This window comes from Akebia trifoliata, chromosome 16, assembly GCF_017979445.1.
Source record: "Akebia trifoliata isolate Shusen 1 chromosome 16, ASM1797944v1, whole genome shotgun sequence".
NCBI lineage: Eukaryota > Viridiplantae > Streptophyta > Magnoliopsida > Ranunculales > Lardizabalaceae > Akebia > Akebia trifoliata.
This window is the reverse complement of record NC_141390.1, coordinates 23956476-24028564: the sequence shown is the minus strand read 5'-3', so window position 1 is coordinate 24028564 and position 72089 is coordinate 23956476. Positions and strand designations below refer to the sequence as shown.

The 72089-nt window shown below is 33.1% G+C and overlaps 4 protein-coding genes and 1 pseudogene across 6 annotated transcripts in view; all 5 read left to right on the top strand.

The window, feature by feature from the left end:
- Nucleotides 1–2038, top strand: part of LOC147382983 (putative glutathione S-transferase) — a 2584-nt pseudogene extending 546 nt beyond the window's left edge. The window contains exon 2 of the transcript XR_015173632.1: nucleotides 1440–2038. The product of XR_015173632.1 is annotated as a putative glutathione S-transferase (transcript). The remainder of the gene's footprint in view (nucleotides 1–1439) is intronic.
- A 12039-nt stretch (nucleotides 2039–14077) lies between these two features.
- Nucleotides 14078–16644, top strand: LOC147382982 (putative glutathione S-transferase). Its single transcript, XM_086429544.1, has 2 exons — nucleotides 14078–14473; nucleotides 16182–16644. Exons 1-2 carry the CDS (start codon nucleotides 14156–14158, stop codon nucleotides 16536–16538), a joined length of 675 nt encoding a protein of 224 aa, XP_086285670.1. The 5' UTR covers nucleotides 14078–14155; the 3' UTR covers nucleotides 16539–16644.
- Nucleotides 16645–35591: 18947 nt separating this feature from the next.
- On the top strand, nucleotides 35592–38054 carry LOC147382981 (glutathione transferase GST 23-like). The gene is made up of 2 exons (XM_086428750.1): nucleotides 35592–35926; nucleotides 37604–38054. The coding sequence occupies exons 1-2, from the start codon at nucleotides 35609–35611 to the stop codon at nucleotides 37958–37960; spliced, it is 675 nt and encodes a 224-aa protein (XP_086284876.1). The 5' UTR covers nucleotides 35592–35608; the 3' UTR covers nucleotides 37961–38054.
- Nucleotides 38055–40445: 2391 nt separating this feature from the next.
- LOC147382980 (NAD(P)-linked oxidoreductase superfamily protein) lies at nucleotides 40446–57739 on the top strand. 2 transcript variants are annotated; one of them, XM_086427769.1, is made up of 8 exons: nucleotides 40446–40685; nucleotides 43462–43557; nucleotides 50586–50669; nucleotides 52379–52539; nucleotides 55084–55201; nucleotides 55385–55520; nucleotides 56462–56640; nucleotides 57308–57739. In XM_086427769.1, the coding sequence occupies exons 1-8, from the start codon at nucleotides 40470–40472 to the stop codon at nucleotides 57545–57547; spliced, it is 1230 nt and encodes a 409-aa protein (XP_086283895.1). In that variant the 5' UTR covers nucleotides 40446–40469; the 3' UTR covers nucleotides 57548–57739. The 2 variants fall into 2 exon arrangements, with proteins under 2 accessions (XP_086283895.1, XP_086283896.1); XM_086427770.1 differs by lacking the exon at nucleotides 40446–40685 and adding an exon at nucleotides 42960–43189.
- Nucleotides 57740–59908: 2169 nt separating this feature from the next.
- On the top strand, nucleotides 59909–68555 carry CJD1 (Chloroplast J-like domain 1). The gene is made up of 10 exons (XM_086428536.1): nucleotides 59909–60255; nucleotides 60687–60783; nucleotides 60857–60961; nucleotides 61089–61166; nucleotides 63034–63089; nucleotides 63726–63783; nucleotides 66802–66927; nucleotides 67062–67157; nucleotides 67594–67665; nucleotides 68349–68555. Exons 1-10 carry the CDS (start codon nucleotides 60149–60151, stop codon nucleotides 68409–68411), a joined length of 858 nt encoding a protein of 285 aa, XP_086284662.1. The 5' UTR covers nucleotides 59909–60148; the 3' UTR covers nucleotides 68412–68555.
- The last annotated feature ends 3534 nt before the right edge of the window (nucleotides 68556–72089 follow it).

The following is a 72089-nucleotide window of genomic DNA, read 5'->3' as shown; positions in this document are numbered from 1 at the left end:
ATCCATTAACAATCGGATCAGGTTAAATCCGGTTTTATATACAAAATCTAAATAAAGCTCGCACATCTTAATATAATTTATATACATTCTAAAATATTATAGAATTGGGTCTTTATCGGATCGGGGCATGGTTGATTTAGATCCAATCCAATAAGATATCGGATCAAAGTCTTATTAGAATCCAAAACATTGATCCAAACCCGAAGTTATCAGAACGGATCGAATTTCGGACTTATCCGATCCATTGGCAACCCTAGAGTCAAGTGACCTAACCCTATTATAATAGGCTCTTGTTAATGTGTCTCTTGGGGCATATGTTAAAGTGAAATAAATACACCTAAGAAATTGAATTTTATACCGTAAAAGCCCTCCATAAAAAAATATTTTTTTACCAAAATACCCTTAAGTGCTTATTCCCAAGGTGTATTTATTACACTTTAAGCACACATTAACAAGACCTTATCATTATTATTGTGAGTGATTACAATACATTCTTATAGTGGACAATTTTTTTTTTCCTTAACACAGAAACGATTATGAAATGAAAAGAAAATAAAAACGAAGAGGAAGGGAACAATTGCAATGACATTTGACAGTAGCCAACCATCGATTTTTTTATCGATAACTCTTTCACTCTCATAGCCTATCCCTTTAGAGTTTAATAGTTTTTCTCACTTTAATAAAAAATCCCAAGCACTAAACTTATTTAGACTTCTCTAATCTTCAATCACTTTAGACGATAGCGACCAATTTGTACTTGAGATGAGAGTAAAAATACACATTTTCTAGCGATTAGTTGAAGTTTCTTAGAGATCTATTTTAAACATATATATAAACACTATTTACCATAATATAATCTTAATGCATATCTATTCATTTTTCCAAACCATTTCATCAAGTTTTCTCAAACCTTTCCTGTATCAAATCCATGGTATGTGGACTGGTGATTTGGGCAACTAAACGATTTCAACATTTTCAATTATAATCATGCAATATCAACTCTTCTTTTTTCTTTTTTCTTTTTTCTTTTTTTCTTTTATTTATTTATTTATTTATTATTATTATTATTATTTATAACTCTGTTTTGCCTCACTCCATATTGAATGGTCTAGATTGAATCAATGAACCATTTATGTAGCAAAGACTAATTATTGAAACTCCGAGAGGATTGTATGTTCGATAGCCAGTATGAGCAATATATCCTCAAGGTCACCTGCTTCCCTCACTTACCTGGTGCATGTGATGTGTGGGTGTTGCACGTGCCCAGGGGAGGGATCCATATGCCTTGGCTTCGACCCTAGCTCATCCAGTCCCTCTAGTTGTCCATAAGTCTGGACATCCAGTTATAAATCAAAAAAAGATTAGTTATTGAAATTATATAAATATTTTGATTTTTTTGGTAAAAGTTATTGATATAATATTGGTTAATTTTGCGACAGTTATTGGATCCTACATTCACTGCTATGTTCTCAAAAGGGGAAAAACAAGACAAGGCTATAAATTTAATCATGGAATCTCTTGCAATTCTTGAAGGGGAGATCAAAGGGAAGAAGTTCTTTGGAGGAGAAACAATTGGGTATTTGGACATTGTGTTAGGTTGGGTTCCTCATTGGTTGGAAGTGTGGGAGGAAGTTGGCTGCTTCAAGGCTTTCGACCCAATCAAATTTCCCAACTTAAACTCTTGGATGAAGAATTTTCTCAACTTTCCCATAATCAAAGAGTGTCTACCACCACGTGATAAGATGGTAATTTATTTTCATGGTCGTAAAGAAATTCTAGCTAGTCACTTTGAGTAGTTAATTAGAACACTTGTCTGGCATTAAGAGTATTATAATAATGTGCATGAGATGCACTATATCATCATATTTATACTTCAGCTTTAATAATATATAGTTTCCAAGATCTCTCTCTTTTTCGGGTTGACTAGACAAATCATATATATATATGCCTTTATTCCTCTCTATCCAAAGCATGAATGAGCTCATATGTTCACACTCAATCCCAGCTCATATATGTTCATAATTTGTTTCTGGCATTTAAAAACATGATCTAATGTGAGAGGGATGCAAAGGACAAATTTTTATGTACTTTACAAAAAATTAAATTTGGACGATTGGTTTGAGTTCAGTAGCCTACCTTTTTCAAAACCTTGGATCAAGCCCAATTTTATTTATTTTTTGTATTATTTTGGATGGGAGGAGTTTTTCCATGCAATCTAGAGGACTGTTAGCTTTTTTGCTAGATAAGAAAGTGACGAAAGCAGAACCTAACGTAACAAACATGGCCAAAAGTGGCTCACATCTCAAAAATCAGGCGAAAAGAAAATCCGTAACAAACAATCCCTCAGTTAGCATGGCAAGTGTTTCTCTTTTAAAACTAACCAAATTAAGATAATGGGTTATAATTTTCTTGGTTTTTGATCAAAATAACCCTCATTATATTAAGTTTAAATGTAAAGTTGGGATTAGAACCATTTATACACCACTTTGTCTCGTCATAAAGAAAAAATCTCCTACATTTTGCACATGCCTCATAGAACTCAATCTTCTCAATAGACTAATAGAAAAATACCTAAATACTCTTATTCAACTTCGTGTTAAGGGCCTTGATTTTTCTTCCCAAAGTCAGTCATCTTTACGTTTTTCAATCTCTATTGTATAATTTTTTAATCTACACAATTTTATTTTCAATCTCGTTTTCAAGTTAACACTAACCCCTTTAAAGAAAACTCTATATTTTTTCACATAAAACCCTAGATTATTTTACCTAAAATTTTACATTATTTTCTACCCCCAAATCATTCATCTTTATGCTCTTAAATTTTTAGGGTAAATTAGTTTCAATCTATCCAACCTTATTTTCAGTCCATCGTTTTCTATAATTTCTTAACAATTATGCAAAATCCTAGTGCCTGTGTGGATTGACTTTTTTAAGTGCTTTTGATTCTTTTGATTCTTGCGGGGAGTCAAAAGCACTTTAATGGTGTTTGGATAAATAGCTCCTATAGAGAACTACTTTACTTTAGTGTCATTTTAGAGCTTTTTCACGAAGTACCAATGGTGCTACTTCTCCAAATTACTCTTGCGCGAAACCACATAACACCGTCAAAATAACATGATTGGGACAAGTATACCCTCATAAGTTTTAAAAATTATAAACATATCCTTGAAAGGCAATTGAAATAATATTTTATTAATATCCATGGATGTGGTGGTAGCCTTTTGGCATAACATTTGTGACAAGTATTCCCCTAATAAATTTTGAAAATTACAAGCATACCCTAAAAATTCAATTGCAATAATATTATATTACTATTCATTGTGAAAGCCCCTTCGATCCGCGGGGTGCACGGATCCGCTTTTGACTCTTGAGGTTTGGGAGTCGCCACCTAGTTGTTAAGGTCTAGGAACCAAACTGACTCTTAAAAAGGCAAACTAATCTACGAAAGAGAAAAAGAGTCCGGGGATCACATTACGGGGTTGGAAGGTGTTAGGCACCAAGCCCGCCCGGCCAAAGCCGGTCTCTACTAACTTTCCAAATAAATCACATTGCTAAAAACCTAGATAAAAATAAAAATAAAAAATTGCATACCTTTCCGATAGCAAGGATTTTGTTTCTTCAGATCTGATAAAAAATAGCTCCTTGTACCGTACTTCCTTGCTTCGTTCTGTCTCCGGATTTGATTTTGGATCTCCGCGGCAAGGTATCTCCTTATTTTTGGATCTAAACTCTTCAAGTTTGTTGTAGATTTTGGGATGTTTTTGGAAGGCTTTTGGGTGTTCTTTAGGCCAAAATCGAAGGAGGGATGTTAGGTAAGGAGTTGGGACTCCAAAATTGGGGTTTATAGGAGGCTAGGGGGGCTTTTAGACCTACTTCTCTTAGGGTTTTTGATTTTATACGAAAATAGGGTGTGAGCACCTCGATTTATAGAATTTTTTAAGGGTTGATTTGGATAGAGTTAGTATTTAATTAGAGTTCTTTTAGTTAGAGTTGTGTTTTAGTTAGAATTGTTTTAGTTAGAATTGTTTTTAAGTTAGAATTGTTTTTAAGTTAGAACTCTATTAGATAGAGTTATTATTTAATTAGAACTCTATTTTGACTTTTAGTCTTATTTGATTGATTTGTAATATTTTGACTTTAGTCTTAATTGATTGACTTTTAATATCTTGACTTCAGTCTTGCTTTATTAACTTTAATTTTGACTTTAGTCTACTTGATTGACTTTAATACCTTGAATTTAGTCTTGCTTGATTTAATTTTACTTTTTGGAGAACCCCCGTCTAAAATATCTTTAATTCTTTGGACCCCCAAATGGAAGGGTCCTTAAAAAAATATCTCACGAACCCTCAACAATTTTACTTGAAAGTCCGATTGATCGATTTTTTTAATTTAAAATTTTAAATTAATTTCATTAATCTTTCACTTTAATTATTTAATATTTTATTTATTAATTTCAAATTTTTTAATTATGAAAATTGTGAAATTACCGTTTTTGCCCCCTTAGAGGACTTTTCACGTTTTAAGTTGGTTTTTAATGTTCTAGGATGTTTTAGAATCGATTTTTCATAAGGAATTCAATGGAAATATTGGTTTGTGTCATTTATGAAATTTTTTGTGTGAAATGATTGTGAACTTTATGAGGGGCATTTTCGTAATTTTGTCAAATTCTGTTAAAATTGGTGAAATGATTTATTGGATTTCGATTTGTTGTTTTATGTGTTTGAATGGATTTTTCTAAGCGTAAGTAGGCTCTAGGGTTGTTTTGATGTTAGGGGTATTTTGGTCATTTTTAGTGATTTTTATCGTTAAGCTTCTTTTTGGTCTACAAGATGATAATTTCTATGTTTTTGGGATAATATTTTCTTAGCATAGCGTGGTTTCTAAAGCTTTGTCAATTCGAGATACCTCTTCCGGATTTCTGAAACATTTCTTGTAACAAAATAAAGTAATGGAAATAACATCCATCATTGGGAATCATTGCAATCGGGTTGACGAGTTGATTAATTAGGCGAGTGCAAAAATGGGGTGTCTACACATTGATGTAGTTGTAGTCTTTTGGTGTAGCATTTGGGACAAGTATGCCCCTAATAAATTTTGAAAATTACAAGCATGTCTTCAAAAATGCAATTGAATAATATTATATTACTATCCATTGATGTAGTGGTAGCCTTTTAGTGTAGTATTTGAATTTGGATTTCTAGCTCCACCGATTGTTCACTCAATAATTTATCCATGAGGGTTCCAACCATGGTTGAAAGTTTCTTCTTACAAGATTGATGTGAATAATTATACGCAAATTTACTATCTATTGATGTGGGGAAAGCTTCTTCATATTTTTAGTGCTTGTATATATTTGCTCACAATATCTTCCATTTGTTTTTAATTGTTGGGTGTTTATATATGTTTTTATGGATAAAAACAGTAATTACTTTTATTTCTTTCGGAGCATAATTTGTTGAGTTATAATGTTAAAAACAGTAAATGATACTTATAAAGGCATTCTGGCCATTTTAGCAGAATCCAGAATAGTTTCCAAACACAAAATTCTATCAAAAGTACTTCTTAGAATCTGCATCCAAACACACAACAATTATTCACCTACTTTAGACAGTAGTTCTAAAAGTACTTTTAGGAGTACTTATGTTCTAAGTACTTCTAGCTCTTGTATACGCATGGCCCCCTAGATTTTTGTACCCAAAATTTTATCATTTTATATTTCACAAAAAAGTTAATTAGACTTGAGGTTTGAATGTAGAAGTAGAGGATAGAATCTTGAGGTTTAAGTGTGGCACCCCACCGAACACTAACACAAATCCTAATGTCTGATCTCGAGGTTCTAGGTGGTACCTCGAAATTTCGGCATGGTCTCCTTTGTTTATGTTAGCATTCTAAGGTGTTCAACCTGCACCTGATAAACGACATACACTCCTGCATATAACAAACAAAATATACTACTAGCGGAAGCCTATATACGTCTAATAACGTACGAAAGATCAGAGCGTGTAAGAAGAAATTATAATACAGGATTATACGAAAATTTCTCACTCTAACATAAGTCCTATAATTCAGAACAAAATCTATAATACTTTTTGGACAAATCGACACCACTAGGGGTAATAACTCTAATACTTACCAAGTGACGAACTCTGACTGTCTATCTAACCCACCAGATGATTCTCACTCGTGCTCTATACCTGTCTCACCAAACTTCGGATCTGTAACTAAAAAAATAGAGAAGGAAAGGGTGAGTAACAATGGTTACCCAGTAAGGAATAACACAATTTCGGCCAATAACCTCTTCTAACATGAACGAATAAACATACTAAATCATTTTAAAATATATAAAATTTTATAGAGGAAACTACGATTAACTGGTACATATAGCCAGGGATGAACAACTAAACATTTTAAAACTCACATTACATCGATCAGTAGTACTCACTATAACATTATCTTTTTATACAAATCTAATTGATCAAATGAAAACAATAAACATGGATTTCATTTTATATATCAAAATAAGCAATAGATACATAATACACAATGGTGGAGTCTTGGAATTAGAAAGTTGGGATTCACGACTGGATCGCTCTAGTCGGGACATGATGTTACAATTCTTCTCTGGCTTTTAGTTCCTGATTTTGTGGCCGATCGCTGCACTTACCACCTTTGGTTAACCATTTATCCGGCTCAGGCTGGCCGTTTGACATGACCGTAAGTAATGAGTCTCTTTTTGATGTGTCAGAATGTTCGATTACGATAGATTGTTAGTGATCACTGACTAATCATCTTTGTCCATGCCTATCAAGCGTACATGTGATTCCCAAATATACAAACCATTCGTATACGACCACCTTTACATTACAAGTTCATTGGTAAAGATAGAGAGGAATATCCTGGATTCCAGTTGTAACTCCACTTTCATACGCGTCCCATACCACGTATGAGTTTGGTGGCCCTTACCGTACATCCCAGGATAGTACACCACTCCAGATGATATGACGCATTATCCATTCAGGCATTCACAAACTCTTTAACAGTTCACAAAACAGCTACTTCTATATATTATTTTCATTTGAAAACAAAAGATAAATTAACAATACAAGGTTGAGAATGGATATCCAGTTTCCTACCATCCAAGTGTGGCCACCCGGCCTAAAATAAATAACAAAACGAAAGCATAAACAGCGCCTCGCGTTAACAGAAATTTAAATAAGCATGCAACCAACAATATTATCCCTAGATATCTGTTCACCAACCTGCACACAACACAACAATGTAAAATGCAGACATCACCCCTCCGGTGTGACTCTGACATTTTACCGTTTCATACCCTTTTTTTGATTTTTACAGTTTTCATTCTCTTCAATAAAACATCCATTTTCTGATATTCATCAACTCAATATGAGTTCATTGAATATTAAATCACATTTTCCAACTAAAGAATTTATTTTTATCAATAATATTGAAAAAGAATACAAATTTTATATCAAAACGAGGTCCGAGCAGTGCACAAGACCCAATTTATGGAAATAACCCGTTAAAATATCCTATCCACGTATAATTTGTTAAAAATGCAATTAAACATATCAAACATGCAATTTCTGGCGTGAATTTTTCAAATAACAAAACAATTCTATATTTTAGAAATACATCCAAATTTTTTTAATAAAATCCTAAATGCAATTTTCACAATCTATGATTATTAATAGAAATTGAGAGTTCCTTACAATGTCTAGGCAAAAGGATCGATGTGTGTGCACGAAAATTGAGGCGATCGGCACGGGAATCGAGACGGACCGAACTTCGAAGCGACTGATTTTTGAATCTGGCTAGGTGGTTTTGAAGATCTCGACGCTGTCGTCCGTTCTCCCTTCTACGAAGAAGGACGGTTTGACTCTGAAATCGATGAAATTCGAGGTCGAAGTTTTCAAAATTCCCGTATATAAATACGGCTGATTTTTTACGATATTGGGTTAAATAGAAAGTGAAACGAAAAAACGTTGAGTGGATTTTGTAGATGTCAAGGCTGCGAACGTTTCTCCCTTCTGTATCGGAAGACGGTTTGACATAGAAACAGACGAAATCTGATGTCGAAGTTTCGAAACCCCCGTATATGTATACGGCTGATTTTTTACGATACCGGGTGAAAGAGAAGATGAAATGAAGAGTTCTTGGGTGAGTTTTATAGATTTCGAAGCTGCGGATCTTTTTCCTTTCTGTGGTGATCGTCGATGGCGGGTATTTTGCGAAAAATCTGAGGTAGAAGATCGGAGGAAAAATGAATTTTTTTTTTCGTTTTTATTTGTCGCGCGGCTTTATGGAAGAGTTGGGGAAGATGAGATATAAAAAAAAAATTAAAATATTATTTATATAAAATTTGGGACGAATTCGATATTTCGCTTATTGTTTTGATCGACGATAACTTAGCCATCTGGACTCCAGAATTGATAAATGAATACTCTATTTCGCCTAATTTTTCGTTCCGGATCTAATAGTGCAGTCAATTTCTACAAATTATGTCTCTATCAAAAGTTTATATTTTTTCCCTGAGGTGACTCCTAAACTTGATGTCGTTTTTGTTTTTGAAGATAATTTGACTTTCTGGTCTCCAAAAATGATAAATAAATTGTCCATATTCAATAATTTTTCGTTACAAACCCAATGGTATGATCGAATCTTAACAATTTTTTTTCTACCAACAAGTCACTATTTTAGCCTGATCCGACCCGGTAATCGAGGATTTTGTAACTTTTCTATTCGGACTTGCACTTGAGTCTACTTACAGGCTAAACTATATTTTTTGATCATTTTGAATCCAATGGTAAGGTCAGATTTCATTAAAAATGATCAGAAATATCCTAAAATTTTACCCCTAAGTCCCACTTTCAAGATTTTCTTAAAATTTCATTATTTATTTTTTTTCTCGAGATACGAATTGAAAATTCGGGGTTTTACATTAAGATGAAGGTTAAAAAAATTATCAAAAGAAGTACGAGATAACTAGTTCTAAGATGAAAAATCAAAGATTTATAACTAGATGTCGAGAAAGAGTACATTTGAGTCATATTTTCTATTAATCTATTAAGCAAGATCAAGTAAGATATCTAATTCCTATAGAATAGGAGTAGTGCCTAAATTCCACGTTTGGTTGGATTTTGAAATATGTTAAGCTCTCCTAACCAATCGGTTTTCTATAAGGTATGTAATCTAGTGTATTTAATCTCCAATAAAAACGTGCCATGTAGACACTATATATTGCTATAGAAACATGATTCCATTTTGGATCGCAGCTCTTAATATATGAAGAACTGTTTGAGGTAGTTCATTTCATGCCCAACACGAACAAGCACAAAAAGTGGAGCTACAAAAAAATCAAACAAGATGTGGTACAAGAAGAAAAAAATAGTGAAACTCCTTGTTCAATTAACGAAACAAATTCATACTAGTGTCGTTACATACTCGAAGCTCAAGGTCTTAGGTCTATAAGAAGAGTTCATTAAAAAATGATACCAAAATTGAGTACTTTATCTGTGGCGCCCCTAAAAATACTAACAAGAAATCCCATGTCAGATCTCGAGACACTAGATGACGTCTCGAAATTTCAGAATGATTTTCTCTGTTTATATTAGCATTCCAAGGCATTCAATCTATTTCACCTGATAAACCATACAGATAATATCATGTATATATTTACAAAAATATATAACAACGGAAGTTTAATACATCTAACAACATAAGGTAGATTAGAGTGTGGAATAAGTAATTAATATATTGGATTATACAGAAACTCCTCTCTCTAACAAAATCCTAACTCTCAATCAAAATCTATACTACAACCTGAACAAATTAATGTCGCTAATGGGTATAGTCCTAGTACTCACCAGGAAAAGGACTTTGGTTGTTTATCTGACCTACCAGATAATCCTGACTCGTGCTCTACACCTGTCTCACAAAGCTTAGAATCTGAAACTAAAAAAAATGGAGAAGGAATGTGTGAGTAACAATGGTTACCCAATAGGTAAACAAACAATTTCGACTAATAACATTTCCTAACATAAACGAGTAAGCATTCTCAATCATTTTAATACATGCATAATTTTACAAGATAAACTATGATTAACTGGTATATATAGTCAGGGATGAGCATATAAACAAATTAAAATTCATATTATATCCATTAACAGTATTCATACTATAATATTTTCCTTTTATACAATTCTAATTGATAAAATTGAAATAATAAACATGCTTTTCATTTTATAATTCAAAATAAAATAATTGATACATAATACACAATGGTAGAGTAGTAGAATTAGAAAATCGGGATTCTGTGATTGGATCGCTTCCAGCCGAGACATGTTGTTCCGATAATGTACTGATGTAAATTCTTGATTTTGTGATCTGTCGTTGCATAACCAGATTTGCAGGATCATTTATCCCACTCAAGTTGACCGCTTGATGTGATCGTAAGCAATGAGTCTCTTTTCGACATGTAAAGACGTTTGACTACTATAGATTGTTAGTGATCATTGACTAGCCATCTTCGTCTATATCTGTCAGGCGTGTATGTGATTCCTATTACCACCACCTTTACATTATAAGTTCACTGGTAAAAATAGAAAGAAAAAAACTCAGATTTCAGTTTATGCATTATATACCACGTATGAGCTTGGTTATCCCTACCATACATCCCAAGATAGTACATAACTCTAGATGATATGACAGACTATTCCTTCAGGCATTTACAAGCTTTTTAACATTTCACAAAATAGCTATAGATACATATTATTGTCTTCTTTGAAAATAAAAAAGAAATTAACATGACAGAGTTAAAAATGGATATCCAATTTTCTACCATACAATTGTAACGACCGCACCTAAAATAAATAACAGTGTGCTAACATAATTGTAAATAAACATTCAACAGAAAGTAAATTACCCCTGGATATTTGTTCATCAACCCACACATAGCACAATACTATAAAATGTAGACATTACTCATTGAGTGTGATTCTGACATTTAACCGTTTCATCATTTTTTTTCTTTTTTCGATATTTGCCTTTTTCTATTTCTCGAACATCAAATTCTTTTTTCAATAATTATCAACTCATTATAAATTCTTTAATTATTAAACCCTTTTTTCAAATTTTTAAAATTTCAAATTTATTTTTTATCATTTTAATTGAAAAATTATAAAAATTAGATCAAAACAGGGTTTAAGCAGTGTAGAGGACCAAATTGACAGAAGTAATCTGGTGAAATGTCCCGTTTATGTATAATTTGTTTAAAAGCACAATTAAATACATCAAACACATATATTTAGCATGAATTTGAAATGAACAACGAAAATTCTACATTTGAAAATGAAATCAAAAGATTTATAAAATCCTAAATGCATTTTTGGAATTTATGATTATCAATAAGTAATATAAATCCCTACCAATCTTTGTGTGATAGAATTAAAGAATATACACGAAAATCGAGGCAATTAATGCAAAATTTTATATGGATCTGACGTGGAGATAATTGACTTTTGAAACAAATCCGGTGGTTTCGAAGATCTTGACGACGGCGTTCTTTTTCCCTTCTGCGGCAGATGACGATTTGTACTCTAAGGAGGTAAAATAGTAGGTTGAAAGGTCGAAATCCCCATATATCATACGACTGATTTTCGATGAAATACGAAGAAAGAGAAGAAAAAAAGAAAAAGAAAAAAGAAAAATAAATAAACGGGATTTGTAGAGTTTGACGTCACAGACATTTTTTCGTTCTTCGCCGAGTGTCGACGGAGTCCCGTTCGCGACGTAAATAGAAATTAAAGTTGGTAGAAACCAATGTTTAAAAAAAAATGCAGTTACTGTAGGTTGACGGGTTTGGGAGATAAGGAATGGTAACAAAATTTAAAAATTCTTTTATATGTAAAAATATCGGGACACGTGCGGTATTTTAAAATTTATTTCATTTTTTTATGATAATTCAACTTTCGAATTTTGAAACTGACAAGTGAATACTTCATTTTTTATAATTTTTATTGCAAATCTAATTGTGTGAGAGGATAATACCAATTCTAATTCTAATAAAAATTCATTTTTTTTAGCTTGGTCCGACCTGAAAATCGATGATTTTGTAATTTTTTCGTTTAAACTCGATTTTGAGTGTGCTTACAAACTAAAAGTATGTTTTTCGGCCATTTTGAACCCAATGGTGAAGTTAGATTTCATTAAAAAAAAATCCTAAATTTTTACCCTAAAGCACACTTTTAGAATTTTTTAAAAATTCAATTATTTATTTTTCTTCGAAATTCAAATAAAAATTCAAGGTATTACACTATCTATTTTTAAAATGCAAAAGAACTTGGTATAAAAAGATGGTTACTGACATAAGCAACAATTGGCTCGATTAAGGCCGAATGTCGCCTCAATACCTATATGGGTCCCAAAAAAGGGAGTCTTCTACCGAATAGATGTGGAATAATTCAAGCATGCCATGTTATATTGCGACAATGGCTCCAACGGGGGAAAGAGTTGTTGGGTATTCACTTGATGTAGGTATTAAAAAGCAAATAGAATCGATATTCAATCAACCCTCCTAACAACCCCCGGAGGTAAATTAGAACTAGAAGACGGCTTTCGTCCTGAAGATGGCTATATAGATACTTAACATTACATGTCAGATCTTTACTCTATTCCTTGTCATGAATAATCGGTCTGGTAAATAACTACACTTGATATAAAACAATGCACTTACTAAAGATAGAACACCATATGGAAAACAGTCAACCTCATGTAGTTACTTAAAGAAAAGAAAAGAGAATCCATTTTTCTCCTCTTCTCCTTCGAGACTACACTATGAAACTAACTACACACATGTTCCTGTTGGAAGTCCGCACCGTGGAAGTTAAAACAAAAAAACTTAAGATCCATATTTGCATCTAAAAAAAACATAAGAGTAGATTTTAAATTAATTTTTTCCTCCATTAAATGACCCTAAGGAGAATGGAACGAAGAAATATGATTCATTTAGCCGACACCAAATCTTTTGAATAAGATTAAGATGATGACGATCCATAGTGTATATTTCAAAAATCATTATCACCATGCACGTTGTTAACAATGTTTAGGTGTTTGACTAACTTATCTAAAACACAAAGATTATGAATCTATGCATCATTTCTTTAAATTAAGGTCAGCCATTTTTTTTTATTTTTATCTTTTGAGATTCTTTTGCCACACCAACTTTTGCAAAGAGCATCTAAATTAGTTTGAAATCACAAAAGAATTAGCACATATCTTAGGGTGGGGTGATCTTAGTAAAAGTTGGTGTAGCAATAGAAGTTCTATTTATTTATTTAAGATGGAGTTTGGTATGATATCATGCTTAGGTCTGTTCTAATGTTTGATAGGTCTGACAATGAAATTCAACATAAAAGAGTCTCAAATTTAAGGCGAGTTCTTGGTCTCTTCCATGACATAACCACACACGTACCATCCACCAACTACTTTGACTTCGATCTATGCAGGCATGCTGATGGACTACCTCTTTGATGCTTGAATGATCCTCAAAATATCACAGTAATGTACAATCTTAACCTTTGACTTTAGTCTTTGTCTAATGACTCAAAAGATGAACCTTTTTCAAAGTAGGAATTTATCTATAAACACCCCTACAAATTCATGTTGACGACTGAATTATTGAGATCTTGAGCAATGATAAGGACTATCAAGTTATTATCCTAGAAGATTTTGTCAACTAAATATAGGATTGATTCAAAAATCAAAAAGAATGAAAAATGAGGGTATTTTAGTAATTTTTTTAGTCTAAAGAGCATAGTAAAAAGGGATATGTCATCAATTTGAAAAAAACAATAAAGGGTATCTCAAATATTTACAAAAATCCAAAATAGTATTGAATTCTGCACCACCCAAATTCTCTAAAAGGCAAGAAAAAGGTCAAAAATATTGACCCATGTTGATGCTTTCCATAAGATTGAAAACAACTCTATATAATATACGATAGAAGTAATCAAATTGAACTCTTCAAAAAAGATATTTTTATATATAATATACAATAGAAATAATCAAATTGAACTCTTCAAAAAAGATATATATATATAAAAAGAAGCAAACTAGGTGATTTAGCAAACAAGGTCAGATGGCAAATCAAGAGGTGAAGTTGTTGGGATTTTGGTCGAGTTGTTTTGTTTTCAGGGTCCAATGGGCTCTGAAACTGAAGGGAGTAGACTATGAATACATAGAAGAGGATATTTGGGTTAAGAAGAGTGATCTGTTTCTCAAGTCCAATCCAGTCCATAAGTTGGTTCCAGTTCTTATTCACAATGGGAAACCCATCGCGGAATCCACCATTGTTCTTGAATACATCGATGAGACGTGGAAGCAAAATCCCATATTGCCCGAAGATCCTTACGAACGAGCCATAGCACGCTTTTGGGCTAAATTTGCTGAAGAGAAGGTGAGTGAGTGTTGGTTCCTCTTATTATTAATTTTTTGACATTAGATTTTTTGCTTTTATGGCCAAGTTTTATTGTTTCTTATGAGTCAAGTAGGGTTGTCAATGGATTGGATCAAGGTTGATTTGGTACCGATCTAGTAAGTATCATATCGGACCCTTATCAGATCGGATTTATTATTAGAACTCAATGATAAGATCCAGACCTGATCCATTAACAATCGTATCAGGTTAAATCCGATTTTATATACAAAATCTAAATAAACCTCGCACATCTTAATATAATTTATATACATTCTAAAATATTATAGAATTGGGTCTTTATCGGATCGGGGCATGGTTGATTTAGATCCAATCCAATAAGATATCGGATCAAAGTCTTATTAGAATCCAAAACATTGATCCAAACCCAAAGTTATCAGAACGGATCGAATTTCGGACTTATCCAATCCATTGGCAACCCTAGAGTCAAGTGACGTAACCCTATTATAATAGGCTCTTGTTAATGTGTCTCTTGGGGCATATGTTAAAGTGAAATAAATACACATAAGAAATTGAATTTTATACCGTAAAAGCCCCCCCCCCCCCCCTCAAAAAAAAAAATATTTTTTTTACCAAAATACCCTTAAGTGCTTATTCCCAAAGTGTATTTATTACACTTTAAGCACACGTTAACAAGACATTATTATTATTATTATCAGTGATTAAAATACATTCTTATAGCGGACAATTTTGTTTTTCCATAACACAGAAACGATTATGAAATGAAAGGAAATAAAAACGAAGAGGAAGGGAACAATTGCAATGACATTTGACAGTAGCCAACCATCGATTTCTTTATCGATAACTCTTTCACTCTCATAGCCTATCCCCTTAGAGTTTAATAGTTTTTCTTGCTTTAATAAAAAATCCCAAATCAAAGAATTTCTCGAAGGAAATGGAATAGAGGTGTTATCATTAAAATGTAGAATGGTTGTCGACAACCCAAGCACTAAACTTATTTCGACTTCTCTAATCTTCAATCACTTTAGACGATAGCGACCAATTTGTACTTGAGATGAGAGTAAAAATACACATTTTCTAGGGCTTAGTAGAAGTTTCTTAGAGATCTATTTTAAACATATATATAAACACTATTTACCATAATATAATCTTAATGCATATCTATTCATTTTTCCAAACTATTATATCAAGTTTTCTCAAACCTTTCCGGTATCAAATCCATGGTATGTGGACTGGTGATTTGGGCAACTAAACGATTTCAACATTTTCTATTACAATCATGCAATTTCAACTCTTTTTTTTCTTTTTTTTATTTAGTTGTTTATTATTATTATAATTATTTATAACTCTGTTTTGCCTCACTCCAAAATGAATGGTCTAGATTGAATCAATGAACCATTTACGTAGCAAAGACTAATTATTGAAACTCCGAGAGGATTGTATGTTCGATAGCAAGTATGAGCAATATTTCCTCAAGGTCACCCACTTCCCTCACTTACCTGGTGCATGGGATGTGTGGGTGTTGCACGTGCCCAGGGGAGGGATCCATATGCCTTGGCTTCGACCCTAGCTCATCCAGTCCCTCTAGTTGGACATAAGTCTGCACATCCAGTTATAAATAAATAAAAGATTAGTTATTGAAATTATATAAATATTTTGATTTTTTTGGTAAAAGTTATTGATATAATATTGGTTAATTTTGTGACAGTTATTGGATCCTACATTCACTGCTATGTTCTCAAAAGGGGAAAAACAAGACAAGGCTATAAATTTAATCATGGAATCTCTTGCAATTCTTGATGGAGAGATCAAAGGGAAGAAGTTCTTTGGAGGAGAAACAATTGGGTATTTGGACATTGTGTTAGGTTGGGTTCCTCATTGGTTGGAAGTGTGGGAGGAAGTTGGCTGCTTCAAGGCTTTCGACCCAAGCAAATTTCCCAACTTAAACTCTTGGATGAAGAATTTTCTCAACTTTCCCATAATCAAAGAGTGTCTACCACCACGTGATAAGATGGTAATTTATTTTCATGGTCGTAAAGAAATTCTAGCTAGTCACTTTGAGTAGTGAATTAGAACACTTGTCTGGCATTAAGAGTATTATAATAATGTGCATGAGATGCACTATATCATCATATTTATACTTCAGCTTTAATAATATATAGTTTCCATGATCTCTCTCTTTTTCGGGTTGACTAGACAAATCAGATATATGCCTTTATTCCTCTCTATCCAAAGCATGAATGAACTCATATGTTCACATTCAATCCCAGCTCATATATGTTCATAATTTGTTTCTGGCATGTAAAAACATGATCTAATACGAGAGGGATGCAAAGGACAAATTTTTATGTACTTTACAAAAAATTAAATTTGGGCGATTGGTTTGAGTTCAGTAGCCTTCCTTTTTCAAAGCCTTGGATCAAGCCCAATTTTATTTATTTTTTGTATTGTTTTGGATGGTAGGAGTTTTTCCATGCAATCTAGAGGACTGTTAGCTTTTTTGCTTGAAAAGAAAGTGACGAAAGCAGAAGCTAACCTAACAAACATGGCTAAAAGTGGCTCACAACTCGAAAATCAGGCGAAAATAAAATCCGTAACGAATAATCCCTCAGTTAGCATGGAAAGTGTTTCTCTTTTAAAACTAACCAAAACAAGATAATGGGTTATAATTTTCTTGGTTTTTGATCAAAATAACCCTTATTATATTAAGTTTAAATGTAAAGTTGGGATTAGAACCATTTCTACACCACTTTGTCTCGTCATAAAGAAAAAATCTCCTACATTTTGCACATGCCTCATTGAACTCAATCTTCTCAATAGACTAATAGAAAAATACCTAAATACTCTTATTCAACTTCGTATTAAGGGCCCTGATTTTTCTTCTCAAAGTTAGTCATCGTTAAGTTTTTCAATCTCTATTGTATAATTTTTTAATCTACACAATTTTATTTTCAATCTCGTTTTCAAGTTAACACTAATCCTTTAAAGAAAACTCTATATTTTTTCACATAAAACCCTAGATTATTTTACCTAAAATTTTACATTATTTTCTACCCCCAAATCATTCATCTTTATGCTCTTAAATTTTTAGGGTAAATTAGTTTCAATTTGTCCAAGCCAACCTTATTTTTAGTCCATCGTTTTCTATAATTTCTTAACAATTATGCAAAATCCTAGGGCCTGTGTGGATTGACTTTTTTAAGTGCTTTTGACTCTTGCGGGGAGTCAAAAACACTTTAAAGGTGTTTGGATAAATAGCTCCTAGAGAGAGCTACTTTACTTTGGTGTCATTTTGGTGCTTTTTCACGAAATACCAATGGTGCTACTTCTCTAAATTACTCTTGCGTGAAACCACAGAACATCGTCAAAATAACATGATTGGGACAAATATACCCTCATAAATTTTAAAAATTACAAGCATACCCTTGAAAAGGCAATTGGAATAATATTATATTAATATCCATGGATGTGGTGGTAGCCTTTTGGCATAACTTTTGTGACAAGTATGCCCCTCATAAATTTTGAAAATTACAAGCATACCCTAAAAATTCAATTGCAATAATATTATATTACTATTCATTGATGTGGTTATAGTCTTTTAGTGTAGCATTTGGGACAAGTATGCCCCTCATAAATTTTGAAAATTACAAGCATGTTTTCAAAAATGCAATTGAATAATATTATATTACTATCCATTGATATTGTGGTAGCCTTTTAGTGTAGTATTTGGATTTTGATTTCTAGCTCCACCAATTGTTCACTCAATAATTTATCCATGAGGGTTCCAACCATGGTTGAAAGTTTCTTCTTACAAGATTGATGTGAATAATTATACGCAAATTTACTATCTATTGATGTGGGGAAAGCTTCTTCATATTTTTAGTGGTTGTGTTTATTTGTTCACAATATCTTCCATTTGTTTATAATTGTTGGGTGTTTATATAAGTTTTTATGGATAAAAACAGTAATTACTTTTATTTCTTTCGGAGCATAATTTGTTGAGTAATAATGTTAAAAACAGTAAATAATACTTATAAGGGCATTCTAATCATTTTAGCAAAATACAGAATAGTTTTCAAACACAAAATTCTATCAGAAGTACTTCTTATAATTTGCATCCAAACACACAACATTTGTTCACCTAGTTCAGACAATACTTCAAATAGTATTTTTGGGAGTACTTATATTCTAAGTACTCCTAGCTCTTGTATCTACACGGGCTCTTAGATTTTTCTACCCAAAATTTTATCATTTTATATTTCACAAAAAAGTTAATTAGACTTGAGGTTTGAATGTAGAAGTAGATGATAGAATCTTGAGGTTTAAGATGAAGGTTAAAAAAATTATCGAAAGAAGTAGGAGATAACTAGTTCTAAGATGAAAAATCAAAGGTTTATAGCTAGATGTCAAGGAAGAGTACATTTGAGTCATATTTTCTATTAATCTATTAAGCAAGATCAAGTAAGATATCTAATTCCTATAGAATAGGAGTAGTGTCTAAATTCCACGTTTGGTTGGATTTTGAAATATGTTAGGCTCTTCTAACCAAGCGGTTTTCTATAAGGTATGTAATCTAGTGTATTTAATCTCCAATAAAAACGTGCTATTTAGACACTATATATTACTATAGAAACATGATACCATTCTGGATCGTGATTCTTAATATATTAAGAACTGTTTGAAGTCGCTCATTTCATGCCCAACACGAGCAAGCACAAAAAGTTGAGCTACAAAAAATCCAAACAAGATGAGTAGTAAGAAGAAAAAAAAATAGTGAAACACCTTGTTCATTTAACGAAACAAATCCATACAAGTGTCGTTACACACCTGAAGCTCAAGATCCTTGGTCTATAAGAGGAGTTCATTGAAAAATGATACTAAAATTGAGTACTCTATCTGTGGTTCCCCCAAAAATACTAACACAAAATCCCATGTCAGATCTCGAGGCATTGGTTGGCGTCTCGATATTTCAACATGGTTTTCTCTGTTTATGTTCGCATTCTAAGACATTCAATCTGTTTCACATGATTAACCATACATATAATATCAAATATATATATATATATATATATATACAAAAATGAATAATAACAAAATTCTAATACATCTAACAACATAAGTATATTAGAGTGCGGAAGAAGTAATTAATATATAGGATTATACAAAAACTCATCTCTCTAACAAAATCCTAACTCTCAACCAAAATCTATACTACAACCTAGAAAAATTGATTTCACTAATGGGTATAACCCTAGTGCTCATCAGGAAAAGGACTTTAATTGTCTATATGACCTACCAGATAATCCTCACTCGTGCTCTACATCTATCTCGTCAAGCGTCAAATCTGAAATTAAAAAAAATGAAGAAGGAATGGGTCAGTAAAAATGGTTACCCAATAGGTAAACAAACAATTTCAACTAATAATATCTCCTAGCATGAACGTGTAAGCATTCTCAATCATTTTAATACATGCATAATTTTACAAGATAAACTATGATTAACTAGTACATATTATCAGGGATGAGCATATAAAAAATTAAAATTCATATTATATCCATCAGTAGTATTCATACTATAATATTTTCCTTTTATACAATTTTAATTGATAAAATTGAAATAGTAAACAGGTTATAATTTAAAATAAAATAACTGATTCATAATATACTTTGGTGGAGTAGTGGAATTAGAGAGTTGGGATTATACAATTGGATCGCTTTCAGTCGAGACATGGTGTTCCAATAATGTACTAATGTAAGTTCTTGATTTTGTAATTAGTTGTTGCATTACCACACTTGCGGGATTATTTATCCAACTCGGATTGGCTGTTTGACGTGATTGTAAACAATGGGTCTATTTTCAACGTATAAAGACGTTTAACTACTATAAACTGTTAGTGATCACTGACTAGCCATCTTCGTCTATGTCTATCCGGCGTGCATATAATTCTTATTATACATCCCTATTTGTATACCACCATATTTACATTATAAGTTCACTAGTAAAGATAGAAAGGAAAAAATCCAGATTTTAGTTTACGCGGCCTATATCATGTATGAGCTTAGTTGTCCCTACCGTACATCCCAAGATAGTACATAACTCTAAATGATATGATGAACTATCTCTTCAAGCATTCATAAACTCTTTAACATTTCACAAAATAGGTATTTGTCTTCTTTGAAAATAAATAAGAAATTAACATTACAGAGTTGAGAATGGATATCCAGTTTCCTACCATGCAATTGTAACTACCTGACCTAAAGTAAATAACAGTGCACTAACATAATCATAAATAAACATACAACAGGAAGTAAATTACCCTTGGATATATGTTCATCAACCCACACATAACACAATACTACAAAATGCAGACCTCATCTATCAAGTATGATTATGACATTTAACCGTTTCATCTTTTTTTTTTCCTTTTTCGATTTTTCGAACATAAATTTTTTTTTCAATAATTATCAATTGAATATAAATTCCTTAATTATTAAAACTTTTTTCAAATTTTCAAATTTATTTTTTATTATTTTAATTGAAAAATTACAAAAATTAGATCAAAATAGGGTTTGAGCATTGTAGAGGAACAAACTGGCGGAAGTAATCTAGTAAAATGTCCCGCTCATGTATAATTTGTTATAAAACACAATTAAGTACATCAAACGCATATATTTATCATGAATTTGAAATGAACGGCGAAAATTCTACATTTGAAAATAAAATCGAAAGATTTATAAAATCTTAAATGCATTTTTGAAATCTATGATTATCAACAAGAATCATAAGCTCCTACCACTCTTTGTGTGATAAAATTGAAGAACATACACGAAAATTGAGGCAATTAGTGCAAAAATTGAGATGGATCTAACGTGAAGACAATTGATTTTTGAAATAGATCCGGTGGTTTCGAAGATTTTGACAAAGACGTTCTTTTTTCCTTCTGCGGCAGAGGACGATTTGAGCTCTTAGTAAGTAAAATCGTAGGTTGAAAGGTTGAAACCCCCTTATGTTATACGATTGATTTTTTATGAAATATGAAGAAAGAGAAGAAAAATAAAAAAAAAATAAGAAGAAAAAGAAGTGAGCGGGATTTGCAGAGTTTGACGTCACAGACATTTTTTTGTTCATCGTTGAGTGTGGACGGGATCCCGTTCGCGACGTAGATTGAAATTAAAGTTGGTAGAAACCAATGTTTTAAAAAAATGCAATTATTGTTGGTTGGCGGGTTTGGGAGATAATGAATGGTAACAAAATTCAAAAATTCTTTTATATATCGGGACGCAAAGTATTTTTAAATTTGTTTCATTCTTTACGATAATTCAACTTTCTAGATTTCTAAACTGACAAGTGAATACTCCATTTTTTATAATTTTTCATTGCGGACTTAATCGTGTGAAAGGATAATACTAATTCTAATTCTAATAAATAAATAAAAATTTTGGTCCGACCTGAAAATCGAGGATTTTGTAACTTTTTTGTTCAAACTCGAATTTGAGAGTGCATACAAACTAAAAATATGTTTTTCAGCCATTTTGAAGCAATGGTGTAGTTAGATTTCATTAAAAAAGAACAAAAAAATCCTAAAATTTTACCCAAGTCTAACTTTAAGAATTTTTTCAAAATTTCACTATTTATTTTTCTTCGAGATACAAATAAAAATTTTGGGCATTACACTATCTATTTTTAAAATGCAAAAGAACTTGGTATAAGAAGGTGGTTATTGACAATAAGCAACAATTGGCTCGATTAAGGCATAATGTCACCTCAATACCTATATGGATCCCAAAATAGGGAGTCTTCTACCGAATAGATGTGGAATAATTCAAGTATGTCATGTTATACTACAACAATGGCTCCAAATGGGGGAAAGAGATGTTAGGTATTTAGTTGATGCATGTATTGAAAACCATATAAAATTGATATTCAATCAACCTTCCTAACAACCACCGGAGGTAAACTAGAGCTAGAAGACGACTTTCGTCCCGAATATATATAGATATTTAACATTACAAGTGAGACCTTTACTCTATTCCTTGTCATGAATAATTGGTTTGGTAAATAACTACACTTGATGTAAAACAACATACTTATTGGAGATTTCAATACCGTACAAAATATAGTCAACCTCATGTAGCTACTTAAAGAAAAGAAAAGAGAATCGATTTTTCTCCTTTTCTCTTTTGGACTACACTATGAAATTAACTACACACATGTCCATGTTGGAAGTCCGTATCGTGAAAGTTAAAAAATGTAAGATCCACATTTACATCTCAAAAAAGAGAAGTGTAGATTTTAAGTTAATTTTTTATTGTTATATAAAAAGTCAATCAAATTTTTTTATATAATATATTAAAGATAAAAAGGCCCTCATTTCAAATTTTACCCGAAAACTCAACTTATATTGTGCTGGTCTCCCATGATCAACATCAATCAACGTATTTGTAACTCAAATATTAAAATTAACACTCCCGCTTAGCATTTCAAGCATTTAATTGACTCTCTCGTCCCTTGTGGGAGTTGGTAACATCGGAAGGCTTGTCCTCACTAATATGAGAAAACACACACACAAAAAAAGAATTGTTGATATTATTGAGAACAAGGAAATTCTATTATTTCTTTAGATAGCAATAAAGAGGGTAGTCGATAATTAAACATCTACATCCTAAGAAATGGATTCTAAAGTCATGTCCAATAATGAGGTGATTTTTTTTTCTGGTGTGCTTCCTAAAATCAGTGATGGAAGATCTCTAATGTTACCAACTCTCAAAATAGACAAGAAAATCCACCAAATGATCAAATGCTAAACGAAAGTGGTAATTTTAATATTTGGGTCACTGTGCTAATTGAAGCCAATCCAACCAACATCCCGCCTAGTGGGACTCTTTTCATTCCAAATGACAATGGCCTTGTCAATTTTTAATGTCTCTATTTATCTTTGATACATTAATGTCTTAGGAATTTATTAGCCAAATTACAAAAAATTCTATGTTGATTTTAGTTTGACACCATGTCATTGAAAAAAATCAATTGTGGTAATGAATAATTCTATATATTGAACTATTATATGGATTCCAAGTAATGGAGTCCAATCTTTATGAAGACAGAAATCTCAACATGCATGTAATTGAAAGAATATAGAACACTTTCTTTATATGGTGATAATTGTATTCCCATCACTATGGGATTCACCTGTAATATACTCACCCAAGTCACTCTCTTAGTTTATTTCTCGGCAAATGACTTCATTCTCCAACAAAGTGATTTTTGAATCAAAAGTTATACACTTATCCTATACTAGAGGAAATGTTTACAATGAACAATTTGTACTAGCATTTCAAGTCATGTTCGATGTTGTAGATGATGATAAAATAAAGAACAAAAGAAAACATTGGCAAGCAAGGGGTCGAACCATAGAGACAATGTTAATTCAAAGTATTTTTACTTTTAATCCAATTCAAGTTTATGTAACCAATTAAAAATAGTTTTCGAGAGAGATTTATCTAAAATCAACTACTAAAATAAATATTTAAAAATACAATAGAGAAGTGTAGATTAATTGGATCTACCTTCACAAGCTTTATCAGTGAATTCTGGTTCTTTATTTATCTCAATCCACTAAACAAAACTAATATTTATGGATAAAAAAAAAATCAAACAGTTATAATAGAAACGAGATCAAAAGTATGCAATAAATTAAGTCAATGTTATTATATAAATATTAATTGTTCTCTGTAAAACATGGTTCTTCTTGAACTAATCAAGGAACCATCAAAACTTTAAGAAACATTCAATGTTTAACATAATAATAAATACCTAACATTATCACAATAAAACCATAAAACTATTACGAGAATAGTAAAAAACACTGACAAATCTTGTTTCGACTTCCTCAACCGACCTAACAGAGATTTAGCCAACAGTCATTGCAAAAATAATAAAGTACAAATAAAATAAAGAACACATGAAAAAAAAAAGTAGAGATGAAAGAAAGGTATTCTTTGTTGCTTTTCGATTTTGAAATTGGGCGAGCCTCCTTACAACTTTAGTAAAACTAAGAAACAGAAAATAAAACTAATATTATTAATTCTCTAAAATCTAGATGCTTTTAACTCGTGGTCTAGTAGCCTATTTATAGAGATATCATATTAGGGTTTCTTGTAGAAATTAGGATTTTGGAAACATTCCGTGATTATAAAAAATACTAAAACCTAGTCTATTACGAATGGTGTTCAACCACCAAACTTCAATATGAATTTTGAGGGTAAAACCCCAAATTTTCAATTCGTATCTCGATGAAAAATAAATAGTGAAATTTTAAGAAAATCTTGAAAGTGGGACTTAGGGGTAAAACTTTATGATGTTCTGATCATTTTTAATGGAATCTGACCTCACCATTGGATTCAAAATGATCAAAAAATATATTTTAACCTGTAAGTACGCTCAAATGCGAGTCAAAATATAAAAATTACAAAATCCTCGATTATCGAGTCGAATCAGGTTAAAATAGTAATTTTTTTTAGAGTAAGAATTATTAAGATTCGATTATACCATTGGGTTTGTAACGAAAAATTATTAAATGTGGACTATTTATTTGTCATTTTTGGAGATCAGAAAGTCGAATTATCGTCAAAAATGAAAACGACTTCAAGTTTAGGGGTCACCTCAGGCCAAAAATGTAAAATTTTATTAGAGATAGAATTTTTAGAAATTGACCATACCATTAGATCCAGAACGAAAAATTAAATGAAATAGAGTATTCATTTGTTAGTTTTGGAGTCTGCATGGTCAAATTTTCGTTGATTAAAACAATAAGCGAAATATCGATTTCGTCCCAAATTTTTATATAAATAAAATTTTAATTTTTTTTATTTTCACTTCATCTTCTCCAACCCGTCCAACAGCAACCCATTTTTTTTTTAAATCTATTTTTTTCTTCGATCTTCTACCTCAGATTCCTAGCAAACGGCTCGTCGTCGACAACCGACGCAGAATGAAGAAACGTCCGCAGCCTCGACATCTACAAAACCCACCCAAATTCTTTATGTTTTCTCATCTTTTTCACTCCATATCGTCAAAAATTTGTCGTACGTATATACGGAGATTTCGAAACTTCAACCTCGGATTTCATCCGTTTCGTGGTCAAATTGTCCTCTGTCGTAGGAGGAAGAAAGGACGACGACATCAAGATCTTCGAAATCACTGGGCCAGTTTTGAAAATCAACCATCTCGAAGTACGAGTTACCTCGATTTTCATGCGCGTTCGCCTCGATTTCCACGCACGTGTTTCAATTCCTTCGCATAGAGATTGTAAGGAACCTCAATTTCTATTAGTAATCGTATATTGTGAAAATTGCATTTAGGATTTTATTAAAAATTTATGGTGAGTTTCAAAAAATATAGAATTCAATTGATTATTTCAAATTTACGTTAGAAATTGCATGTTTGATATGTTTAATTATATTTTTTTAACAAATTATATGTGGGTAGGGTATTTTAACGAGTTATTTCTATCAGTTGGGTCTTGTGCACTGCTCAGACCCCGTTTTGATATAAAATTTGTATTCTTTTTCAATGTTATTGATAAAAATAAATTCTATAGTTGGAAAATATGATTTAATATTCAATGAACTCATATTGAGTTGATGAATATCAGAAAATAAATATTTTATTTGAGAGATTGAAAACTGTAAAGTTCAAAAAAGGGAAAAAAGGGTATGAAACGATAAAATGTCAGAGTCACACCCGATGGATGATGTCTACATTTTACATTGTTGTGTTGTGTGTAGGTTGGTGAACGGATATCCAGGAATAAGGTTACTGGTTGCATTTTTATTTACTTTTTTTTAGCGCGAGGCACTATTTACTTTTCCGTTTTATTATTTATTTTAGGCCGATTGGCCACACTTGCATGGTAGGAAACTGGATATCCATTCTTAACCTTGTATTGTTAATTTCTCTTTTGTTTTCAAATGAAAGTAATATATATATATAGTTATTTTGTGAGCTGTTAAAGAGTTTGTGAATGCTTGAAGGGATAGTGCGTCTTATCATCCGGAGTGGTGTACTATCTTGGGATGTATAGTAGGGACCACTAAGCTCATACGTGGTATGGAACGCGTATGAGAGTGGAGTCACAATTGGAATCCAGGATATTCCTCTATATCTTTACCAGTGAACTTATAATGTAAAGGTGGTCGTATACAAATGGTTTGTATATTTAGGAATCACATGCACGCCTGATAGGCATAAACGAAGATGATTAGTCAGTGATCACTAACAACCTATAGTAGTCGAATGTTCTGACACATCGAAAAGATACCCATTGCTTATGGTCACGTCAAACGGTCAACCTGAACAGGATAAATGGTCAACCAAACGTGGTAAATGCAGCGACCAACCACAAAATCAGGAATTAAAAGCTAGTAAATAATTGTAACATCATGTCCCAACTGGGAGCGATCTAGTCGTGAATCCCAACTCTCTAATTTCACTACTCCACCATGTGTATTATGTATATGTTGCCTTATTTTAATATATAAAATGAAATACAAATTTAATGTTTTCATTTGATCAATTAGATTTGTATAAAAAGAAAATGCTATAGTGAGTATTGTTGGTTGATGTAATATCAATTTTAAAATGTTTAGTTGCTTATCCCTGACTATATGTACCAATTAATTGTAGTTTCTTTTATAAAATTTTACAGATTTTAAAATGATTTAGTATGCTTATTCATTCATGTTAGAAGAGGTTATTGGCGAAAATTGTGTTCTTTCTTACTGGGTAACCATTGTTACTCACCATTTCCTTCTCTATTTTTTTAGTTCAAGATTCAAAGCTTGGCGAGGCAGGTATAGAGCATGAGTGAGAATCATCTGGTGAGTTAGATAGACAGTCAGAGTTCATCACTTGGTGAGTATTGGGGTTATAGCCCCTAATGGTGTCAATTTGTCCAGGACTATTATGAATTTTGTCTTGAGTGTTAGGACTTCTGTTAAAGTGAGGATGTTTGTATAATTATGTGTTTTATTATCCTTTCGTACTCTGATCTATTATTTGTTATTAGATGTATGTAGGCTTCCGCTATCATTATCTTTTGTATATATATATATATATATATATATATATATATATATATATATATATATATATATATGTAGGATTGTATGTCGTTTATTAGATGCAGGTTGAACCGCCTTGGAATGCTAATATAAACATAGGAGACTATGCCGAAATTTTGAGGTGCCACATAGTACCTCGAGATCTGACATGGGGATTTGTGTTAGCATTTGGCGGGACGCCACATTGAGGCTTAACTTTTTGCGTTGACCACACAGTCGTCGTTGATCACGGCACTGTAGTATAATTTTTCCCAATTGACTTGATTTTTAGTCAACGATCTTGTTTTGGATTTTAGATCACAATGGTAACTTCAGATTTTTCTGATTCGTCTTGAAACTTTGTAAATATTTTCTATTACATGTAAACTACAATAATTAGTTTTGAAATACATAATTAAATTGAAATCAATGATAAATATGGACTAACCATGCATTATTTCTAATGAGGGGATTTAATATGTAATTTATCTGTAAAATTCATGTAATAAGGGCTCTAGAAATAACATTCTAGACCCTGATCAAGCCATACAAGTGTTCTACGTCAAGGACTCAATAAATTCAAACTGGTATACTACTATACAATCAAAACTAAGAGACTTATTTGAAATGAGAGAAAATGGAATAATAGAGGATATCGATGATTACTTACAAAGCTTGCCTTGCAATAATCAGAGTATGGTGGATACTTTGATCACCTCTGATGATAACGTAACATAAGATAGGTTAGATATGTCAAAAATAATGATTAACGCAGATGAGATTAAAGAGGATGACATTGTCATGTCAGATTTCAATAGTATTGATGAGGATGAGTTGAAGTCTAGTGATGCTATTTGAAATTATTCATGTATAATATTGCTTTTAAGTTCAATGTATCATATGATATAGATTTGATTATTAATAATATGAAAACTCATTGGTAAGACTTTGAATTACCCTCCATTATCATTAACTTAATAACATTTCCTATAAGTTTTCAAAATAATTAATCATTTTCTTGATCTTTATTGTAGGATGTTGCATCATGATTCACAACCTCCCCAACATAGAGATGAGACGTTATACCCACACAAATAGACAAGACTGCCCATTCTGATCAGGCATTTGATTCAACAACTTGTAAGACTGATTAATTGTTTTTAAGATTTTACACTCATATATGTATATATAAGATAATTGAATGACGATCAATATTTTATATATGATTTTCTACAAGGTCTACTAAGACGCATCAAAAACATGTGCATGGCAATACACGTCTTGAATCACTTTGGAACATTGGCTCATAGGATTTTAAAAAATGTATTCGAAAAAATAACTAAAAGTAGCCTATTGACAATGGAGCCAAGTTACTTGGGCAGTTCTTAGGTACCACGGTACAAAAGCCATGATTCATATTTTACATGTATTCGGATTGGAGGCGAGTATCGATTAAAGCGAAAGAGAACATTTGGGAAACTGTTCAGGAAATCTGAAAAATAAATCAATTAAACTACATCGACTATTTATATTTATCCAAAAAATTTACTCTTATGTTTTTTTAAATGTGATGTAGGGATTTTTTTTTTATATCAATGTTGACTTAAAGGGTTGGGTTCTTGAATTCTTCAATCAGAAATGAAAAGACCACAAATCCCTTTTTAAAAATTACTATTTAAAATTTTTAGGCACTCCAGATGAGGCAAAAAAAAATCTCCCACCATTTATGGATCAAGTTGAGTGGGATTAGCTTGTTCAATTTTAGGAAAACAAAGTTGGTAAGGAATGAATAACAATGATAGTTACATAGAAATTCATTTAATTAATTGTTAGTAAGGTCTGAATATTATCTAACTTTTTATGGTTTACTTTGTAGATGCATAAAATGAAAAATAAAATCAATTGTAAGAAACAAAAAATACACCACACATCTGGCACAAAGAGTTTCACAAAGAAATTCGAGAAGGAGATAAAATCAAATGATCATTAAACCTATTTAGTCCATGATTACATTAACATTTATTGACTTATTATGCTTTACTTATTAATAAACAGAGAACAATTATTAAGTGGAGCCATCCCGGATGCAAGTGTTCATAGTAACCTATACAAAAATGGCAATACCTTTATAGATACAGAGACAATGAAAGTTGTTGTAAGTATATGTTTCCAACCTATTTTATTATAAAAACTTATGCATTCAAATTATCTATCTTATAAAAATATTTTCAAGTTACAAAAAAATATATATATCTTTTCTTTTCTAAATCATGTAAGTATTGATTGTATTTAATTTATTTTAAGATGAGATGAGAAAAAAAAGAGGAGTCCCAATTGTCAAATGATTCCTAAAGCAACACAAATAGGAACGACATCTTCTCCCAAGTCATGGAAGAAGATGGTCATGATCGTGTTAGACAGATGGGGATAGGAGTGAGACCATTAACTTTTTTTGGACCCCAACCCACCCATCAAGAGTTTATCTCACAGGCCATTGAGAAAAATCATCTAGCTGATGAGGCATGCTGAGAAGTCGTTGAAACACAATGAAAGATGACTGGATTTCAGACAAGCTTGTCGATGCAATTCCAAGTACTGATGTCATTTATGAGTCAACAACTTGGTCGTATCATAAATTTGGCTGAAGTACTTCGGGGTACACAGGTAATAACTTGTTATTCAATGATCCACAAGCTTTAGTTGAGCAATGATCAATCTTTTATTTTGCAAGTTCCATTAGCAGTATTACTTTGATTGACAAGTTTTTTTTTATAGTGATCGGTGATTAATTTTTTGTTATGCAAGTTTTATTACTAGTAACAATTTGATCCACAACCTTTTGTTGAGTAGAGATCAATGATCAATATTTTATTTATCAAGTTTCACTAATAATAATAGTTTGATTCACCAACTTTTGTAGAGTAATGATCAATGGTCAATTTTTTGTATTACAACTTCCATTAGTGATAGTTGAAGATGTTACAATTATTCAGCTCCATGTAAAGATGAAAACTAAGCAAAAACTTGGTCTTGAATGTGTTTATCGTTTCTTTTATATATGGATTGATATCAAATTGCTTCTTTTATCTTTTGTCTCACTTGTGTTGATTATGTTCTTTTGATCATTTTTCATTTCCATCTCTTATCGAATAAAAGTATTGGAATTCAATTGAAGTTAAGGTTGTAGAGATAAAAAATAAGATATAGGTTGCTTTGGATCATAAGGTATTTTTAGATTTGGTATTCCTCTTTTTTAAGGTATTCTTTTCTTTCATTCATCTGATGTTGAGTTATATTTTTCAGTACACATTTTCATGTGTTGAATTCATAGTAGTACATAAACACCTCTTATATTTTGGTGATAATAAGGTTCAAAGGACTATGAAGATGAAAAAAAAGCTTCAAGTATTCGAGGGTGATTTCAAAGAAGTAAGATGAGGGAATCACGATCAACCACCTATACAAACTGAACCAGAAAATGTTTGACATGTGATTTTTATCACACTTGATGAGAAGGTACTGGATTTGACGTATGGAGAAGAGTCTGTGATGCATATTAGAATTGAATTTGATGGAAAATTGTTGTCATAAATATTTTAGACAACGTGGCTAACCCTCAATCCAAGTCTTTATCTATATTTTTCCAAACATAAATCATATTTTTTGCATTGGGTTCGAAACATGAATCAAGTTAGCTATGTTTCAACTAAGAATTAGACTATTTGTTGCAATTAGAGAGTCAGTTTCATTTTTTTCTCGCTAAATTATTTAAAAAATTAGTAATGGCTCGACCCATTGATATTTCTTGAGGTTGTTTATCGATGAACGTTTTAATTTAAATCATGTTTGTTCATCTTTGTAGTTAATTCTAATTCATTCTAAAGGTTTGTTTGAGGTTATTTTTCTATATGTTTCTTTAACATGTATATCTACTTAGCTAGAGGCTTTGATGCGTTTTATGAGAGTTGAGGAAGTCTTGAAGACCATGAATCTCTTTGAAGGAATGATTGAGAACAGTAGTAAACAAGTCGGCTCTCAAAAACTAAATGGTAATGATCATTTTTTATTTCTCATTTACTTGCAGTTACATATAGTTATGTCCAAACATTTAGTAAATATTCAGGCCATTATAGTCTATGTTTTTGTCACAACACTTACAGGTTACAGTTGGCATAGGGTTATGATGGGGGCTTTTTATATCAGCTACATACATGAGCTATACACATTTTATTGCAATATTTACTGTATTTGAATTTATTTTAATGTTCTCTGATTGTTTATAGGTTGCAAATTTACTTTTGTAGTAATCAAACCAATGGTTTATTAGGTTATTTTTATTATATTGGGAAGTGCATTTTGTTGTTTGACCAACTTTCAAATGGACAAAAAGCTTTAAGTTAACCTTTCTCTTGCTTTTCTTTCTGTTGTAAACATTTATTACACACTAGGCAAATGCAACAAATAAAATTTACATCTTTGCAATTGCAAGTTTAAATGTCATACATTACCCTATTAGAACAAATGCAACTTAAACCTATCTTTTATGTTATATAAGCATAAAAGATAATTTTGAACTGTACATGGATTTGGAAGGTTGAAGAAACTTAACAAATATTATTTTCCTTATTTTCATATAAAGTTACTATTGTCACACCAACCTTGTGCAGTTCTTTGGTGATTTACTTAGGAATTAGTGTGGCATTAGTAAAAGTTAGTGTGGTAATAACAACACTATTTTATTATTCATTTTAGAGTTTGCAATGCATGCAAATTAGAGGACATAGTTTAAATGTGTATATATATATATATATATATATATATATATATATGAGAGTGGTTCAGCAGCCCTAAAGTTTGCCAAACATTTTTCAAAACATGGGTTAGAAGCTTTGGAATGATGATGATCTCTATGGTGAAGAGATCATCCTCACCCAAAATCAGCTCATTTTGAAATTTCTAACCCTAGTTTACAAATGGAAGAATCGTGGACCGTCTGATTTTTGTAAATCACTTTTGATGGGGTTAGAAGTTTTGGAATAGGCAGATTTTTGGTGAGGATTATCTCCTCATCATAGAGATCATCCTCACAAAAAATCAGCTCATTCAAAAACTTCTAACCCATGTTTTGAAAAATGTTTGGCACAATGTTTGGCAAACTTTAGAGCTGCTGAACCGCTCACTATATATATATATATATATATATATATATATATATATATATATATATAAAATAAAAAATAAAACTTTCAGCAGCGGATACAACTTCCACCTCTATATATTGTTTCTCAAGGATTTATAATAATAAAAAGAAAAAGCAGTGGATGTTATTATCTGCCACTATGTATTATATATTAAATGACCTATTGCAGCGGATATTAATATGCGCCGCTAAAAGGTATTACCTATAATAACAAAACAAGTTATCCGCTGGTACATTTAGCCACCGAGGAAATAATGTCGGATCTCAGTTCCGTTGCTCATTCACCTCAATAGCTTTTACCGACGAAAAATACATCCTATAGGGGCGGAAAGATCTGCCCTCGTAACTTAAAAATATTGTAGTGTGAAGATGAGATTTAATGTAAATATTAAAAATAGTTTGTCATATAGATTGAAGAACTTGAAGGTGATAGATTTTAAAAGAAAAATCAAGAGTATTTTTTTATTGATATAAAAAAAATAAGGATTAAGTTAAGAGTCGTGTTTTTAGTTTGAAAACATATGGGTACTTCAAATATTTAACTAAAGGTTGAGTGGCATATCTAAATCACCCTTTTATTCTCGTGATTTTCATATTATTAAAGTCATTTGTATCGCATACATGACAAGAAGGAAAGTAATAGTTTAATTTATGGAGTCACATTAAGTAAGTCTATGGGTATATATAATTAAAACATGGGTAGTGTTAAAAACACCCCAATTATCACTAAGGGCAATCCACACCATATCCAATTTGTTTATTTTAAATGAGTTAAGAACTTAGTAATAGGCTGATTTTTGGTGAGGAGGATCTATATGATGAGGAGATCATCCTCAATAAAAATTAGCTCTTACAAAAATACTAAACAATTTACAATTCTTCAACTTGTTTTGATGGGTTAGAAGATTTGGAGGCTTATTTTTGGTGAAGATGATCTCCTCACTAAAAATCAGGTCATTCTCAAACTTCTAACTCATGTAAGACGAAACAATTTGTCGATGGTGTGGGGTGCCCTTGACAACAATTGGGGTGCCTTTAACACTACTCTTAGATCATTAACGAAGACATCACCTATACACCTAAACAACTTTGGACGATTTCTCCATTCAAATCCTTAGTCAGTTAAAAGAAATGTTGGACAATCCGATAGCACTTTTGTCCTATGGGCCAAAATACTAAATAGGCATAGGAAAATATCATTTTTCTCCATTGAATGACCCTAAAGAGAATGGAACGAAGAATTATGATTCATTTAGCTGACACCAAATCTTTTGAATAAGATTCAGATGATGATGATCCAAGATGCTATAGATTTGTGTAGTGAATATTTCAAAAACACAAAGATTATGAATCTAAGCACCATTTCTTTAAATTAAGGCCAGTCATGTTTTTTTTTTTTTTTTTTTTTTTTTTGAGATTCTTTTGCCACACCAACTTTTGCTAAGAGTATCTCAATTAGTATGAAATCACCAAAGAATTAGCACATATCTTGAGATGATCTTAGTAAAAGTTGGTGTGGCAATAGAAGTTCTATTTATTTATTCAAGATGGCGTTTGCCATGATATCATGCTTAGGTCTCTGACGATGAAATTCAACTTGAAAGAGTCTCAAATTTAAGGGGTGTTCTTGGTCTCTTCCATGACATAACTACACACGTAAGAGTTACCACTACCATCATCAGCTACTTTGACTTCGATCTGTACCTCTTTGATGCTTGAATGATCCTCAAAATATCACAGTAATGGACAATCCTAACCTTTGACTTTAGTCTTGGTCTAATGACTCGAAAGATGAACCTTTTTCAAAGTAGGAATTTATCTATAAACAGCCTTACAAATTCATGTTGAGGACTGAATTATTGAGATTTTGAGTAAGGATAAGAACTCCAAGGTTTCATCATAGACGATTTTGTCAGATAAATCTAGGATTGATTCAAAAATCAGAAAGAATGAAAATGAGGGTATTTTAGTAATTTTATTAGTCTTTTACAAAAGACCATAGCAAAAGGGATACGTCATCAGTTTGAAAAAATAACAGGGTATCTCAAATATTATAAAAATCCAAACTCAAATTATAAAGTTAAAAAATGAAAAAAACGTGGAAGACCATAAAATAATAAAAATGGCAAGATAGTTTGCTCTAGGGATGCAACTTGGTCCGGTTCAACCGAGAATTGAATCAAACTAAAGTTTTGGAGTGATTTGGTTAGGTTTGGAACAAGTTGCGATACGGTTCCGGGTTATGAAAATGGAGAACCGATCAATTTAATTTTATTCTCGGATCAAACTTGTATAAAACTGAACCAAACCAATAATCAAACCTCTATGCAATACATATATTATTATTATTATTATAAATTATTTTAGGAGTTTAGACATAGATTAGTGTTTTTTTTTTAATAAACTAATGACTTTTTATGAATAGATTTGTGATTTATTGTATGAAATTTTATGTTTGTTTTTTCATTAAAAAATATTACTTACAATTTATAGATTATTGGCAATCCGTAGAATCAAACCGAACCAAATCAACTTTAATTCGGTTTGAGTTGGTTTGGTTCCAATGGAATTTGGTTCGGTTATGATTCTTATTTAATGGAACCGACCTATGTTGGTTCGGTTCTAAATTGACCTAAAACCGAACCAAATTGCACCCCTAGTTTGCACATCAACCCACTAAAAATCACAAATTGAGTAAAAAATATTGACCCATGTTGAACCTTTCCATAAGATTCAAAACAAATCTATATAATATACAATAGAAATAATCAAATTGAACTCTTCAAAGAAGATATATATAAGAAGAAGCTAAGGTGATTTAGCAAACAAGGTCTTATGGCAAATCAAGAGGTGAAGTTGTTGGGATTTTGGGTAAGTCCTTTTGTTTTCAGGATCCAATGGGCACTGAAACTGAAGGGAATAGACTATGAATACATAGAAGAGGATATTTTGGTTAAGAAGAGTGATCTGTTTCTCAAGGCCAATCCAATCCATAAGAAGGTTCCAGTTCTTATTCACAATGGGAAACCCATCGCGGAATCCGCCATTGTTCTTGAATACATCGATGAGACGTGGAAGCAAAATCCCATACTGCCCGAAGATCCTTACGAACGAGCCAAAGCACGCTTTTGGGCTAAATTTGCTGAAGAGAAGGTGAGTGAGTGTTGGTTCCTTGTATTATTAATTTTTTGACATTAGATTTTTTGCTTTTACGACCAAGATTTATTGTTTCTTATGAGTCAAGTAGGGTTGTCAATGGATCGGATCAAGGTTGATTTGGTACCGATCGAATAAGTATCATATTGGACCCTTATCAGATCGGATTTATTATCGGAACTCAATAATAAGATCTAGATCCGATCCATTAACAATCAGATCCGATCACGGTTTTATATACAAAATCTAAATAAACCCCGCACATCTTTATATAATTTATATACATTCTAAAATATTATAGAATCGGGTCATTATTGGATCGGGGCATGGTTGATACATATCCGATCCAATAAGATATCGGATCGAAGCCTTATTAGAATTCAAAACCCGAAGTTATCGGAACGGATCGGATTTCAGACTTATCTGATCCATTGATAGCCCTAGAGTCAAGTTGCCCCAACCCTATTATGACAGGGTCTTGTTAATGTGTGTCTTAGGGCACACGTTAAAGTGCAATAAATACACCTAAAAATTGAAATTTATACCCAAAAAACCCTTTTAAAAAATCTTTTTCTTAGCAAAATATCCTCAATGCTTATTCCCAAGGTGTATTTATTACAACTTAGGCACACATTAATAAGACCCTAATTATTATTATTATTAGTGATTGCAATACATTGTCATAGTGGACAATATTTTTTTTCTATAACAAAGAAACGATTATGACATGAAAGGAAATAAAAAAGAAGAGGAAGGGAAGAAGTGCAATGATAATTGACAATAGCCAACCATCGATTTCTTTATCGATAACTCTTTCACTCTCATATCCTATCCCTTTGGAGTTTAATAGTTTTTCTTGCTTTAATTAAAAATCCCAAATCAAAGAATTTCTTTAAGGAATGGAAAGGAGGTGTTATCATTAAAAAGTAGAATGGTTGTCGACAACCCTAGCACTAAACTTATTTGGATTTCTCTAATCTTCAATCACTTCAGACGATAGCGGCCAATTTGTACTTGAGATGAGAGTAAAAACACACATTTTCTAGGGATTAGTTGAAGTTTCTTAGAGATCTATTTTGAACCTTGGTCTTCATCTTTTAGGCTTATTTTTAAACATATATATAAATATTAATATAAACACTATTTACCATAATATAATCTTAATGCATTTCTATTCATTTTTCCGAACTATTTTATCAAGTTTTCTCGAAGCTTTCCTGTATCAAATCCATGATATGTGGACCGGTGATTTGGGCAACTAAATGATTTCGCCATTTTCTATTATAATCATGCAATTTCAACTCTTGTTTTTGTTTTTGTTTTTGTTTTTTACTTTTATTTATTATTATTATTATTATTTATAACTTTGTTTTGCCTCTCACTCCAAAATGAATGGTCTAGATTGAATCAATGAACCCTTTATGTAGCAAAGACTAGTTATTGAAACTCCGAGAGAGTTGCATGTTCGATACCCAGTATGAGCAATATTTCCTCGGGGTCACCTGCTTCCCATTGCACACGCCTGGGGGAGCGATCCATGTGCCTTGGCTCTGACCTAGCTCATCCGGTCCCCCTAATTGGACATAAGTCTAGACATCCTATTATAAATAATTAAATAATAATAATAATAAAAAAGAATAGTTATTGATATAATCTTGGTTAATTTTGTGACAGTTAATATATCCTGCATACACTGCTATGTGGTCAAAAGGGGAAAAACGAGACACGGCTATAAATTTAACCATGGAGTCTCTTGCAATTCTTGATGGAGAGATCAAAGGGAAGAAGTTCTTTGGAGGAGAAACAATTGGGTATTTGGACATTTTGTTAGGTTGGGTTCCTCATTGGTTGGATGTGTGGGAGGAAGTTGGTTGCTTCAAGGCTTTGGACCCAATCAAATTTCCCAACTTAAACTCTTGGATGAAAAAATTTTTCAACTTTCCCATAATCAAAGAGTGTCTACCTCCGCGTGATAAGATGGTAATTTATTTTCACGGTCGTAAAGAAATTCTAGGTAGTCCCTTTGAGTAGTGAATTAGAACATTTGTCTGGCATTAAGAGTATTATAATAATGTGCATGAGATGCACTGCATCATCATTTTTATACTTCAGCTTTAATAATATATAGTTTCCATTATCTCTCTTTTTCGGGTTGATTAGACAAATCATGTATATGCCTTTATTCCCCACTATCTAAAGCATGAATGAACTCATATGTTCACACTCAATCCTGACTCATATCTTCGTAATTTGTTTATGGCATTTAAAAACATGATCTCATGCGGGAGATGGAGAGGACAAATTTTTAAGTACGTTAAAAAAAATTAAAAAAGATAAATTTTGATTGTTAAATTTTAATTTTAAATTTGAAAGATTATTTCGAGTTCAGTAGCCGTCCATTTTCAAAATATTGTATCAAATCCAATATATATATATATATTTGGTGCGTGGAGTAGGAGTTTTTCCATGAAATCTAGAGGGTTGTTGGCTTTTTTGCTTCAAAAGAAAGTGACAAAAGCAAGAATTAACCTAACAAACATGGTTAAAAGCGGCTCACAACTCAAAAAGCAGGAAAAAAAAGTCATAATTGAAAGACCAAAATCTCAACACGTATGGAATTGAAAGAATATAGAACACTTTCTTTATATGATGATATTTGTATTTCCAGCACCATGGGCTTCACTTGTAATATACTCACCGAAATCACTCTCTTAGCCTATCTCTGGCCAAATGACTCCGTTCTCCAACAAAGTGGTTTTTGGATCAACAATTTCAAGTTAATTTTTAGAAAAGTACTTGAACTTATATTTTGACTAGTTTTGATATTGGGGTTTTAGAGGGAATTGAGTATTCTTTAAATGCTTCAAACACTCATTAGTTTGCTCTAATGAAAATGCGAGTTAGAGTAACTCCAACGCAGTACCCTTCCCTATACTCATCAGCTCCCAACTTGACTCCTAACATAGAACCTTTTTTTTTTTTTTTTTTAAAAGGTCTCGGCAGATTCGATACCAAAAATTGGTACTCCCTTGAACTTACCCATTTTTTGGAGGGAAAAAAAATCTTACCGTTACCTAGGTAGGTGATCGAATGTTGGTGTAGGAAGAGTAGACTTCCGACCATTGAATCCATCTTTCTTTAAATTAAAATCCTAAAAGATGAAATCTCCATTTTTATCCTTCATTGAGCTCCAAAGTACCGATCTGAATCCATAAATTGATTCACAGGTTTCTCTCTCGCTCTCTTTCTATTGGTTTTCGTTTCTCGGGTAAGAAGAGAAAAGGAAGGGTTTTTTAATTGTAGGTTGTTTCATTGACACCCCAACAGTTACCATCTCATCCCTTTAGCTGCTGTGATTTTTAATGGAACAACTTATTTCATCTACACCCTAACATTTACTTATTTTATCCTTAGTTTAATTGTTTAGATTGTTTCATTGACACCCAACATTTATTCATCTCATCCCTTTAGTTGCTATGATTTTTAATAGAATGGGTTGTTTCATCTACACCCCCAACATTTACTCATTCACCCATCCCTTTAGCTACTGTAAATTAAAAAATATATATATTTAAAAATTTATAGGTAGGACTTATGGGTAGCATGATTGGAGTAACTACTTCATAAATCCCCATAATAGCAACCCACTATACCCAAAAAGCTGATTTATGACTATGGGTATTGGGTGTTGGGTTGGAGTTGCTCTTAGTGTCTTCTTCACAAATTAAAATTATTATTCTTTATGGGTGAACTTTGAGAAGAGAGTTCACTTTAAACTTGAACATATAGTATATATGGAAACTTGAATGTCATATAATGAATAATGATAAACTGACACACATACACAAAAAAAAAAAAACTCAAATATACTTAACTAACGTGAAATGTATATAGAATCATATATTATTTTCCTTGTCTATCTTGAGATAAAAATCTATGATTCTGTGCACATGCCACATTAGTTGAGTATGTATGTTTCTTCGTTTGTTTTTAGTCAGTTATCACGACTCTTAAATTTAAAAGGTAGGAAAGCATTCAACCATCGATAATATAAAAATCAACAATGAAATAAATCGATTCTAAACACTTGTGGGATAAATAAAAATATTGGTTCTAGTTCGCATCAGTCCGGTTCCATTTAGATCCGACTCTAATCTGGTACAAAAAGTGAAGGGGTTCTTTAGTAGAGGTTGAAGATAAAGGGCATTTCGATAATTTATTTTACTCTCTTATAGAAGACCTTGGGTCAAGGGGGCACGATGTCATCATTTTTGAAACACAGTGGCTATCTCTGATATTGACTAAAACATAGTGAGGCATTTCTAAATCTATGACGTGTAACGTTTCCATGTTTACTAACCTCAAACTACGTTTGATACACAAACGTACGACTTGGCACACACAGCAGCATTAGAAGAATCTCTAGGAATTATCTCTCCATCTCAACTGTACGTTTGATTTTCTCCTTCAAACGTCGTTTGAGACTAGCATTTTCATGATAAGGTGTAGTAGAGAGAGAGAGAGACTGAGACGCTCTTCGATGCTTGAAGTTATGGCTTCGAGCTCCTCCTCTCTATTTCCTACTTTTCTCTGCAACAATGGCGGAAATTCCCGCCAAAAATTCATGGTTCCTGCAATATTCAGCATCAAAAGGAGGATGAGAACTTCCATCAGAGCGGTAGTAGCACAGAATGCGTTGCAATATCGGAAACTCGGGGATTCAGACCTTCACCTAAGCGAAATTACGATTGGAACGGTAACTTTTCTCAATCTGAATTTTTTTTTTTTCATAATTTGCTTCTTGTACGAAACAATTTTGGATTTCAATATGTAATTCGATTCCGAAATCCGAATGCCAATTAAATGTAATTCGGACACTATCATTGTATGTGCGTGTGATATACGCACACACAGTGTCAGGTTTTTTTTTTTTGTTGAATAATAGATGGTTTTTGGTTAAAGATCTTGTTTCTGTGTAATTTAGTTCTAAAAACGATATTTATGGAATGAAAATGAGATTTTTTTTTTGGATGTTCTAAGCAATAATGGGTATTTGAAAACTAATTTTCTTTTTTTAGTAAAGTAGATAGTAGGGACACTTAAAGGAGTTAACTTTCAGGTCTGAATGGGCGTGAAACTATGGTTTCTTGCAAGTCTATAACCATGTTTTGCTATGTTCTTTACACTGTGAACCGAAATTAGTACCTTGGTGACCTGGCTATGCCTATTTATAATCCTCTGACTTCATCATCCTTTGTCATTGTTTATCGTGAGTCGGTTCCCTATTATGCGAAAACATTGAATGTAGTTATACCAATTATAAATAATCCCAAATGGGTGTTGGATTGATTTGCGCCTGGTTCGGAATCAAAATAATGAATCAGAGGATGTGGCATCATCTTGTTATCTTTGTGTCAAGAAAAACAATATGGCAGAGTAACTGATTTATATGTTGATGAAAAGGGCCCAATGCAAAAATGAAAAAGAACAGAAAGAGAGAGAGAGAGAGAGAGAGAGAGAGAGAGAGCAAGTTGGGTCATTGAAACTGTTTGAATAATTTAAATTTAGACTTAGCATACTATTCACAAATATATACTTATTTTGCACATATTACCCTTCAGAAATGTCATGGTTTTAATCCATAATATTAAAAAACCATTAATTTTTTTATTTTTATTTTTTGATTGTTGTCTAATTTACCAATGTTTGATTGACAAACCCAAACTATGCTCAAACTCTTCCTGTACTGTATTAATGCCATACACCGAATTGCTAACTATAGTTAGGTTGACAGCCGGTGTAAAAGTAGGGCCTAACTTAATAAGGATTCAAAATTTTCGAATGATTTTTACACATCATGACTAATGGAAACTGTATCGTCTCATGAAAAGCAATAAGAAGTAAAAGAGATTGGGACTCTTTTTTAACATTTTCAATGGACTGTTGATGAAAAAATTCCTGTGCAACTTAATGTAAGAAAAGTGTTGATGCAACTAACAAGACGGAAAATCAATTGCAAGAGGAACGATTGAAGCGTGATAAATCACTACCCTTAAAAGTATATCGCGCCCCACAAAGATTGTATCTCGGTGCAATTGGTATAGCGAAATACCCTCCAGGGTACAACAATTGGAATCCCAAACCAAACAAGCACTTACAATGGTTGAGAAAGTCAAATAGCTCAGATTGCTCCTTTTGAAGAAGATGAGAAGAAAAGTAAATTTAGGGCAACTCAAGAAAAGAAGAAGAGAAACCAGAAAGATTTTGTGTGGCTATAGGGTTAGATAAATTCGTTTTTATAGATCAAGGGTTTGACCACCCCATGTCAATCCAATTAATTTAATTAAAACGGTAAATTAACGACTAGATTAAAACGTTCTAATTGCTAATTAACACAACGACTAAATTAAAATGGTTTAATTAATTAAAACAAATGGATCGGAATTGAAACGGTTTGAATCAAATAAAATCTGGTTTAAAAATAATTCTTTGATTAGCAAAAACGAGTCAATCCCACACACACACATGAGACTAGAAAGAGAGGATTTGCACCCCCCTTGCATGTACACACATTAAGGTTTTCGGATCAACGGATCCAAATTCCAATTGGAACCTTGGGTTCTCCTCTTGGCCCCCATGCGTGCTTGGGCCTCCTATCCTTTCTAACCTTACCATACAAGTAAAACAAGATAGTATATAAAGACATAGCTAGTCTTTCTCATAGTGAATGTGAGACTAAAGTTTTAGAGAACAAGTTAGACCCTCATCACTTGTGTGTTGGATATACCCAGTATAGTTAAACAAGTAAAAAGTTACTTCTGTGTTTGATAACACCAAAATAGATAAAAGCTAAGAGTACACCACTTTGTAACCAAAATGGCTAAAACCACTTTGTATTTGAAAATCTTAAAATAGTTAAAATTACAACACTTAACTCCATTTTTGTTTCTAGCACTTTGTCCCCAACACATAGACACACACACATAACCAAACTGAAACTAATATATTTTTTCTTCGAGTATAAACTTCTCAATCACATCCTCACTATTGTCTGAAACAATCAATACCTCTCAAATTATATTGCTGAACTTCTGGACTAAAATTCAAGATCTAAAGTGGCAGACTTGTAAAATTGGTCAAAATAGCCATAGCCATGGAAAATCACAACGAAATAAGTCATAGAACACTTAAATTTGCATAATGGCTAGAAATTTGCTGTGGAAATGCATCCTTAGTTTCGAGCTTTCGGATGTTCTGAAAGTAATGGTCTTTCTGTCTTATTCCTTTAGATGTTTATACTATATACCTTTGAAAATGGGCATTTTAAAATTCTTTTTCATGATCTATGGTCAAATGCATTTTTTTATATTTAGTTTCCTTGCTTGTACGCTGGGATAATTATGAGTCTTCTTACAGTATATGAACATATCAGTTCCTGTCACGGTTTTTAGGTGTTTTGAGAACTGAGAATATTATTGATATCCAGTTGAATTTATCAGTTTTTGATGGATGTTTTATCTGTAAAATTTCAGATGACATTTGGGAAGCAAAATACAGAGAAAGAAGCTCATGCTATACTTAGTTATGCTTTTGAAAATGGCATTAATGCTTTAGATACTGCAGAAGCAGTAAGTTTTCTTATTCAATCTTTCAATATTCTTTCATCTCTTTATCAAGGTTTCACATCATTTGAAATCTAACCTGTACTGGCAGATTAAAATTCAATCTTTTAATGGTTCCATATCACCAAACAAAATTACCTTTGGCATTCATATGGTGAAATAGGATCATGATGCCTGCCCCATTATATGCGATAAGGCATATATAATAAGGGTATCATCTCTTTTGTATTTTCTTAGATTGGAGAAATTCATTACTTATTATTATTATTTTTTTTTTAACTCATTACTTCTTTTAATATTTTCGATATTTTACCTATAAAAAAAAATTTATTACTTCTTTAGTAGCTAGATGGAACTTTGTCAAATATGTGGAATATCTGTTTGGTTCAGAATCAATTCATTTTGTGGTGCTCTGTTTGGCAATCTGTTGGCCCTTCTTTTACAGTGTGAAAGTCATAAGACCGGGAGTATTGACAAGACAATGACAACAAAGATATTTAATCACAAAACTTCTGTGTCATTCACATAGGAAGACTCTCTTTTTATATATGCTAGAGCATTCTATACAAGGAATGTTTATAGCTACAATATCCCCAAGATTGGTTTTCTATACTAGGAAGGTTTACAATTACAATATTCCCAAGATTAGATATTAGAATTGATTTCCTTAATCACAGGCAATCTCACAACTCAGCAAATTATCTCCCTTAATCATAGACAATCTCACAACTCAGCTTATTTTAGGATCTTATTTTATCTCACCAGAATTAGCTCTAATACCACCCCTCAAATTGATGTTGGTGAATCAACCAACAACAATGTGTCAACTAAGAACTGATGTTGGATCTTGGTCAAGGCTTTTGTAAAGATATCGGCAATTTAAAAGTCTGTCGACACATGAGGCAAGGCAATGATGGAATCATTATAAGCTTCTCGAATGTAGTGACAGTCCACCTCAATGTGTTTAGTCCTCTCATAAAGTACAAGATTTTCTGTAATCCATATGGCACTAGTATTATCAGCATGCAAAGAAGTGGGACCCAATTGAGGGAATCCTAATTTAGAAAGGAGCCGTTGAAGCCAAACTATTTCTGAACAAGCAGTGGACATAGCTCGATATTCCACTTCAGTAGAAGATTTTGAAACTCTTTCCTGTTTCTTACATTTCCATGATACAAGAGCATTGCCTAGATACATGCATCACCCCATTGTGGATCGTCGAGAATCTAGACACCCTGCCCAGTCAGCACTGTAGGCTTTAAGTTGTAGGGAAGAGCCATATGAGTAAAACAAACCACGTTCCGATGTGCCTCGTAGATAGCGAATGATCCGTTGGATAGCAGCGAGATGAAGATGTCGAGGCTGTTGCATAAATTGACTCATCAAATTAACTGTTTATGAAATATCCAGTCTAGTGATCGTCAAGTAGATCAAGCTCCCAACTAACTGCCTATATATTGTAGGATCAGAAAGGAGTTCTCCATCGGTTTCACTGTGTTTGACATTAATTTCGAGTGGTGTATTGACTGGAGTGGAATTCTCAAGATGAGCTAGAGCAATAAAGTGTTTGGTATATTTGTGTTGATTTATAAAAATCCCTTGAGTTGAATAATGCACTTCAAGGCCTAGAAAATATGTGAGTCGACCAAGATCCTTCATGTGAAAAGAGGAGTGCAAAGAAGCTTGTAACTGTCGTATTCCTATTGTGTTAGTCCCTGTGATGATGATGTCGTCCACATAGATGAGGAGAAGAGATACCATTTGCATAACGGCGAAGAAACATAGAAGGATCAGTTGTGTTTTGGAGAAAGGAAAATTGATGAAGAGTCTTCCGAAACTTTTCAAACCAAGCTATTGGTGCTTGCTTAAGCCTGTAAAGAGATCGATGAAGATAACATACACTAGATGTAGAATTATTGGGGACACCTGGAGGGAGTTTCATATAGACTTTTTCTTTAAGATCGCCATGTAAGGATGCTTTTTCAACATCCATTTGAAAGAGAGGCCAAGACTGAGAAGCTGCAACAGCAAGCACTGTACGGACAATGGTCATCTTAGCCACATGGGCAAATGTCTTCTCATAATTAATCCCATACTCTGGTCGGTTCCCAAGAGTGACCAAGCGAGCTTTATAATGATCCAAGGAGCCATCAGGTTTGAGTTTAACAGAATAAACCCATTTGCAGCCTATTGATTTATGACCAACAGGACAAGGCACAATATCCCATGTATGATTCCTTTTGAGTGCTTCCAATTCTTCTTGCATAGCTTGTTGCCAACATTGGTGTTGTATGGCATGTGAATATGAGGTGGGAATATAAGTGGGAGGATAACGTGGTAAAATAGATAAGCGATCAGGGGGTTTAGAATGACAAGTGGATCTTCGAAGAAGAGGAGTTTCAAGACTTGGATTAAGAGGTGGAGAAGATTCATGGGTAGGATCTGTTTCTGCATTAATTATTGTTTGACCTCATCGCTCATAAACCATCCCAGGTTTAAACCTTGTAAAGGTGGAAGAATCCATGTTGAAGTCATGAAGATAAGAATAAGAGTGAGGAGAAGTTGAACTATGCTGTGTTTGAAAAAAAAATTGGTTTTCAACAAAGACAACATTACGGGATATGCGAATGCGACGAGCAATTAGATCATAACAGAGAAAACCTTTTTGATTCGTGGCATACCTGAGAAATGCACATCGAGCAGCTTGGGCAGACAATTTGTTTATTTCTGGCATAGGTAAATGAACATAACATACAGAACCAAAGGTATGTAGATGATTATAGTCAGGATTAATTTTATGCAATCGAAAATATGGAGATTGATGTTGAAGGATAAAAGAAGCAAGTCTATTAATAAGATGTACGGCTGTAGAAATAGCTTCTACCCAAAATTGAGAGGGTACCGAGGCATCAAGAAGTAAGGTGTGAGTGATGTCCAAAAGGTGCCGATTTTTTTCTTTCCGCAACTCTATGTTGTTGGGGAGTGTATGGACAAGTTCGTTGAGAAACAATTCCTTCATTTTGAAGGTGATTTCTAAAAGGATGAGATGTATATTCACCTCCAGAATCAGATCGGAGAATTTTAATGGATGTGGAAAACTGATATTTTACTCAGGCTGAAAATCGTTTAAATGCATCAAAAGCTTCAGATTTAGAATGCAAAAAATAAATCCATGTATATCGACTATAATCATCCATAAACGAAACAAAATATCGGTGATGAGAATGTGAGGAAACAGGAGCCATTCCCCACACATCATTATGAATAAGGTCAATGCAATTTGTAGAAATGTCATTATGAGTTGGAAAAGGAAGAGTTGCTTTTAGCCATTTTGCAACTATCACAATTAAATATTGAAACATCAAGAAGAGAAATAGACTCTTTATTTAAGAGCAAACCAGACTTCAACATGAATAATAACTTTTTGGCATTAGGATGCCCCAAACGTTTATGCCACAACTGAGATAAATTATTGGAGGTAGGACAAAATAACGAAGAAAATGATTTATTCCTGGGATAGCTAGACAAGGTCAGAGGAAACAATCTTCCACATTTAGTTCCCTTCCCGATCACCTTCCTCAAGTCCTGATCCTGCACAATGCAACCAGATTTAGAAAATGAGACTTTACAGTTGTTATCAACTAATTGTCCAACAGAAACAAGATTCAAAGTCAAGCGTGGTGTATGAAAAACAGTTATCAATGGCAAAGTATGAGGAATATCACCAATTGCTTTTACTGGCAGTTGTTCTCCATCAGCTGTGTGGATTTTTAAATTTCCCACATATGGTTTCACATTGGTGAGATGTGCTGAGGAAAAAGTTATGTGATTGGAAGCCCCTGAATCAGCATACCAAATGGATGAAGATGTATTGTTACCTGTGAGGTCGATAACAGAAAATGCAGACTGAATTGTTTGTTGAACTACCTCTGGAGTTAAAGCACTAGAAGATTGAGATGGTTGTGGAGGCATATGAGCAAATGAAGAGCCCTCCATGGCTATAGAATTAAAGGCCCGTAATATTCGATTTTGAGGTTGTCTGCGACAGTTTGCTATCAAATGGCCAGGCTTCTTACAGTAGTTGTAGAATTTTTTTTTACAGTGATTGGCGATATGCCCTTATTCCTTGCAAGTATAACATTGCGTGTTGCTTAGATCCCTTCCTTTAGCTTGAGTTACATAGGCAACATCTAGTGTATTGGAGCCTATTCCCTTTTGTTCAATTGCTGCCTGGGTGAAACATCATTGTTCTTCTCGAAGTAGCTCACTAAAACCAATATCCAATGATGGAGAGTGGTCTCGATTCATCAGATTTGACCAAACAGATTCAAATTATTTTCGCAATTTCATCAGAAACTGATCTCTTTGAGTTATTTCATGTACTTTTTGAAGAGTTGGTGGCCCCTCACCTGAGATAGTAGCATAAACCAGTTCTTTATATTCAGTCCAAAGATTTATGAACCCAGAATAATAGTCTTGAATGGATATATTCCCTTGGGAATATTCGGATATGTTCAACTCAAGCTGAAACCTCCTGGCCAAGTTTTCTTGATTGTAAATCTTCTTTAGATAATCCCACATTTCTTTAGTGGGTTGATAGGACCGCAAATTGAGGACAATATGAGAATCGATTGAGCTTAAAATCCAGCTAATGATCTTGGCATCGCAAGACTCCCATTGAGTAGATTCAGCATTTTTCGTCACCACATTTGGTTTGGAAATTGATCATCCGTGTGTCCCCACAGTTCCTTTCCCTTGACGAACATGCGAAATTGAAACTCCCAAGAAAAGTAATTCTTCCTATTCAATTTAATAGGCAAAATCTCTGATTTTTCTGACAGTTTAAAAGTCTCAAAAGAGAAATCAGAAAAAAATTCAAAAAACCAAATGTACACAGATATTGATGAGTACAAACTGAGATACTATCACCCAAATGCTGAAACCTATAGCAACAAGATACCACCGTTTTCGCTGTGATGTATGAAATTGAAGAAAGCCTAGAACCTCCTCTAGATCTGACCAAGCTCTGATACCATGACAAGACAATGAAAACAAAGCTATTTAATCACAAAACTTCTGTGTCATTCACATGGGAAGACTCTTTTTATATATGCTGGAGCATTCTATACAAGGAATGTTTATAGCTACAATATCCCCAAGATTGGTTTTCTATACTAGGAAGGTTTACAATTACAATATTCCCTAGATTAGATATTTACAATTGATTTCCTTAATCACAGGCAATCTCACAACTCAGCAAATTATCTCCCTTAAACATAGGCAATCTCACAACTCAGCATATTTTAGGATCTGATTTTATCTCACCAGAATTAGCTCTAATAAGTATGCCCCTTGTTCCTTGTAAATTATTATCTCCTTTAATATGATCCCATTTGCTTGATTAGCCTAAAATAAATGGAGAGTCAAATTTCCTGATGAGAATTTGATTGCATCATAGAAGATTACAGTTGCACAATCCAACTACTCATCATGCCAAATAGAAGTTCACATTTACATCATCCACTTTGTTCATTTAATTGCTTTTTCTCTTTCTTGACAAATAAATTAATATATTTAATAAGAAACCAAATTGTTAGATTTCATGCTTGTCCCTGAAGAGAATCGGGTTACCTTTGTAGTCATGAGTGATGTTGTCCACCACAAATTTATCACCAAAGACTCAAATATTCTCTTAGGCATTGCAGATCCCTTATTATCTTATTGAATGACATTCATATAACCTATCTCAATGTAAATAAGAAACAAGAAGAAAAAGAAAAGAACAGGAAAATCTATACTGATTGTTTTCTGGGAGGTTACTAAACCCATTTGACATGCCTTGGTCTCAACAGATATCTTGTTGGATTCTTCTATTGGATACCACAATGAAGGCAACATTAGATGCCTCTAAGTCACAAAGCAGATAACTTGCTCAAAACGGTCACTGCTGCTACGGTTATTGAAGTCGAGGGTGATAGCTATTATTGGGTATCCGAACAAACTAGAGACTTCTGTTGAAGAAAACAAGATACATTAATGTGTTGTGGATTCCATGCAAACCCGGGTACCTGATAGCATGATGAAGATCAGAGACTCCTTCAAATAAGAGAGGGTTGACACTCTGGCTTCTTATCTATTTTAGCAAATATTGAAGCAGCACCGAAGAAAGCAGAATAGGTTTGACAATTAGCTTCCTATTCGGTGTAGCTAATAGTACAAACAGTATAGGTTTTGCACTTGGGCCTCATCCCAAAGATTTGGTAGAAGGCTTCAATGTCAGTGATGATGAATAGTGGAAATGACATCAAAAGATCCCTTCTATAATCTGATAAGTCATCTAACGCTAGGGGCCAAAGGTGGAGGATATTAAAATGGTCCCAAGTAATGTTGATGTCATTCTCTCGAAAAATCTCTGGTTGGATTAGATGTTGACGAGGTAAGCCCCAAACTCCATCTAAAGAGCACGCAAAACTGTTGCCATTAGATGCTGAGTGAAGTCACACCGATTAGAGATGAAATGCATTTTCCTATTTGTATCATCAACCCAGAAAATTGCAAAGTTGTGATTATAGTGACCACATCTTAGAAGTCAGTCAAGTATGAGAGCTGTCATCCATGAAGAAGCCAATTTTCTAGGTGAATCGATGGCCTCTCAAGGTAAGGATTCTACTCTCCAAAGACTTATGTAAGAGGAACTTAACTGAGAAACCAATGAAAGAGAGGATTTAAAAATAATCAGTTCTGATTTAAAATAACAACAATCATTGCTTCACGTCATTTTATTCCCATTTCAATGATTTAAAATATCTCAAATGAAGAGCCATACTTCACATGAATGATTTTACTTTCCACCTATTGTTCATCTATATTTGTTAACCTACAAGAATTCTTAGTTTTGATTTCCATCCAAATTCAGTTGTCTTGTAAGGAAATATCTTTAGTTTTATTTTTCACAATGCAACTTGGCCTTACATTGCTAGTCAACTACATTGACATACTTACATAACCTTTTCATTTCGTGGGTTATTTTGAAGTACCCGGTTCCACCAAAGAAGGAGACACAAGGAAGAACAGATCTTTATATTAGTGGCTGGCTCAAGTCTCAAGCCCGCGATAAGGTATTAAACGATCAATTAATAGCTGGTTATTTTTATGCTGTTCTTGTCTTGTAATTCTTCGTGTAACAATCCTGAGAATAGTATTATGATACACTAAACTAAATTTTGGATATCTTTCTAATCATGAAAAGAAATAACTATTGTAAAATAAAATTTATTGCATGAAAGGATTTTGTGGAGAAAAGCCCACACTTCATACCATGTATTTAATTGAATTCCTCAAATAAGTTGCATGACATAAGGCAACAAGTTCCAAAGTCGTAAACCTTCTGTTAATGTTATATGACGGTCAGTAAGTCTGTTTAGTAAGAAAAAAAGGTACAGAAGTTCGGTTGTCCATAGTGTTTTTAGGGAGTAACTTAGAAGCAGCCAGGCCGCTTAAAATTTTTGGAGGAACCCCCCTCATAACATGACATGTAGTTTTTTGTTTTATTTCATGCCCCTATTTTTCAGTTAATATTTGAGATACCTCCTTGGAGACAACACGTGTCATTAAGGGAGAGGGTTCTACCAAAATTTTGAAGTAGGATGGGCACTACAAAGTTTTTTCCTAGTTTTAAGAGCAGATTTGTTTTTTTTGTAATTTCTGTTTTGATCAATTAGCCAAAACTTAAAATTTGGATTCTACATAATTATCTGTATTTGATGTTTCAAATTCCAACACACACATTATATCATATTGAGAAAGGCGGTCGAGGGTGCCTACCAAGGAAGAAAACAATCAAGAACACCACTTCATGTACACTCATACCCCATCTGAAAAGAACAAAAAAAAAAAAAAAAAAAAAAAAAAATGGAAGAAATTCCTCAAAGAACAACACTTTGAGTTCCCAAAATAGTTTGGATGATTGAAACAAAAGAATTTGATGTCTAGTATGAGGTCATGCATCTCATTGTAGCCTTCCCCTTCTATTTCTCTCCTTATAATGGCCCCATAAATTCATGAAAGGGAGAAGCCTCCAAATACTTTCCTGGTGTACCAACTTCTAAAAAGATCATCAGTAATTGGCTTGAAAAGAAACCAATATATTCCAAATCGATTAAAGAAGGATCCCAAACAACTATTGCGAGATCACAATAGAGGAAAACATGATTACTGATTTGTCATTAGACTCATACATGGCAAAATATAATCAATATTTCTCTTACAATAGAGTAATTGATCAGCGGTAAGAATTCCATGTAAGGAATCATTCCAAGTGAAAATGCCACTTTTGAGATGATTTTGGTGCAACAGACTAAATCTGCTGGCCTGAGTAAAAGGATTTGATTATGAGCTGATTGGATCCTTGATCCTATAGACAATTTTGATCCACTTCAAGGGCGATCTTCCTCCAAACTAATTTATTTATTTTTATGATCGAAATACGAATTACATTCTCTAATATATGAAGCACTTTGATTCCAATGGTTTAGGAAAGATAGACTCCTAAATTAATTAAACTTCCTAAATTAATAAATAGAAAGAAACCTAAAATAATAAAACTCTACTTAACATCTAGACTATTAAATATATGCTACGTATCCTAAATAATAATAATAAATAATAAAAATAAATAACGTATCCTAACATGAGCAAATCAATATTCATTTGATTCATATTTTTATCTATTTGTTTATTTATTACTATAATCATCATTTGTGCCCCAAAATCTTTGTGATGACACCAGAGCACTGACTGGTATTGGTTTGAGCTGCTTTATGGTCAGGTTATTTTGGCTACAAAGGTGTGCGGTTATTCAGAGACATCAAGTTTTTTGCGCGATAGTGCAAAAGTTTTGCGAGTTGATGCTGCTAACATTAAAGAAAGTGTAGAGAAAAGCCTTAAGCGCCTCAACACTGACTACATTGATTTATTGCAAATACATTGGTCAGTTCCTTAGAACCAAATGCAAAATGTCTGTCCATATTATTCAGTTCAGAAAAGCATGGAAATTACATGTTTGACACATCTATTCATATAGTTTAGAAAATCTTGGGCCATTCGGTGTATTGATAGCCATCTATGCAAAATAAGGCTTCAGAACTCCGTAAACTGACCCAAATAAGATCCCAACACTGAGCCCAAAGACTTTGCTGAAACCTTGGGAAGAAACTTAGCTAAGTTGATGATCAATTTTATATTTTCCATGGTGGAAACAGAGTTTGTCTTGTGGTTTTCACTTAATTGGGTTCCAAGTGGGGCTTCATTTAGTTCAACCACTCAGGTGACTAGTAACATCAATTGATTATATAAAATTAACCATCATAACGAATGCCTTAGGGATTTCTGATTCAACAATTGAACCAATCAGCAATTGTACGTTGTAACTATCATATCCATGCATTCTTCATGAGATATGAAGTAAAAGAGAAAAGAAAATAAATTATGTTGAAATTGTTCCTCCATTCTACTCTATGTCCAGAGTCGCATATTTTTTTATTGAATTTATGTTCATATCCGCTTTCACTATCTCAATCCATGTTTTTTTGGGTTTGAACATGTCCTTCCTATCCACCTTTCCCAAAATTCCCTTAATATTTCTTTGAGTAGGTTTTGGGATCAGATGGTACTGTCTAAGTAAAGACTGAAAATGAGCAAGTTTAGGCTATGTTGGGCTCAAAGCTTATTGGTGGAGGCAAGAAACCATGGAAGCAATTTATTTTGCTTTCATGTGACTTTCCTTGTATTTATTATTTTCTACCAAATTTTCTTCAACTTGGCCCAAGTTGCTGCCAAAATCAATTAGGATTGCGAGTTTTGCCTTCTAAAATCAATTATAAACTGGAACTAGGATCTGTTGATAATTGTTGATGGAAATAAATCTCTGGAAAATGTAAGCTTTGGGCTTTCACCATGGTAAAATGTATCATGCCACTACTTGCCTAAAAGGTCTTTTCGAAACTACTGTTGAGAATTGATAGAATGGGTTCCAAGAGATAAGGGATTAGCTTTCCACACCAGTTTTTACTTGGTGTTTTTGGTGTATTGGTTAGGTTTTGTGTCAATGGTATCAAAGCCATCATCCAATCAGGTGCGCAAACCTCAGAAGGGTCGACCTGTCAAAAAGGCTACTTGGGGAGCCAAAAAGAAGGGTACTAGAGTGAAAACTTCTGTAGAGTGGACCACCGAGGATGTCAATGGAAGGGGTGGCCCAGGGAAATGGCTGCATGGAGGCCTCAAAATCAGGGTACCTCAGTGAAAGCCACCAGAGAGTAGCTGCCGCAGACGTCAGCTGTGGAGTGGGGTGGTGTGTTATGACCCCGAGAGATAAGGCTTAACAATTTGCACCATTACTACCTAGGTGCCTCTGGTGCATTGGTTAGGTTTTATCTGTATATTGTTAGAGCACAAACTTCTACCTTGTTCTCAAAGTAACACTACTTATAAGGTTGGTTGGAGTAGAATCACCCTATGGTTTATTACTCTCGTAATGTTGACATTAATTAGAAGTGCGCCAATGTTTAAGGAACAAAAAAGGAATTTTCTCCATGTCCCCCCCCCAATCTAGAATCTCAGTGAAGGCCTTGTAGATCAAGTAATTTCTTATCAACGCATCAAGATTAACAAGTGTTACTCCTAAACTTCTAAATTGAACCAACCACTACTAAAATTGATTGTTATTGGTGTAAATAGTAATAACCTCTTGCAAATAGAATTCTTCTTAGCCAAGTGGTAAGACATGTGGAGTGTTGTTCTCGTGTCCTAGGTTCAAACCCCTTTGAACCCAACTTCTTTTACTAACCACTAACCACTAACCCTATACTTATAAAAAAAAATTGTTAAAAATAAATAAAAATACTGTTCTATACATCATAAAACCCATTAAAATTTAATTTGCTAGTTTAACTTCCGCATTTCAAGTATTTTCAGGAGATTCAATCAATATAAAATAATCATCGTCTTAAACAATAGGAATTAGATCAATGGAATCCCCTACCTGAATTTCTGATTTCTATGCTTGAGAGTGTAAGCGTTGTATAAGTGATGCCTCAACTACTCTACTTTCATTTTAGTAGAGGCTTGAATATAGAGCATTCTGGGAATTCTTTCAAAAGGTCGATTGTGATTCTTGCATCTATTGATTGTGACACGTTCTATATTTGAGAAATTAATGTGCTTGAGGGCATTTCATTGTTCCATCATTCTAGATTTCTAAGTGTATTTCCCCACTCTGTTACATAATCAACACTTTCCATGTCTGGCACTGTGATTTTTTTAAAGGTTAATGAATATAATTGTGTGATTTGTGACTCAACTGATGTCTCTCTCCAATGGAAGCTTTGTTTGTGGTCATTTGGCTAGAAAGGAGCAGCCACTTCTGACTGTTGGTTCTTTTCTATATTATGAACTTTCCAAAGGAATTTCTTTTTTTTGAGGTATGATCCAATGCTCTGGTTTCTTTATCTGAGAACTTATATATTATTGTTTCAGGCCAGATCGCTATGTAGCCTTATTTGGTGAGTTTTCATACAATTCTTCAAAATGGAGGCCCAGCGTTCCATTTGTAGAGCAACTCAAGGCCTTTCAAGAACTCATTGATGAAGGAAAGGTAACATTCATCCATCATTGAATCTAAAACCTTGTTAAATTGTTGGTATGGATCTATCATTTTGGTGCCGAAAACCTAATTTTCTGGTTATTCATCTAGTAAAAGCAATTCTGTCAGATGTTATTTGGATTCTCTTGATATGATGTTTGATTATATTTTAACTTGATTAGCTACGTATTTCAGGTACGATATATTGGTGTATCAAATGAAACTTCGTATGGTGTAATGGAATTTGTTCATGCTGCGAAAATTGAAGGATTACCAAAGATTGTTAGTATCCAGAATAGCTATAGTCTGCTAGTTAGGTGTCGTTTTGAAGGTAAGTCCTCCATATAATTCTATGAGCATAAAACTACAAGAAAAAGAAATTTGAGAATGTATCCATTTCCTCGTGACATTTTGAGTTGAAGCCATAGCTCTACCATATATAACGTATCTGCTCTTATTATCTACATTCATGATGTCCATCGGTCATCCAAAGAACATAAATGTTCTTTGTTGACCTCTTCTACGAGAGTCCAACTAACCTTACTAACTTAGTAAGATTTCAACTCTTACTAAGGGTCGTTGAGCTCACCTTGTGGCATCCAAAAACATGATCCAATGCTATAGGTTATAAAGGACAAAAGTATATGAGCTTTGCTTTTTCTTTTTTTTTTTTCAAAAGAAGTTTACTTTTCACTGTTGAATTTTAATTTTAAATTTGGGAGTTCCGTGGAAGTTCGGTAACCGTCCATTTTCAAAACCTAGAATCAAATTTTTTTTAAAAAAATTTTTTTTTTTTTTTGGATCTTAGTTTTTTCCATGAAATCTACAGGGCTGTGGTGTTGGTTGCCAATTTGGTAATCCATTTGAGCTCAACGACCCTTAGTAAGGGTTGAAATCTTTTTTTTTTTTTTTTTTAATTGGTCCATTAAAATCTTACTAATTACTAAGGAAAGTATTTTTCCTCGTACAATGATATCTATTGATACCCACAACATTTTTTAGTGAATTTTAGCTACGTTAACAGATTTTAAATTCATCTTACTGCATTAAAATTGTGGTAAAAATTGGCAAGATGATGCCTTCTCCAATCCTTCGCCATGGTTTTGCTTAGTCTTGACAAGCTTGAAGGTTTTAATGAAACACAAAGATGAATCCTACTCACCATAAAGAGCGTGTAAATCTTTTCTTTTTTTAATGATTTTTCTCAATATTTCCATTAATGATCTCACAATTGTTCCAAGTTGTTGATAACTCAAAGTTGGTTATGTGCAGTTGATCTGGTTGAAGTATGTCACCCAAACAATTGTAACATTGGCTTACTTGCTTATTCTCCATTGGGTGCTGGATCTTTGAGTGGGAAATATTTGGATCCTAATTCCGAAGCTGCAAGGAAAGGAAGATTCAACATCTTTCCTGGCTACATGGAAAGATACAACAGATCCATTACCAGGGTATGTTTTCATTTGCTTGTTTCCATTGTATGCTAAGACTTATCCCTCCCTACCCCCACAAATATATATACACACAATAATAATTATCTTCACTATTATAATGAGAGAAGGGGGGTAGAAGTGGCTTGACACCTTTATATTTAAACTAGATTTTGCCCGTGTCCATGGCATAGGCATCCTCTTTAGGGTAAATTTTTTTGAGGTTAAAGAAGTAAAAGAGAAAAAATAATAAAAGGGTAAAAGAGAAAAGATAGTAAAGTGAGAGAGGTATTATTGAAAAATAGGATAAAAAAGAAAAAATAGTAAAATTGGAGGGATATTATTGAAAAAAAGGGAGAGATGAAAGACAATAAAGTTGAAGCGGGTTAAGAGGAAGACGATAACCCCACTCCATTGTAGTTGGAAAGGACATTTATCCCCTCACAAATTATAGCAAAGTGGGACGTACAATTGTTTTTTATTATATAAATTTAATATAGTCAAAGGCCATTTTGGTAAAAAACTAAGAAACTTGCAACCCTCGACCGTATAATCATATTGCTTAGTTTTCAAAATTACAAAAGCATCATTTTTTTACTTATAATCTTCAAAACCCCTTTAATAAAAATATTTCTTAGTGTGCATAAACTGGTTGAAGATTTTAATGCTGTGTGTTTCTGAATTTCAGGAAGCAACAGAGAAGTATGTTCAGTTGGCTGCAAAACACGGTCTTACCCCTGTTCAGCTTGCGCTGGGATTTACACGGGACTGTCCATTCATGACTAGTTCAATCGTAGGTGCAACTTCAGTCGATCAACTAAAAGAAGACATTGATGCATTTGTAACGACGGAGCGGCCTTTGCCACCTGATGTCATGGAAGGAATCGAAGACATCTTCAAGAGATACAAAGATCCAGCAATTCTTTGAGTGAACTAAGTTTTACAAACTTGGACTCTAATTCAATTCTTTTCTCTTTTAATGGTTTTGTGCTCCTTTTTTAATGCGAAGATCTTTCGGGGTTTGAGCTCGAGGCTTCTCGTTGGTTCTAATGCCAAGTGATATGTATATCAATATATCAAAAAGTACGTTAGTGTTAATGGTGTTGAAAGTTATTCCTTCTCTCTTTGGGTCGAGTGATTTTTTTGCCCCTACAGTGCTGGCAGACTCTTCAGTGCGTGTCACGTCAAGCATAAAAGGGTAGTATTATTACTCACAAGGGTAATTTTGTAAATTAGGGATATCATTCGATACCATGGTTTAAAACTCGGTTTCACGTCTCGTCTCATCCATGTCTGATACCAAGTCGTCTCAGACGAGTTTTTCAATATGGTTGAGACTGTCTCGTCCAAAAATTTAAAAAATGAATGTGAGGTACTAAATCTCGTTCTAAAAATTGACTTGTGCGTCTATCTCGAGATGATTCGGTCGGTACATCTCGGTCTCGGACGACGAGTTTTGAAACCATGTTCAATGCACGTATGTTCATGTGATTGGTAGATCCCGGATATTTGTGATCAAAAAAAAATTTCCGTCATAAGTCATAACAATTTTACAGAGATATACCTTCCAAATGCCCATATCTAGAGAATTTCTAATCCGACCATTATAAAATTGTAATATAGAGCTGCTATTGTCAAACCAATTTTTATTGATGCCACACCAATTGAGTATAATTCTATGTAAAAGAATTGGTGTGGTATTAGTAAAAGTTGGTATGTTAATAGTAGTTCTCTTTATAATATCATCAACAAATGAACGATTCAGATCTGTAAACAGGAGATATTTCCTAGTATTTTTTGTCATTTCCAAAGACATTTATGTTGTTTGAAAAGAGTTCATCTATGAACTACATGGTTCTTAAACTCGGTATTTGGTCTCGTCTCGTTCAGCTCTAATACCTAGTTGACTCGGACGATACATCTCGTCTTGTTCGACATTGAGACAATGGTTTTTAATCATTTAAAAAATCTGAAAAATTCAAAGAAAAATTCATAAATGATTCCTATTAAAAAATGAACCTAAAAAAATATATATATAAAATTAAATTTTTTTTCATAATATACCTATCAAAATAAATAAAGTAAATATTTACAAGTCTTTCTTCCATGAACATATTGGAAATTAATCATGGATCTTGAACCTGAACCACAGAGATTAAATCACCACCATTAAAATCTAGAAGAAACATATTATTCATCTGTGATGATATTTATAATAATCAAACAAATGAGTAAAACAAATTCATATAGATCAATCCAAAATTAATGATTTTAGCAAGTATTTTTTTTCTTTTATTTAATGCTTTTTGGCAAATGGGGACCTCCATGAATTGTCCTTCTCTAGTTGCTCTCTATAATTTCAATATCTAAATTAAGATAAACTAACACAAAATTTATTGAAACGTGAAAATAAAATAACCAAAACCACTTGCACCGATGCACCTACCAAACAAGCTCAAATCCAAGATAGATAAAAAACCACAAAAATCACTTGGGATTGTAAATTTAATAAGAAACCTAAAGACTTAATGGTTGATTGTGAAGTACAACAGAACACAATAACCTTGACCTTATGTCTTCATAATTAAGTCAGATAATGGGTACTATTCTGCAATTGAATTTAATCTATAAAAGAACAATAAATAAAATACTCCAATTCAGTATGTCAATATTGAGAGTAAATTAAAAACACAAATCTCCCAATTAATCATTAAAAATCATCAACTTAATCACAAAAGATGAAGAAAATGAAGTTTTCTTCAAAACCTTGGTTTTTTTTTTGTTCACTTGGTGGAGAAGATGAAGAAATAATAGAGGAAAATTGATTTGGGGGGTGAAATAATAGAGGATTGAGGCTTAACTTGGTGGAGAAAATGAAGTTTTCTTCCAAAATCTTACTTTTTTTTTTTCACTTGATAGAGAAGATGAAGAAATAATGGAGGAAAATCGATTTGGGATAAATAATTGAGGATTGAAGTAAAACTCGGTTGTCTCGGTTAACTCGGACGAGATTTTTAAAATCTCGTCTGATACAACTTGTTTATCTCGCGAATCAACATAATATCTACGCTGTCTCGTATATCTCGTTCGTATCACCCGAGTTTTGCAAAAATTTCATTTGAGACGACTCGCTTATCTCACGATACGCGGTCGTCTCATGACATATTGTGAATTGGTTTCGTAATCTCGTTAGGCTCTAATACCGAGTTAACTCGGGCGATACGTCTCGGTCTCGGACGAGTTTAAAAACCATGATTCAACTACGGTCTATGTTATAAGGGGTGCGCATTCCACCCTCGGCGGACGTTAAGGTCGAATCACAAGTTCACAATCACTAACGTTAAGGATTCTGATTTCGGATAAATTTTGATGATTCGAGGCTTCGAATTAAAAAAAACAAAAAATAAAAAATAAAAAAGAGCAGAGTTTCACGACAGCTTCCTACCATTTCTGCAAAACAAAGCCCTAAGAAAGAGCCTAATTTCAAACACTTAGTTCTTCTTCTCGCCATTAAAGGAGCTCAAAAGCAATGGCGATGACGGTCTCGAACGTGTTTCAGTGCCCTACATCGCGTTTTTCTCTAAGGAATTGTTCTAAAGAAGGCTCAGTCTCAAAAATTCCCTCTTCATTTGTTAGGTAATTTGCGAAAATTTTCTCTAACTTCAAGTTCATTCTCCTGAAATTTCCTCCATTTCTTATGTTTGAAATGCATCGAAATTCAAAAAAAATAAAAAATTGTTTTTGTTTTTAGTTGGAGTTCTTTCTCCGGAGTTTCTGTTTAATTTCATGCAAACTGCTACTATTAATCATCTGGAGAAGCTATATTCTATAAGAGTCCAAGATTTACGTGGAAATCTATTCAATTTCATGCCAATTGATGTTGATTTGATGACGTTAGTTCTTTTTTTTTTTTTTTTTTTGCTTCTGTAACTTAAGTAGTTCTTTGGATGACTCCTACTTTGCTTATTTATCAATATTGTTTCCTTCATAAAAGAGTGCGATTTTAGTTTTTTGGTTTCATTTTCACTTTTGATAGTTCACCTTCATCAGGGTTTTGAATTTTACAGGTTTTCTAGAAGACTTCCGCCGAAATATAGGGTGGTTTGCTCTGCTGCATCATCTGCAGGAAGTTCAACTTCAGATAGTGATATAAACCCTTATGAGGTAATTTCAACACATATTACATTGGATTGTTTATTGCTGCTTATTGTTTGATTATATTTGAAATGTTTATAAGGTTCTTGGAGTAAGCCCCATAGAGGGATTTGATATGATTAAGGCGGCGTATACAAGAAAGCGCAAGGAAGCTGAGAGAAGAGGAGATGAAGCAACTACTGCCCGAGTAGGTTATGATGGGTCTCCTGCTTGATTTTTTTTTTTTTTTTCAATTTCATATCTTTATGTTGAAGAAAAATGAGAGATTTAATCAATTTGTGAGTGTAAGAGACTTAAATATTCTGTTTTTTCAGTTAGAAAGGGCATACGATACAGTTATGATGGCACAACTCTCCAATCGGAAGAAGGGTCTGACATTTGGTTCTTTTAAGGTGAAGTTCATCTATCAATCATTGGTTTCCTTGTTTTTGAATTTCTTGTCTTGGAAGAGTGTGGAGAACGTGATTTTCTATGGTATTTTACATTAATGTGCTAGTGCTAGTGTCTGGGGTGGCTCTTATTAGCTTGAACTCAGAGGAGTATATGATATTGGTTAGCTAGAGAACATGTCATCATTGTGTTGATGAGTTGTTGATGACTTGATGTTGTGGTATAATGTGAAAGTTATTAAACTGTCAACTCATTTGTCGACATATATGTAGTTTCTTTGGGAAAATTTTCTGGCATTTTGAAATGGTGTGTCATTTTATCCCTTTTACCCTCCCTCATGAAAACTTACTTCCTAATGCTATGATTGCACCCACTTCTATCTTCTTATGCCATCACTCCCCACATTTGTCATTCTTTGATGACTTATATTTGGCTCTCAGGTTTCTTTTTGTCATTTCTTTGAGGTTAGCTCTAAATAATGCGCAACATTATTATATATATTTTTTGCATTTACACTGTCTTTTCCTGTTACTAATCTTGTTTATTAAGTTTTCTTTGCTATCAAGTACACTAGTCTGGTATATGCAATTAGAGCTTTTAATGATTCCTTCAATTTTGGTTGTGCCATGATTGAGATTTTACTTGGTTTGGGAATTTGCTCTCTGTCCAGGGAACTGGTTCTGAAATTAATGCATTTTCTTGATGTATTTGGAGTAGTTTCAAGCTAGTTGGGTCACTAGGTTTAATGATGCAGCCCAAGATTCTCATCAAATTAACAGTTGTAAAAAGTAGGGCTCCAAATATTTCTTGAAAGACATGCTTGAGAAGTAATTTATATTTTTATTTTGGTTTTCATCTTTGAATTTTGGACTAATTTTAGGTGGGTTTTATATTCATATTGGTTTGTTCAGTTGCTAACCTCCATGCTTAGGAAATCATAGCATATTTGCATAATTATTAAGGTTTTCTCAAAGGGTTAAGATTAGCCTAACTGGATGATCATGATTAATTATTGATTTAGGGGTACCCAGAGTCATATAATTTTTTAAAGCACTATTGAATCACGATGAGATAACAATTAGAAATTTTGAGTTGCTGAATTTTCAGTCTAGTTCTCTATTGTTCTCTTTATTTTGTTATTTTTAATTGTTCATAGGGATAGTTTCAAAAAAAAAAATTAGCATCAAAATTTATAGTAGGGTAAGTTTTGATTCCATCTTGAACTTTTTATATCACCATGACTTTTGGGGATGAAGACCTTATGGAGGATTTAATGTCTGCAAATTGATGGAGAGACAATACAATGGTGACAAGATAGATGGATTAGGTATCTTGTTTGAAAATCTGCAGGATCATTCCCCTAATCAAAATCCACTTGGAGCTTCCAACAATCAACCAAAAGGTGATGTCCCAACTTCCAGATATTAAGTTCGAAGAGAGCTTATAATATGAAGAGGTATATCTGGACAATGTACATGATTTTATCCAAGGTGGAAGGTATTTTGAATCATTATTATTTTCACTATAATAATGTAGAGGAACTGGGGCATAAACTTAGGCAATTTAGGCAATGTAGTTGGTCATGGTTAAGTAGAAATTTAATGTTATATGGAATTATATATTATGCTTTAGATGATTGTTTTTGAAGAGTGATACAATTGCTATTAGAAATTTGAATTTTCTTTACTTAGCTCTAATTCTTTATTTCCCTTTTTTTAAGTACTCGTGGTGATTTTTTCCATCCTTATGTGATTAGATGATAACTTTTGGAAATCATTTATTCGTAAGAATCCATAACTATCTTGCTGTCCATGTTTTTTAGGTTCTGTTTTTCATTGAATATCATTTTTGGATGCTTGTATAATACAGGTTTCAAAGGATGTCAAATATGCTGATAAGCAACCAATTGTGCCCTGGGGACCAAGGTTTTTTCTTTTCTTTTTTTAAATACATGGATTATTTTATATCATATAGTTGGAGTTTTAGAATTGCATATCATAATAACATTTTTAATCGAGGTTTAAAATGGTCTTGGGGTCCATTTTGGTCCTGTGGAAATCTTAGAAATGCGGTAATATGATATAGTGCATGGCTCAAACAATCGAAAAATGGAAGCAAATCAATATTATACCTAGGGCCTCAAACTTGAGGCTTCCCTAGGACCTTATACCCTCGTTTTTCAATCAATTGGACAAAATATTATCCCACTTAGTAGAGAATTGTGGAAATAGCTCTTTAACTCTTTAAAAAGCAGCCTCTATATAGTGTTGGACAGCTCCAAGAAATAGCAAGCCTATATTCATTATTTATTTATTTATTTATTTATTTCCTTCCATGACCCTTGACAGATGGTGTAAGAAAGAATGTTCCATAGAGTTCCCCTCTAGCACCTCTACAGCCAACCCAAAAATAACTTCACAGCTTCTTACTTTCTTCATGTCTAGATCTTCTCAGAGAAACCAATAACATGCAGATATTGCAGTTGTATTGTTCTCACAGCTGAGGCCTCTAGTTTCTTAATTCCCTTACATGTTCTCATTATTGGCTCATTCTGGTTGCAGGTTCTCCAAGTCAAGTGTAAAGGATATGCGCATCAACATGGCAATATCTGCTGTCTTTGTAAGTTATCCAAAGAACTGCCGAAAATGAAGTTTCAGTTTTCTAGTTCTTGTTTGCTTTACCTATGCCAAACATGGTTGAAGTAGAACTGTTGGTGGCGCTGCTGTAAGGATGCATCTCGAAATGATTTTGTGACATTTTTTATTTATTTATGTGTACATTCTTTGCATGGTTCAAAATATCGGAATGAATCGGCTGAGACTGATACAAAACACTGACCCTGAAATATTGAATCTTTCTGGAGTGTTTTGTTCGTTACAGTATCAGATTTTCTCTTGATCGAAACATTTCATTGAGACAAAATTTTAAACTTCGGTTCTTGGGGTACATTAAACGAATGAACAGGTCTTATGTCAAGATTTGTTAATATGGAAACCAAATCGGCTGCAGCCCTAGAAGATATTAAGATTTTTGAAATTTCTGTATGGCTTCAGACATTTCAAGTTTAGATTGAACTGGACTACATTGAAACACTTAAAAATTTCTTGAGATCCATGTTTAATCTTTTCATGATGTACAAGCCACTAGATTCTCCTATTAAAAGTCATGTCACTTTTCTGATTGCTCTTCTCAAAGTTATTGTCTTACTCCCCCCCAACATAGAAGTGCCAACAGGTTTCCTTTGGTTGATTTTTTATTTCTAATTAAAGAAGTGCATACGAGAGAAATCACTACTCCTTTGATTTCTTTCTTGCAATGTTTTGATACTAAATTAAGCATTGAACAAATTTTGTAACTCTTAACATTAATTTGGTAAAATAAAAAAGACTTTTCCCTCATTATATATGCATCATTCAAATGCAGTGTTTCTGTGTATCCATGTTTGTTTCAGTATGTTTCGAAACATTTCGAAAGTGTATCGATGTGAAAAAAAGTGATTTCGTAATTTTAACTTTCACCGTTAGCACTTGATAAACAGTTATTTATATTTATTTATGAATAAAAATTAAAAATGCGCCTTTAAGCACTGACATGCTTAAATATTTTACATGTATACCTTTCACCTTCAGTTGTAGGTGTGGCATTACAACTTGGTTATGGAACATCTCGAGTACAATTGTTTTCTTTCTCCTTTCTCACACCTGTGGTGTGACAAAAATGTATAAGCAAGATTTCTTATTATTTCGTGGAACAAAATACTTTATTTGTTTTGATTTTTTTATTGGAAGTATCTATTTCGTGAGACATTTTGAAAGGTGGTCCTTGTGTTTGGAAGAGTCACAAAGGGGCAGCGAGTGTTGAGATGTTTATCTTGTTGAAAAAAGATGCTTTTATAATACAAATAATGCTATTTTTACTGTCTCCTTATTGTAAGTTGATTCTGCACATGGTTTAAAACATCACTCCGTTTCGGTTTGTATCGTACAATACATATTGGTTTTTCAATCTGCCGAGACGAAATAACAATTTAATCAAAAGAATGATTGTTTCATATTCGATTTTGCTTGTAACTCGTCCCGCAAAAGGGGAGAGAGAGAGAGTTACCTAGATCACCGGACAAAGTTTGGTCTGTAGAGGTTATTCCTCTTCTCCTCACTCTTCCTCTTCTTCCCCCCTTCTTATCCTCTCCTCTCTGTTTTTTTTTTTCTTCTAGATAGTTCAGAGAGAATGAAACACGGACTAGGGTTTTGTTGCATGGAGAGATTAGGGTTTTCATGGTAGAGAGAGATAAGGAGAGAGAATAGGGTTTTGTTGGTAAAGAGAACCATACTTGCACTTCTTGACTAGCCGGAGTTAGATCGGAACCAGATTCGTTGTTAACCCCTTCATCTCCCTCCCATCGCACACGCCTAGACCCACTTACAGAGGCTTTATTTGAGCCTCTTCGTATCAATTTCTTTTAGAAAATGGATTTTATTAAGGAAACAGTGTTTTAAAAGTCGTACGCCTCGAGGCGAGGTGTATGCTTCATGCCTTGAGGCTTAAGCCTCAACAAAAATCAGTGAGGTTTATGCCTCAATATGTTCAGCAGCCACCAAGTCGTGAGTACAAAATATGATTTTTTTTTTTTCTTGCTTAATTTTACACAAATACTCCCCCATGTCTTTTATTTACTAAAGTCTACTAAATAGAAGTGTTTTTTGTTTTCTAAACATACATTATCAAGAGATCTCTTAAAATCACTTTTTGAAAATCATAAAATCTCCCTACACCAAGATTTCTTCCTAAAGGCTCCAATAATGATCCGATTTCGAATCCGTCAGTTCCTGCAACTTTCTTACGGAGATTGTGGTCAAATAGAACCAACAAATCAAAAGTCTTCTAAGGTTTTGAGGTATGTAGTTTTTCCATGCACATTCTTGAACTTTTTACTTATATTTTTTTTTTTCAAAATCTCATATTTCTCTCTTGCATTTGATTCTTTTGTTTTTGTTTTATTCTACCTATTTGTGATGGTGATTGATAGAAATGCCTAGAGGAAGTGGATTTTTAGTTGTTTTAATTCTTCTCTAGTTTATAATAGGGTCTAAAACTTCATTCATAGGCCTAGAGTAGTTGTTTATTTGTTGTTTGATACTCTATGACGCTATGAGTAATGATACATTGCTATTTTTCTACTATATTACATTGCTACTTCCCTACATTTTTATTGTTTAATGTTTATTTGATGCTTTAAGGTTGTTTATTTGTTTATATATATTTTTAATTTATTAGAATTTATATATATATATATATATATTAGGAATGTTTTTTTAAATTAATTAAGGCTTACGCCTCGCCTCAAGAACCCAAAACGCCTCAAGTACGCCTTAGGTACTCTAAAACACTGTAAGGAAGCCCTCAATAATTTGGTTAACATTTTAAGAAGCCCTCTTTCTTTGACACTGATAAAAGACCCCTTGACTTCATTCTCCTCCTGAAGACCTTATATGATTGTCTCTGAATGTCTTGATTGTATCGTAATGTATCGGTTATGTTTCAGATTTTTAGGAAACGGAAACATTTTTTAGGAAACAAAAACATTGGATTGAAATGACATTTTAAACCTTGATTCTACATTTGTTTCTTTTTCTGCAGACGGCTTGGATTGCAATCAAACGCTATGCCGAATGGAAGCCTTTGCAGTTTTTAGCTTTTGCATTTGTGTACCGAATATTTGAGAAGTTGAAAGCTTTTGATCCTCCTGTCTCTCCTACATTTACTGTGAGTTAATCATAGTACCTAAGTTAAACTGTCCTATTTGACTTCACATTCAGCTTAGATGATTTTCTACTATGCGGAACCCATACCCATTCTTGTTTCGATATGTTAGAGAGTATAGTTGTTATTTGCTGCAGGAAGAAGGTGAGGATGAAGGGCGGGGATTGCGAATGGGAAAACGCTTGCTTCGTGCCCTCGCACTAGTTTTTGGCTGTATGGCTGTTTCGTCTTTGGTACGAGACCTTATTTTTCTGTTTTGACTTTTGACACAGCGTTAGAAAATCTGTTAAGTTTTATTAATCAAGAGCCATAATTGATCTTCAGTCCCCCAAATATTCTTGTAAAATGTTTTAAATCACAAGATCTCTAATGCTTGGTACACACGAACTTTATTCTTGTTGCAATTGGGATAAATTCCCATTCAAAACCAATGTGGTTTTGAAAAATATTGATGCCGAATCAGTCGATGACAGTTAAATTGTGACATTTTTGTCGTTACTTATTTTTAAAGTTAGCAAGAATGTTCACTCTTGTATTATTGCTTTCTTTATAACCATATTCCATTAGATTCATAAGGTGCCCTTACCATCAGTTCACTCTTCTTGAATCCCTTTTTTCTACTCTATTTGTTTTGCTCACTTATATAGTTTTTTTTCCTGGATGTTGCAGGGATTTACTGGCATTCTTAACTTGATTGAGCTTGTTGGCCGCTATATACCTGCTTCCCTATACAATAATCAGGTACTGACACATTAAGTAATACACACATCATTAGGGCATAAAATGGGTAGGATTTTATCTGAAATTCGAATTTAGCGGGTTTGGGCCCTTGGAGTAGACCCAAATAAAAAATGGTTTGAATATGGTTTGATGTCCCTTGATCTGAGTAGGATACAGTTCCATCCCTATATCTGCCTAGATCAGAATGATTTCTTGCTTTGAAAATTATATTTTTGTGTTTCAAAAATATCTTTTTTCTACTACTTTAATATAACATGAATTCTTATCAAATAAAAGAATGGTAGTGAAAACAAAATGGTATATGATCCGGATAAAAATTTTGGATCTAGATATGGATATACTCGGATCCGGCCCAAACACGACCCATTTTAAACCCTACACATCAACCTTCTAAGTGCATGCAGTATGGTCCCAGTGCTACTAAACTTTTAATGGTACAGATCTCTACCACCGGTTTTCATATTCTTACATCAACCCATGAAGGAAAAAAAGTACAATCCCCCAAAAATTAACAAAACGTTCCCAAAACTTCCTCTCACGATCAAGGAATCCTATCTAAACACAAAATTCTCAAAGAAAGTCCCCTTAAAGTCATCTTGAATCCTGGATTTGATAAACATGATTGCTTTAATAGGAATTGATAAATTATTTTGTAACTAGTGGGGTAATTTTTGTTGGTGCAGGAACTATTTGTCACGGCTTCGACTGCAGTCATGCTTTACATCCTGGCATCATATTACAGATGATAATCAGTTTCACGGGATTGGGAACTCTGCAGCAAATTATCATCAAGAAACCAATTATGTTGTGTGTTTATATTTGCTGTCAAATTTTACTTAGTGAGGTACTAAAATTCTCATAGAAAAGAATTTTGCCTTGTGAGGTACTAATTTTACTCCTTATTCGGACTTAGGGTCTCACATGGATATCGGATTAGATGATACTATTGTCCTTATAGTGATAAATATTTGAGTCCTGATTTTCTAATTAGAAAATCTTCACTCGGTCAATGCTCGTCTGATGTGGCACATAAACCTTACCATAGATTCTTTTCGCCGGGAGACAACTTTAAATCCCCATAAAATCTGTGCAGTTGTGTATCCCAAGGAAAAGAATTTATGGTTCTGCCTCCATGCCATGTCAGCTGAGTATTGATGGAGCAAAGGCTTTCTAGTTAGTAAATCATTATTCTAAATAAAGATCTGATAATATGACGCAGTTTTGGCACACACCCTTGACGCAAACTGATGTGTCTGCTCAAAGTCTAGCAAATGGTGTGAATGACATCGGCAATAGCAAGAATTTCTCTCTAGCCCGTTGCCCACATATTTATTTTTATTGATTTCAAATCTTAAAAGGGGTCGTTGGGCCCACATTGATTATCACATTTACATTCTAATAACAGCCTTCTAAATTTCATGAAAATGTTTATATTCAAAAAATTTTATTTTAAAAATATTGTTTTTTAAGCTTGATCCATAGTGTTAAAAATGAGTGGCCAAACAAACAAGCACCTAAATTTAAAAGTAAAATTCAATGGTTAAAAATAATTAATTTTTTCAGGTTCATATAATTTTGTCCGTAACTCCATTGCATGCGATCATGTTTTTTAATGTCACAAGGTGATCAGATCAAAAGTTTCCTTTTTTTACACCATGGGCAGGAGAGAGAGAGAGAGAGTATGTTGTCAAAAGATTAGGCAAAAATTGTGTCATATTGTCAAATTTTTCTAAATATTTACCAAAAATCAGATCATTATGACATTATGTATTCATTGTTGACTCAAAATAAAAATTGTTTTTCAAGTAACCTTTCATCGTTTTGCAAAATCTTCATCCTAAGGATGGTAGAGGTCTTAATGTATATAAAAGATTCAATCTTTGGTTCATATTTTGTCTGTCAATCATCCGAAGCCCTACACGATCTTGAAATGCACCAGTCCAATCTTGGGCTGATTAGATGAAGTCGGGTTTATTCCCTCATGTATGGAAAACACACAATCCCGACCATGTAATTGTAAGATCATGGTTTTAAATCTAGTCCAAGATGACTCGTCTGAGTTGTCTCGGTATCTTCCACCAGTGAGACAAGTCGTCTCAAAGGCATTGTTTCTTCTAACTTAAGATATTTTTTTTATTCTCGTCTGAGACGACTCAAATAAATCGGATATCTTGTTCGAGACAACTCAGTCTCATTCATGAGTGAGAAAAGATGTCAAAACAAGTTTTAAAACGATGGATCCAATTGTCAAGATTAATTTTAAATGGAATGAGTTATTACGATCATTTACATATGAGGAATGTTAACGTCCAATGATCGTTGCAAAACTTGTTGTGGAAATTGCAGAGATAGAAATTTAAAATATGGACTTTGGGTAAGTCGAATTCGTTCCATAGGGACAGTTGGGATTCAAATGTTCAATCGGTTAAAATCTAAAACAGAGTTAGAAACAGATTGGTTATAAAACAAAATAAATTTGTTGCAAATTAGAAAATGAAAATTAGCAATAGAAAAGAGAGATTGAAACTAGTGAGAAAGGGCTTAAAGAGCTCAAGTCTACCATTGCAAGTCATCCAAAATGCTAATTAATTATAAATATGACTCAATCCACGTAGTAAGTCATTGCTCGTGGATCGGAAGATAATTCAATGTATCCATTGATTGGAACACAAAAGTATCCATGAAGATCTCTGATTTTGGCAAGATTATCCGACTTATGCTTCCATTCATCACAGAGCATGAGTGTTCTTGAACTTATCTAAGTAATACTCATCAAAACTGGAATTAGAAGCATGAGTTAGATGATCTTATCATGAAGAGATTCACAGATTTAACATTAAACACAAAAATATAGAATTGAAATAACATGAGTAGAATGAACTTGCTCCGGCATCCTTGATCTCTCTAAAGAGGATCTAACCGATCATTGCAAGGATCATATTGCAGCAATAAGAAAATAAAAGAAGATAGTAGATGAAGAAGAGAATGTAAAACAATGCTGCACTTCCGATTTCTTCTTTGATGGTCTCTCAAGAGAATTACAAAAAGAACTAAAGAAACAATTGATCCTCTCACTACTACACAAACTCTCTAAAATAAAAATCAGGAAAAATACAGAGAAATTAAGGAGAAGAAGAGAGTTAAGAGGAACCCAAGAGGGGATCCCTTCTTTGAAATCAACCATCTAATTTATAGCATTCGCAATCGGGTCATTGGATTGATTTTTCAGATGATTTGATTCGAAAGGCCCATTCAGTTACAACCACCGAAGCATTTGGAAACTTCTGTACAAATCTCGAGGATAAATTCCTCGAGATCACCGCGGAGCACCCAAGTCCAACTGCGGCGGGATGACGTGGCGGCCGAATTCATCGAGATTTTGTTGGATGCTTCCTTTTTGCTCGCGTATTATAATCGTCTTTATTTCGCGATTTGATAATTTCCACGTGCGCTTTATTTATCTACAATTAACAATAAAATCTCATTAGCTCTATTAAATTTGGAGAAATAATTAAATTTGTAATTATTTAAAGGGATTAACATTTAAAATGTGATAGAATTTGTGAAATTATGATCTCAAAATCACATTATTGGGACCTTATCATCCAATGCTCCGTGCTTCATTAGGACATTGACATCCTCTAATACCTTCCTTTTTCAATAATACTTTTGGTTGTTTTATCTTTTAGTGAAAAATATATAATTAGTCATATTAAAACATTATTCAGAATAATTTACATTTCAAAGTGATGACATAAACCTTTGATCATGATCTTCAATGTGAGAATTATACAAAATGATTGAAATACCCATATCTTCAATCTTTTAGCAAAAATTACATAATTTTTTCTAAAAAATAAAATCACCACCTTCAACTTTTTCAACTTCATAACGTTGACGGTTATATCTAGGTCTAGCAACGGATTAGTTTGGTGCTGGTTCAATACCACCCCAATACTGATCCAATTTTTTTTTGAACATATATTCAACCCGATCGAATTAATGAATTTATGAACCGAATCTAATTTGTTTTATCCTTAATTTAAAATCGATGAACACATATCTTATTGTTAAATTATTAATTTTCAAAAAAAATTTAAAATCCACTATTCAACTACAAATATAGAGGGAAACTAAAAAGACTATTCTATCTATATGTATTTATATGAAATTAAGAATAATAAAAATATATTTGGATCAGATTTTTTCCAGAACGGTTTGGGGTACATCCAAATCCAATCCAAAATTATATCAAATATAAGATTTCAATCCAAAAATCTGATTTTTCATATTTTTTCGAATCAAATCAATTCGAATCAATTTGGACTTCAGGTTTATTTCGAATCATTGCCAACCCTAACTATATCTAAAGAAAAACACTTTTCATACTAACTTGGTAAGATTTCAAAACTTACTAAGATTCG

Coding starts and splice junctions, on each gene's coding strand:
- LOC147382982 (XM_086429544.1), top strand. CDS start 14,156: ATGGCAAATCAAGAGGTGAAGTTGTTGGGATTTTGGTCGAGTTGTTTT. Junction 14,474..16,181: donor CTAAATTTGCTGAAGAGAAG/GTGAGTGAGTGT, acceptor ATTTTGTGACAG/TTATTGGATCCTACATTCAC.
- LOC147382981 (XM_086428750.1), top strand. CDS start 35,609: ATGGCAAATCAAGAGGTGAAGTTGTTGGGATTTTGGGTAAGTCCTTTT. Junction 35,927..37,603: donor CTAAATTTGCTGAAGAGAAG/GTGAGTGAGTGT, acceptor ATTTTGTGACAG/TTAATATATCCTGCATACAC.
- LOC147382980 (XM_086427769.1), top strand. CDS start 40,470: ATGCTTGAAGTTATGGCTTCGAGCTCCTCCTCTCTATTTCCTACTTTT. Junction 50,670..52,378: donor AGTCTCAAGCCCGCGATAAG/GTATTAAACGAT, acceptor CTTTATGGTCAG/GTTATTTTGGCTACAAAGGT. Junction 52,540..55,083: donor GATTTATTGCAAATACATTG/GTCAGTTCCTTA, acceptor TTATTGTTTCAG/GCCAGATCGCTATGTAGCCT.
- CJD1 (XM_086428536.1), top strand. CDS start 60,149: ATGGCGATGACGGTCTCGAACGTGTTTCAGTGCCCTACATCGCGTTTT. Junction 60,256..60,686: donor ATTCCCTCTTCATTTGTTAG/GTAATTTGCGAA, acceptor TGAATTTTACAG/GTTTTCTAGAAGACTTCCGC. Junction 61,167..63,033: donor TGACATTTGGTTCTTTTAAG/GTGAAGTTCATC, acceptor TGTATAATACAG/GTTTCAAAGGATGTCAAATA.